Source organism: Aulonocara stuartgranti, assembly GCF_965226115.1.
Source record: "Aulonocara stuartgranti genome assembly, chromosome: 22".
In the NCBI taxonomy this organism is placed as follows: Eukaryota; Metazoa; Chordata; class Actinopteri; order Cichliformes; family Cichlidae; genus Aulonocara; species Aulonocara stuartgranti.
In genome coordinates, this window is record NC_138957.1 from 15,912,169 (window position 1) to 15,984,257 (window position 72,089).

At 41.0% G+C, this 72,089-nt stretch overlaps 2 protein-coding genes across 5 annotated transcripts; both read right to left on the reverse strand.

Annotated features, from left to right (window-relative positions):
* Positions 1 to 6,202: 6,202 nt before the first annotated feature.
* Positions 6,203 to 10,177, reverse strand: snx10a (sorting nexin 10a). Of its 3 annotated transcripts, XM_082522419.1 has the most exons (7): positions 9,855 to 10,089; positions 8,553 to 8,600; positions 8,305 to 8,391; positions 8,113 to 8,213; positions 7,920 to 8,018; positions 6,845 to 7,042; positions 6,203 to 6,757 (listed from the first exon to the last, which is right to left on the reverse strand). In XM_082522419.1, exons 2-7 carry the CDS (start codon positions 8,583 to 8,585, stop codon positions 6,625 to 6,627), a joined length of 651 nt encoding a protein of 216 aa, XP_082378545.1. In that variant the 5' UTR covers positions 8,586 to 8,600; positions 9,855 to 10,089; the 3' UTR covers positions 6,203 to 6,624. The 3 variants fall into 3 exon arrangements, with proteins under 3 accessions (XP_082378545.1, XP_082378544.1, XP_082378543.1); XM_082522418.1 differs by lacking the exons at positions 6,203 to 6,757; positions 9,855 to 10,089 and adding an exon at positions 10,098 to 10,177 and having other exon boundaries at positions 6,835 to 7,042; XM_082522417.1 differs by lacking the exon at positions 6,203 to 6,757 and having other exon boundaries at positions 6,835 to 7,042; positions 9,790 to 10,089.
* A 2,506-nt stretch (positions 10,178 to 12,683) lies between these two features.
* On the reverse strand, positions 12,684 to 23,912 carry cbx3a (chromobox homolog 3a (HP1 gamma homolog, Drosophila)). 2 transcript variants are annotated; one of them, XM_082520923.1, is made up of 9 exons: positions 23,021 to 23,912; positions 21,242 to 21,322; positions 20,706 to 20,813; positions 20,035 to 20,512; positions 19,499 to 19,915; positions 15,396 to 15,549; positions 15,009 to 15,165; positions 14,531 to 14,625; positions 12,684 to 13,837 (listed from the first exon to the last, which is right to left on the reverse strand). In XM_082520923.1, exons 1-9 carry the CDS (start codon positions 23,534 to 23,536, stop codon positions 13,711 to 13,713), a joined length of 2,133 nt encoding a protein of 710 aa, XP_082377049.1. In that variant the 5' UTR covers positions 23,537 to 23,912; the 3' UTR covers positions 12,684 to 13,710. The 2 variants fall into 2 exon arrangements, with proteins under 2 accessions (XP_082377049.1, XP_082377048.1); XM_082520922.1 differs by lacking the exons at positions 19,499 to 19,915; positions 20,035 to 20,512; positions 20,706 to 20,813; positions 21,242 to 21,322; positions 23,021 to 23,912 and adding an exon at positions 16,279 to 16,414.
* Positions 23,913 to 72,089: the final 48,177 nt, after the last annotated feature.

The following is a 72,089-nucleotide window of genomic DNA, read 5'->3' on the forward strand; positions in this document are numbered from 1 at the left end:
GTCTCTGGGCAAAATAATAGTGAATTAATGGGGTAATAAACCAAATGTTTTTCACCAATCACTGCTGTCATTTAGAGATAAATTTGGGAGGCAATTACTTCTCTCATATGCGTTCATGACAGTTATGGTCAGCAATTGAGGCAAAGAGGGACGGTAAGAGAGCGGGAAAGGAAAATGTATCGATGGAGACCAAAGAAACATTACATCTAAGTGGAAATGTAAATGAAGGCATTAAAGCACGTTTAGCTTTGTATCCCAAAAAGATTGAATAAGTGAGTGTCTGCGTGTGCGTGTGTGTTCTGTCTTCCTGTGATGGATGAACGACAGTCGGCATGGCAGCTCATCTCCTCTCAGGTGGCTGGGTGACAGAGAGAGATGTTACAGCGCAGAGACAGTACAGCCGTCACATTGGCAGGCAGGTGTCGGGAACGTACGCACACACACGGAAACACACATCTCCAATGCGTGCACCTGCATCCAACATCAAGATTCCCCCTCCACTATTGCTGGCTTTCACCTGGCTCCCATTTCACAACTGTGCCACCTCACTCCACCACCTCTGTCTACCCGTCTCTTGCACCCCCTCCCCTCAGTCCATGTTCCTTGTAAGTGAGCTGTCTCTTTGTGGGCGGCGGTCTCCTCATCTTCTTCGTTGCCTCAGACCAGGGCCTGTCAAATGCTCAGCCCCCTCACACACACACGCAGACTCCCAATATTTCCCATCCAATCAATGGGAGCGCCATGAATATTTCACCCACCTCAGGCAGGCGTGAGGCAAGCAGGAGGAGGGGGAGTGTCCCGGTCGCCTGGGGGGTGGGGTGGGAGGATAGAGGAGAGGGGTGGGGGGATATAGGCTGTCAGGGCGCCAGTGTGGTGGAGAGATGGGACTTCTCTTCCTGAGTCAGACAGGGCCAATAACTCATTAAAGAGAGAGAGATGTAGAGGCGAAGATGTGGCAGAGAGGAAGTGAGGAGGAAAGGCAGATGAGAAAAGCTCCTCAACACAAAAGAATGGAGATCTTGTGTCTTATAGGTCTACTTTTGCCTTTCTCAATCCTCATTTTCCTCTGTGCCTTCCCTACTCAAATCCCCCCCCCCCCCTTTTCTTTTAAACGCGCACACATTCACACACACACACACACACACACACACACACACACACACCTCTTTCCCTCGGCAACTCCCTCTAACCCCTCTCCTCCACCAGCTCCCCCTCCTCCTATCCTCCCTCCTTCCATCTGTCTTTCTTGCTGCAGTGCCCATGCTGCCAGGCAGTATAAATCACATCTCTGGGCTTGGCTGCAATGGGCTTGAAAATAAAAAGGCATAAAAGTGTCGGGATGAGCTACGGGCTGGGGGGGAGAATTCCTTTATGATGGGTCTAAATCCTCCTCCCACCCTGCTTCCATCCCCAGTGCACACACGCACACACACATACACATAAGCGCACACAGATTGCTTGTAGACACGTGCACATGCCCAACATACAGTGGTTCTCTGAAATTATCCCCCCAAACAGCAGCAGTTTGGTTCCTTCTCCCTTTTTCTCCCTCTAACTCTCACAGACACCTGTACAACCCCCTCGAACACACATAGGCTCTGCCACATATCATATTAAGCCCTTATTGTTTGCCGTGAACAGAATTGAGACATCTTCTCACCATTTTCTGTCTTTAAAGGGACAGTCTGACTGAAACTCTCGCCTATGTTGATGTAACCTCTGTCTCTGTCATCTGCCCTTGCTCACAGTTTTCCATGAGCATTTGCAGTGACCCTGGAGACATACTGTACATTTTTTTCCTTACCCTGAAAGAGCAGAAAGCGATAAAGGATAATGGGGATGTCATCTACAACCTTGTCCTGCTTCATTACAATTGATTCAAATGTGCAAAGGCAGAGTGAAAGAGGAGCTGTGATCCTTTTAACCTTTATAGTAGTTTAATTCATGTTATCACTTTTGCACCTGCCACAGGGATGAAAATCAAAATATCAAATATCTGTTGGGTGGGGAAAAAATACACCATCTAATATTGTAGATGATAAAAGGATAATGCAGAAGCAGAATGGGGCTTTAGTATTTTGGGGCTATCAAAGGTTGAATATTCTCCACAAAATTTGGATAAATGTAGCTCATATAAAGTTGTACTTTTTCTATTAATGAGAGGTAAATTTAGTGGATGTTGGGGGTGGATATGCACCAAATTCCTAAAAGTGGTCTTTAAGGTCTGAGATGGATTTTTCACAAAGGTTTTCACCCTGGATTATGACACAAAGGAGAGCCACTTCACTGTGCATAATGGTAATTGTGTTCAATTTATGATCTCTCCAGTCTCCATCTATGTATCGTTCTGAGTAAATAAACCAATAAAAAAATGATTGAAGTGGCCCCGGAACATATTGAAACGAACCCGTTGGCAGAGATGCATTGTTAAGGTTGTCTAAATGATTATGGGAATGAAGATGGAGGTGAGTGAAAGCACCGTGAATGGGAAACTCCATCACCTGCTAAAATTAACCTATAGCTCAGAGTTTTCCTTTAATCTACGTCCTGATGTGCACTTTGTCAATTCTATTAGATCACGCTGTGTGTGGTATGAGCATACACGCATACACACACACACAGTGATGATGATAATGGTGAGCACCTCCCTAGGTGAGGCCTATTCGGTCACAGTGGGAGCCATCTCAGACCTAATTATGCTTGGTTTGGCGTTTTAACTGTATTGATCAAAACACTGAAACAAACGAGAAATGCTTATCAAGCTGGAAAAGAAGAGCCCTCAGGAGTTGGTGCGCACCACAGGAGTGACTGAGAGTGATGGTATAGGTCTGAGAGTTAGTGAGATATTGGTGGTTATAAAAAATTGCAATTCCGAGCTTTTGAGTTATTAATTACAGCCTCCCCTCCTCCTTTTTTTGTACCAGGGATTAGAAATACTGCCACACGCAGCCACATATTATTATACGAGTATGCTCACATAGGAAATGCACACGCACACACACAATTATGCACACACTCCCTCGCACAAATTAGCTCATCCATACCAACACTAATCATACAATACCCTGCTCTGATGAGCAAGCTCACGTCGACCTTGGAACTCTCTGGAAAGACAATGCGAGGGGAACCATGCTGCGAATGGGCGGAGGTGGGGGTGGTGGTGGGAGCTGATAAGGTGGAGGGAGGGATGGAGAGAGGGAGACAATAGAGGAGAGGAGGGGAAAAAAGAAAGAGAGAGCGTAAGTAGAGCTGTTCAGTATAGGGCAGGAGGGCAGCGCGCCCTCCCTCCTCTCCATCTCAGCTCATCTCGAATGCAAATGTGGTTTCTATACGGTTCCTTTGTGCTGCTTCTAACTGCTCCAGAGAGAAGCAATTACAACTGCTCCATTCACTCAGAGAGAGAAAGACACGCATGGATAGAGAAGGGTAATTAATAAAGAGATAGGAGGGATGAAGGAGGAGTAAAGGAGGTGATCGCGTTTACCTGTGGAGGATCTTCGTATTGATTGCAGAGGCGGCTTTACTATTGACACGTACAAACACTAAAGCTGACCTGGCGCATAATTACTCCACAAAAGGTCAAAGGTGAGAGGCCATTAACATCTGAAGTGTGTGTAATATGATTTTGCACAGAGCAAATATGTTTGCTGGTGTTATTCTCCCAGACGGTGCTTTAAAGATCGGATTTACTGAATCAAAAGAACTATATCCAGATATGACATCACCCTCCATTCTTCCTTCTTTTGCAGTGCCAGTCTTGTATCCTATTGCAGTCACAGTGGCCAGGCAGTGCTGCAAGGTATGGTGGGAGTTTTTATGGCAGTCATTTGGGCTGCTAATATGTCATCTCCATTAGCCGACTTTTAACACTCCCAGATAGATGGCCCTGTGACATTTATCTGTGCATGGATCGTATTTTAGCCGGTAAATGGCTGGCGATGTGCAGAGTGTGTGCAAAACGAATGCGTGTGTATGAGAGAGAGAGCGAGAGAGAGATGCATTGACTTTTAATGATGCTGTATGCATTAGCACTTCAGTGGTAATAATTACAAATACAATGCAAGTCATAGCCTTTGACCCCCACAGCACAAAATCAAAGAAAGCAGAGACGAAGGGCAGTCAGATCCAGACCTCACTTCGCAACAGACAGCTGAGAAAATAGAGTAAAATGAAGAGGCAGTGAAAGGAATGAGTGATGGAAAGACAAGATGGGTGCAAAAATAAGCGAAAGGGGCACGGTGAGAGTTACGCGGGCTAATTGCTCTCATAGATTTTGCCATTGTTGGCTTTTCTACAGTCAAGGAGGTGAAGCAATTCCCTGTGGTGGCTTCAGGTGAAAGTCTAAATGAGCTAATAATTTGGAGTCATAAAATAATACTAATGTTGACCATGCATATTGAAAAGCATTAGAAAGATTTGTACCATAAAATAGCTGTAAATATGATGTACATCACATATAGCAGAACCTTTTCCCCTTAAGCATAAAAGTACCCTCACCCAAACTGCATCAGAAAGCGAAGAACATGTTCTGTGTCATTTTATGTGTTGGCTACAGGAGCCTGGTCACCTGTCCAAAGGCAGTGAAGTTGACTAATGTGACAGAAAATTAACAATTAAAAATATCACACGGGCCCTGAGCCATTGCAACGTGGGCCGTTCACAACTCAGTGGACACCCTAATTGCTTTGAAATACAATTGGGTTTGGGCTTTGTTTGGTGTTTTGGAGGTATGACGCGCATCACTGCACACTGGAAATTGAGTTATAAATTACCAAGCTGAAATAGACATGTACCATGAATACTCAATATCCAAATGCTAGATGTTTTCTCCGAGAAAAAAGAAAGGCAGATGCGCGCATGTACACTCACATAAAATACAAGATGCCACCGCTTGCATTTGCATTTCATTTTGTCAGAAAATTGACCAGCTTTAAACCAAAAAGTGTCTGTGTATGTGTCCCGCTGTATGCTTGTCATGGAGTACGTTGATAAGGTCAACCTTTACAGCAAACAGAGAGATGGAGAGCTCCAATCACAAACCACTGGGACTTTGAAAATGACAGAAGATGAGGAAGGAGAAAATGTTCATTCATCCGCAGCTTTCCCACCAGTGTATTCTCTGCGCGTGTGTTTTCAGACACGCCTCTGTGCCTGTGCGTATGTCTGTGTTTGCTATATGAAAACAGCTCAGTGGCATGTGTGTGAAGTCACTGACAGCTTCATTATGGCTTGTGCGCACAGGGAGACAGCACCATGCAGGAGGACAGACATAGGACAGGCTAGGCTTAACATTGGGCAGACTGTGCGTGGGTCCAGTGGCTGGCTGGTGGAGAAGGTGGAGGAGGGCAGCTGCTGTCTCCTTTAATGAGCCTTTCCCTCTTTCATCAGCTTTCAATTTACAGAGCTGTCCAACACTCCTGCATAACCAACCACACCTCCACCTGCTCACATTCCTGTAGCACGTATGAAGCTGTCGTTTTCCTTTCAAGTGATTCCCAAGAGCAATCTAATAGTTAAATTAATTTGCTATCTACCTTTAATTAGACAACCTCACCTGGGAACACTGTGACACAAGGTTGAAACGTGACAAACGCTGAGCCTCTCCATGCCCAGCACTGATAATACTTTAGATTTAACATGTATATTCATTTGCAATCATCTGTCTATAGTTTTGGTAAATGGTGGAAACATTATGAAAACGATTTAGGGAGTTCTTAGCAAGTGTACACAGAGTTTGCTAAGGTTTAATAACCCATTTTCCTGTCCTGGGAGGCACAGCTGTGTAACAGTGTATAGCAAGTAAACATTAAAATTTAGCCAGTGCAACTAGATGTTTGACATTTTTTCAGATAAGGACAAGAGACAAAAAATAATAATAATAATAATTCAAGGCTGTGCAACCTGAGCTATACGAGTAAAGAAATGCTACAGTTTGTACCCAAAATAACAGCATTTCATGCCATGTACACAATTAACTCAGACGCTCCTTCAGATGTTCCTTCATCTCACACCACTATTTACTCAAGCTCTGGGTGGTGTGATGTCTACACTCCCTCTACTGGACTGTTCAAACAGTACAGTCTATTGTATTGAACTCTGGGACAAGTGACAGGTCACAAAATATATATAAAGTATACAGGAACATGAACTTCAGGTTTTCTACTAATTAAAAGAGACAAAGTACAGTATGGAAGATGCAAGCTTTTCTTTAAGAAAGGGCCATTTATTTATGCATTGACAACTCATAAAATGTATTCTCAAATATTTTCCTTAAAAAAAAAAAAAGTCTACAATGCAAAACAACTCTTGCCAACCTTAGTACATTTTAGTGCAGTGATTTTAAAAAGTACACATTGGAAATATTTAAGACTGTCAGTTTTTACACATTGTTTTTTTAAAAACATGAAATTTTTTTAAGTACATGATACTTAAATGGTACCAATTGCAGAGGACACAAGGCAAGTTAAAATATTTTCAAAAGGGTCACACTGATGTTAACGGAAGTTTAAAAAAAAAAAAAAGCCAACAATAGCAAGAGTTCAATGAAGTATTGAACACATTAATGCAAAGATGACCTACACATCCACAAGAAAAAGAAGAAGAGTACAGTGTCACTTCTTTACATCAGTACTCAGTAAGTGGGCTGGTAGTCTCAGAAAAAGAACAAAAGGGTTCTGGATCTCCGTCAGACTGAAAGAAGATGGGGCTACCTCGCCCAGAAGTGTCAACACTTAGTCCCAAACCCGATGATGAAGTGCTATTTGAAAGAAAGACTGAAGGGTCAGTTCAGTTTTAAGTCACGTGTTAACAAGTAAGCACTAAGACATTTTCTATAATAACTTACCTTTCACAGTCACAGTCAGAGTCACATGAAACCTTTTCTTCTGATCTGATACAACCAGTTCTTGAACACTGAATGGCTTCAGCTACCGTGTACCTGGTCTTACCAACGGCACACCTTGCAATCTTTGTAATGCTAAGGTCTGACTGGAGGAACAGATGGAGCCGACTATCAGATAACAACAAGGGTGTATGAAGAACACTAGAGGAGAAAAAAAAAAAACATTAAATAGATGAGACCATTTCAATCAAATCCAAATAAAATTTGACAGTATTAAGGAGAACAAATCAGATTTCAATGGGAGAAAAGAATAAAATAATGCTTATTATCTATACTGATATGTACTGGGTAACGCATTAGGAACAAGAGGATGCTACATTGAGGGAAATTAAAATTTTGAATCTACAGAAGGCTGAATTAAAAAGATACCCCTGAAAATCAAAGTAAAAAAATAGAAATGATGCAGCAGGATAGTCCATTTTGCTAGAGTTACATTGCAGCAACTTTAAAAAAAAAAAAAAAAAAAAAAAAAAAAGTACTCTGTAGGTTGCATGGCCCTCCACGTTCTTTCTCCAGATCTGAGGTGCAATCTGCCAGTGTTAGAGGGACTGAAAATGACGGCCCAGAGGTTTTTCCCTTCAGGTGAGCATGGAGGCCACTCAATAGCAACAATTCATTCATCCTCCAGTATTGCCTACATACTCTCGTACACATGAGGCCAGTCATTTTTGTGCACCAGGTGGAACCCAGGACCCACAGCACCAGCCTAGGGTCTGAGAATGGATTCAAAATTGGGGGGGACAAAATGCATTCTTGTTTTGGGGGAGAGGGGGGGGGGGTCATCTCATGTTGCCTTTAGTGCATTGGTTATAAATTTTATTAATAACAAAGCAAATGAAACCAATTACCAACCCCTCAGCTATTTCACTCACCCAATTAATATCCCTCAAGTTTATATGACTTGCTGTAAAAGGGATGTGCTAATTTTTACCCCCAAACAGTCTTTGGGAGTATGAAAGGCTCCTCCAGGAGACATTAACTGAACTTCAGAAACTGCTTCAGCAGAAGAGCAACTCACATTTCTAAAAACTTCTGCAGACCCTTGATCCTCTGGATGACTTGTTCTGTGTTCTTCAGACTGAAGAAAGGGTTCCAGGGTGGCAATTTAGGCAAGTCTCTGGACATGGATATAAATATACATTTGTAACTTGCTGGATTATCAGTTTACAACATTGATTAATCACCATCATAACAAGAAAACCTCAACATACATTATGAAAGCATTCTGTTCCAGGCAGTGACGCAACCAAACAAACTCACTGTAGCGCCGTCTCACAGAGGAGGTCTTTTTTCGAAAACACAAGCTATTAGTCTGCAAGAGACAACAGTTCATTAAACGCTTATTACAAAAAACACAACAAAATAAAGCTAACAGAACAGTTTCTTTTTTAATTGGCACATACATGTAAACAAATCTCGTAGTCAACATGTGTGTGCCAGCGGCCATCTTTATGAAGCCTTGGATCCCGAACGCAAACTCTAATAAACTCCTGCAAAAATCAAGACCAGAGTTCCATTATTTCAAAATGAAAATGTGAACGTGGGCAAAATGAAAACAGGATTGTCCCACTGTTTGGGTTTATCTATTTGCTATTATAGATAAACAAAACAAGATACAGGAAAAATAAAAAATAAAATCAAAGCCACTTACAGTGTTTGAAAAATTATCCAGAATAGTGTCCATTAGTGATACAAAAACCTGGAAGGGAAATAAACACATTAGTACCATCTCTTTTAGCCTATTTGCTTATCAGGTGGTCTGATTTCAGCAAAATTATAGCAGCCTTTATGGGTTCTCAGAATTAAACAGCATTTTTAAAATCACAGCATTTCTTTTGTCCCAATTCCATTTTATAAAACAAAAGGCTAGCAATTGAGCCTTGAAGGATTTAGGAGTGCAAAGATTTCGAACAGATTTGGGATCAAGTGGGATGAGGGGCAAAGGTGGAGGATTGAGCTTATGTGTGGGAAATCTTGGTTCTGAACACATTAAACATGGGCACATAGCAAAACACACTTGGGACAAAAACAGCCCACTAGAAAGAGAAATACAGTCTAGTGCTTTCAAAGCCAACTCTACAAGGTTAGCTTTACAGTGATATTAGTCATATGCGTTATCCAGTCATCTGTTCATGAACAAACAAACCAAACATGCCATTTGCAGGCCTAAAGTCTAACCAGAGATAATAAGCAAGTTTAAACACGTTTTCAAATAGGGTGATCAGGCCACCTTCAAGAGACTGAACTACACACCTTGCTCTACAGATCACATGAAATCATAAGCCACCACAGACTAATCTATTTGGATAAACTCTGTACTGAGGTGACTGTAGGCTCTTCCTTCAAGACTGTCATTGCTCTTCAACAACAGTCCTGTAGCTGCAATAATTCAGCAGGTCCTACACGTAGACGTGAGGTTAACAGGATGCTGCAGGGAATTGCATAATGGAGTGCACTTTGATCTGAAGTTACACACACTCAGTGCTCTAAAACACTTAAGAGCATGAAGTATTATAATTTTCTAACCACTATCCAGGACAACACAACAGGGCTTAAACAATGATTTAACGCTCATAATCAGTGCTTATTATACATCTTCTGAATACCCCAAAATCATTTGTAATGTTTAACCTCCTGAGAACAGAGGAAGAAAGACTCTTCCCATTTAACTTTTTGTGCTTTCCTTCCTCTTTGGGGCTAAAACAGGTAATCAAAACGGAGTTCAATGGAAACCCCAGGATGCCCTCTTTTTATTGCATCGGGACTTAGGGTAGCTACTGAGAGGGAAAGACGAAACGCAAAACAAAACAAACCCACGAACCCACAAACATATTAACAAAAAAAAAGAGCGAGAAGGACGCCCGATTTTGCATCTACTTTGACCTTACCTCTCCCTTCTTCACCTCGAGTGAAATTATACGATAATGTGAACAACCAGGACCAGCTCACTAACCTGGCTTGAAGCTTAGCCCTTCCTGAATACCAACCCTGCTACTACTAATTTCCCACTGCTAAGCACGACCTCCTTTCCCGACTGGATCAGGCCACGTAGTTAGAAAGTATACCATAACAAGCAACATTTAAAAAGTAATCGTAAAATGCATTGTTCTTAAATCATTCGTCTAAATCAGGCGGAAAGAAAATGATCAAAAATCTCAGATGAGAGTAACATGTTAAGCGTCGCTTTTCTGCGCACCTGTTTCTTACTGCTATTATCCGGAATCAGTTTAAATGGTGTCACCTGGTGGGAGGAGGCCAAGCGATGGCAATGCAGCGACAACCCCAAATAAAGTCATAATAACTTTATATAGTTACTGGTCTCTACAGGACCTCAGAAAAAAAAATAGCCTGTGAACAACCCGATTTTGAAACATTCACTTTATTCATTTATTGATTGATGGATTGTAGGTGCCTAACTAATAAAAAGAAACAGATTCATTGTTAAATTGATCTCTTTCTTCTTGAACCCTTCCATTTATGTTTCTTCTAATGCAAGTGCTTATGGGGATTTACCTTTAGAAACATTCAGACAATTTAAAAGTACCACTTCATGGTCTGAGATTTTATGTCTGCTTCTTCTGCTTCTTTTTTGTTCCTACAACCAGCTCTGAACCACAATAACACTGTATGGTGGCTGGGTGGAGAAACTTTAACCAAAACCAAACAAACAAATCAAAATTTAATAACTGTCCATTGTTCTGACTTTAATTGTTAACATAGTTGTCCACGACTGCTTCACTGCAGTTCTAGATGAAATTTAGATATGCATGCTAGTTTTGAAAGGTGAAGCTGGCTACGTTCACACTGCAGGCGAAAGCGCATCAAATCCGATTTTTTTGACCCTATGCGACCCATATCCGATCATGCTATGACAGTGTGAACGGCGCAAATCCGATATTTTCAAATCCGATCTGGGTCACTTTCGTATGTGGTACTGAATCCGATACATATCCGATGTTTTAGAAAGCGACTGCTGTTTGAACGGTCAAGTCGCATTAAAGCCGCCTTTTACGTCACCGACACAAGACTGAAGCCAATTATCAGCGCCAGAGAAGCGCCCGAGAAGACATCGCGAACGCTTCCTGGCCATCCAGTGTAGATGTTAGTGAAACTGTTGGGAAGACAATGTGAACATTTTATTTGTACTGTATAATCTGCAGATTCTGACAGAAATCTGCAGCTATCATTTGAAGCACCGCTCCTCTCTTAAACGGCAATAAGGATCATTATTAGGTTATTTACATTATTATGTAAATAACAAAATAACTTAAAGCAAAAATTGGGAAACGAAGTCCGAAGTCTGCATATTAAGGGCCATCAGTCAAACAATACTGTTGCTCTGGGTCTAAACAGAGCTCGTTGTGTGTGACAGCTTCTTTTGCGCATGCGGGCCGCTTTGAGCGTTCACACTAGAGCGCGTTTGCTGTCGCATTTTATTTGTAGTGTGAACGAGCAGACAAAAAAATCGGATTTGATCAAAAAATCGGAATTGAGCATTAAGACCTGCAGTGTGAACGTAGCCATAATAAAGACAGACAGGCAACTGCAGCATGATACGGTACAAAAACAACATCCCAAAACCTTATCTGAGATATCACATCATGGGCTGTGTTATGCTTCGTTTCAACTAATAAATCAAAAGTTTCAAAATTAAATCAAAATCTCAAATCAAGGCATCAGAGCGTCAGAGATGACACTGACACCTAGTCTACGTGAACTCCAGCCCACAGCAAGCATTGTTGTATACAATGACAGTTTTAAAATTGAAGACCAAGAGATCTTACCAAAGCCAGTTGGCGTCTATCCCTCTGACCAGTCCAAGAGTGGATCAAGAAACTAGTGAGACGTCACCTTAGGTTGGATGGTAATTTGCATATAGAGATCTCTTTATCTTGTGTCAACAGAAACTTTCATTTGCTTTTACAGACTGTTACAAAACAGCACCATTTTCTATCAGATTTCTACATTTTATGGCCAATTAAGCAAAATTCAGAGTTGACAAAAGCTGACACGTGAAATATACAGACCAAGATTTATTTTAAGCATATGTTTTATATTACTTGAAATTGCTGCACTGACATTTAATTTCCATTAATATAGCTGTATGTCTATATTGAAATGATTCAAGCACTTAACAGATAAGACATGACTGTGTTGCTGTGATTAGATATTTGACTTAATCAAACTACACACCTTGCTCTACAGATCACATGAAATCATAGCCACCACAGACTAATCTATTTGGATAGATATTTGACTTAAAAAAAAAAAAAAAAGTTAAACACTTACGAGGAAATGACAATAACAGGCCATTTTCCATCCCTGTATCCTTTCTGCAGGCTACTCACTACTCTTTAGCATTTACAGAACAAACTTTTCAGAGAAATTAGCTGTTTGTTATCAAATTTGTAGGTGAACGTTCATGCAGCAGTTTTTTCCTGCTAGGACTAAAGGTTGGATATCTATCATGACCTTGTCCAAATCACTCAAATAAGAAACTTGAGTGATTTCCCACAGAAATCAGTAATGCACAAAGGTTCACTGTCTTATCTCCCATGCCATTATGCAGTCTTGCATTTAGAGTGAAACCACGGGAAAACCAAAGCACTGCAGCATGAAGACAAAACTGTAAAAAACTTCACCCAAGAAACATCTATTAGGTACATAAGGAAATCCTAATTGTTAACTTCGTTTCATATGCAACTCGCTCTGAATTACTTCCAGTAAAGTCTTACATGTATTTGTAGTTGGGGAAAAAAAACCTAAAAGACAAAAAAAAAAATCTGGCATAAAACCTTTATTAGAACGACAAACAATATTTAAAGACAGTATACAAAAAGTATTTATGGAACAAAACATCACTACAGTAGAAAACATGAGCAAGAATGTGGCAGAGTGAGAAAAGTGTTTTGGAATTTAAAACATTTAAACAAAGACGAAGGTGGAAGTGGCTCTAATCAACAGTCCTTTTTCAGCTGTGCACTCGCTCCCATGAATCTGGCTGCATCTGAATGTGTTGACTTCAAGTCTAAATGAGCACCTAAACTAAACCAAGTATTATTAACGACATGCATGCACTGGATTACAACTGTACTTGTATCTTGTGAATCTCTGAGTTGCAAAGCTCACTAGTTAATGCCCTAAATTTCAAATCTATGCATCACATTTAGTCTTAACTTTAGCTATTGACTTTAAATACAGTATCATTCCTCCATGAAGCATTTTTACTATTCACACTCCAGAAGGAAGTGCACAGCTCTGAACGACACACAGTCAGATCCTGTGCTGTTATTGAAAAAGGGTGAGAAAACCAATCAAAACTGTAGTTGCACCTCACCCACAAACAAGCCTTCTGAATGTATGGCTAAATTGTGCGTACTACAGAGCTCTCCTTCACCATCTTGGATACATTTAAATGAAGCCATTAGGAACACAAGCGCAATCCATGTTGGAATAACAGATTGCTGAGCAGACTGCTGAAGCCAACATTGTTGTACATCTCGTGTCTGAAAAGGGGCTAAAGAGATCAGTCATTCACAATAATACAAGAAGGCTTCTTTCTTTACTTCTTAATCAAAACACTATCACCTGTTCTCACAATCGGCTAAGCTTATATTTACAACAGAACTCACCGACTGCCATGCAAGTGTTGAAACTTCTTCCAAAATAAAAAAGAAACAAAACAAAAAAAAAGAAAAAAAAAAAAAGACTAATTTAGCTAGACCTAGAAGGCAAGTCAGGAGAAATCCAGTCCTGAGGAAAAGGTTGACAATGTTGATGTAGACTACTGCATGGGTTGCAGAGAAGAACTACTGGGCTTCATCCTCTGGACAGGAATGCCAGGTCAGTCTCTCCTCATAAAAGGATATGACCACCTGAGGACAGCGGGTGTTGGCCTCACGGGCTGGGACCAAATCTGCCTCATCCGAGTCTTTCCTAAAAGAAGGCAGATTGAGAGAGGAACATTATAGAAAGCCAGCATAAATTAATGTACTTTAAATCAACTAAGTTTATAAGTTGAGGAAAGGTTTACAGCAGGAACACAGCCTGGACAGTGACAGTTTCATAACTGTGGCTCTGTACACCATGTAGCAAGATCTAAGCAGTGAAAGGCAACTGAAGTGTAGAAACTGAGCTTTAAGTTCAAGGGTTTAAGAATAAACATTTAGTGAAACAAAGAAAGTTTCCAATTTTTAAGAGCTCAAATGCAAACAACTTAAAAATAAATCAAAAAAAAAAAAACAGAAAAAAAACAAAACAAAACAAACAAACAAAAAAAAAAAAACAACAACATCCAATTATCCAAGTAATTCCACTCAGTTACACTTCCTTCAGTTTAAACTTTCTTTGATTGCTATTACAATATTTCAGGATAATTATTTGTACTGTGAAGGATCCAGAAATCATAGCACTCAATACTTTTGAATTCACTGGCCGTCCATTGTAGCATGAAACACCAGTGACTACCATGCACATCCATCCTATGACTTACACTGCCTAGATTAACAAAACATTACTGCGCAAAGGTCTTGAACTAACAGTCATTTCATTATATTTTGCTTCCAAGGAGACAAAGATATGAGATTTTTTTTTTTCTTCAATGACCAGAAATATTGCATAAAAATGTACCATTTCATCAAGAACATCAACTCCCCGCTACTGTCTGTTGCGCCAATGATTCGCTCGGGTTCGAGGTTCCTAGCAAAACCACGTGGTTTCTCAGCCTGTAGGTGGTTACAACAGAGAATGTAGGCATATAAGATGGGAAGGAAACAAAACAACACATTTTGATTCATTTAAAATCCTTGCACTTTCTAGCATAAGTTCAGAAGCAGCTGCATTTCAAGAGAATGGTCTGAGTGACTTATTCAAAATTAGGTTTGTCACAATTATACAAGTATAATACTAAGTTAAATGTCTACACACCACCCTAGCTAAGCACAAATATGATTTATTTATAATACATTCATTTATTATAATGCTCGTCTTTGTTTAAGTTATGCAACCCTTTCTCTGAATGGCCCTCATGTTAAGCTTGACGGTTCTAAATTTAAATTGTCTCTAGGACATGCTAATTGCAGAAACTTGTGAAAGCAAAGGAACTCACCACATCCTTCTTCTTAGGTTCAGTCTCTGGCTCTTCCGTGGAGGCCTTCCTCTTAACAGGTGCAGGTTTCTCCTTAACGTTCTTCTGAGCCTCCAAAAATGCTGAAATCAGCTCAGGGCAATCCAGGTTCTCCTCTGGTTCCCAAGTATTATCAGCACTAAACAAGCAGAAAGAGAGTCAACGATTGCATTGCATCAATTCACACTGATTTCCATTTAGGAAAAAAAAAAAAAAAAAAAGCCAAATACTAGCATCAGCTAGCTTGCTTGAATGAAGGCACCGTCTTCATGCAACCACAATGACTTCAAACAAAAGTATAGCACAACCCCATACCAGGGAAGCACTTCCAGCTCAGCAGGAGGGGGGCAGGAGTCCCAGCCAACTCACTCTGTAAATCCTTTCCACTTGAGGTAGAATTCTACTTTCCCATTCACAACACGCTGGTCCAGCACTTTTTCCACAACGAATTCTTCAGGTTCCTCCTGTGTATCCTGTGCATCCTTCTTACTCTTGGTATTCTGCTTCTTTCCCATTTTGTGATCTAAAAACACAAACAAAAAAAGGAATTTGATAATAACAAATCCTTCACATTCATGTGCTCCTGATATCCACATTTAGGATTGGCCATAGGCCCTAAAGCCGCCACAGACACCTGGATCGTAAACGAATTTAACTGTGAAGACTGTTATTTGCCCATTGGGGTATTAAAATTAGGCAACCTTGACAAAGGGATGGCCACCAAAGGGAAGTAAAAACGTAGCATTAGCTAGCTTAGCGATAAACTCTTAAAGTATTCAAAGATAGCCAAATTCTTATAACGTTAGCTCGCATGCTAACTTTAGCTGGCCTTTAACCGTTAGGGAAAACCTACTTCACTTTTATTGTGTCAACTGCAATGCGGAGGGACTTAAAATAGGTGCGCTGGCACAAAAAAAAACGTGCGGGTAACGTTAGCGTAACTTGCGCTAACAATAACGTACTCAAGTTTAATGCGACACTCGACGTTTTAGAAACGGATACATAATCTTAAGATCTATGATACAACTACAGCATTACAAGGAACAGACACTGTTACTTTTCGCTTGCCTGTTTAAGTTAAAGTACTGCAACTGTAGTTAACAGAGCGTTTCTCTCTCATTCGAGACAGCGTCAGATGGTAAAACAACTGGCTAGCATATACTGCTATTTTGTTACAGTGAACCAATTAACTCTGACACCTCTGTTAATGATAACCTTTTTTTTTAAAACAAGTCGGTATCTGCATACATACCCTAAAACAAGAGAATCGCTCCAACGGCACTTCTTTTCCACGCGGTCAGTTGATTCTTTATGTCTACAAAAGTGTGGCTCAACAGCACGGGCGCCAAAAGCTACTCACGCGCATTCTTGTGCGCATACTTGTGCACCATCTACGGAAGCCCGGTTAGAAAACGCTTTTCGCTCTCCAAAACCTGTGGATGATGAAGCCTAGAACTCTACATCAGGGATATCGAAGTCATTTTGAATCGTGGGCCACATGCATAAAATTTTGTTTACACGTGGGCCGGACCAGTGTAAAGAGGTTTAATTACACCTTTAATGTCTGCAGAATCTTAATATAAGAAAAAGAAGTGCAATTTCAACAGCATATGCTGGTTATTTTTGCATGATAAAGAAATTAAGCTGTATTAAATAGAACTCAGTCAGCACGACTCTTTTGGCTTAGATTGTTTGTTTGTTTGTTTGTTAATTTATTTCAAACAAACAAACAATCCTACAATCTAAGATTGTAGGAAATGCATGTGTAGTTATGGTTGCTCATTGCCCAGACTGTTCTGTAACTATATAATAGAAAGGTTTTGTTTATTGATAGACTATATCCTTATTTATTTATTTACTGTGAACGCACTGCAGAAATCAGAAACGTTTCTGTCATTTAAGTTTTTTTTATCTAATATTACCTATGACTTACTCAAATTGGTGTGAATAGTGATGGGAGTAGGATTTTTATCATTAAGAAAAGCTGTAAAACACGGAAAATACAGTTTAAAAAAAAAATCCAAAATGTGTACCATCCATCACATTTTAAAAAGCTGTCCAGTGGCTCAGATTGCATCTGTTGCCAGGCCAATTTTGCCCCCAGGCCTTATGTTTGTAATCCCTAATCTATAATAGATCAATAGATATCTATAATATCCATTGATATTTTAAGACTGCATTTTTTGAATAATATGTTCCTATATGCTGATTTTAAAATCAAGGCCATTCAAAAGTATTTCAAAAGATTTCTTTTTATTTTAAAAAGTCTGCAGGAGCAACTCAAGTTCTGTAAGCAAACGCACACTTTCAAAAATCACAATGGAATCAAACACATTTAACTTCAGAAACAAAGCAAATATTTACGAAAACAAAATTCATACAAACAGCAAACAAAAGGTTCAAGCCAAACAAGAAAATACAAACAAAGAAAAAAAGAAAACCGAAAGCTGCATAAACTACCTCATGGACTTTTCTCAATTTCACTCACTCAGCTGACTTATTGTGCAGCATAACCAGGAACAGGGCGGCGACCTCTATTAATACTTCAACTGCCAAAAAATCTTATACATATAAAAAGGAGGCATCCAAACATCATTCAAACTTCTTAAATATCAATCAGTAATTTATTATTTAGGGTTTTTTTTAGCAGTTTGTTTAATTGGGGTGACTTTGATAATGAAGGATTTGTATTAAACAAGTGCACTTTAGAGAATTTCAAATTTTAGCCAGAAAAAAACAAAACTGGGGCCTGAGAATCAAATTTATCCAAAAAGAAAAAAACTCACAAGTACTTGTAAAGAAGTCAAAATTTCAGTTCATTCAAATTGTGCTTCAGATTGATCACTATTCAAATACTTTATGCATCTTTCTTCAGTTTACTCACTCAGGTGACTACTTGTGTGTACACATAAATAAGATGCAGACTTTTAATATCACTTGATTCTACTCAGATAATAAATATTCTTTAAAAAACAAACAAACAAACAAACAAACAAACAAACAAACACATACATTCAAACAGCATTCAGACCTTTTAAATAAAGTTGGTGATTCTATTTTTCCTGTTTCAGAAACTGAATCTTTTATGTGTGATTACGGTCACATTTATAATGAAATTGTTGTTATCGAGTGCACTTCAAAAGACAAAAAAAAAGAAAGAAAAAAAGCAAAGCGGGGTGAGGGCTTTTTTTTTTATGTAGCCAAAATTAACAAAAACTAAGCTGTGAGGTAGAATAATCTTGCCAAAAACTCTAAAACACTTCAAATGAAAGGGGTTAAACTATAGTTGAATTCTTATGCAAGAACTTTTTTGTTATGGATATATGCACTTATGTATGATGTACATACGTATTTACCAAAACACATTAAATGCAAATTAAGGCCAAGTCCTTTGAGTCATTGGTATACTGCACGTCATCAAGACATGTAAGCAAAAGACATCTATTTGATTTTTTTTATTTCAGTTTATTTTTTTTACTCAAACAGTGCATGCCCTCAAATACTGGGAACAAATCAGTAAACTTTGGACTTGTAATAACCCAATATTCTTATCACGCTGACCAAAGTTTACCATTTTGGGAGAGGGGGGAAAACGTCCTTAACAGTTCTATAAGCATTTCATGGACCTAAGAAAGTTTAATAAATACAACCCTTTAACCTCGTTCTTATACCGAGTAGGAAAACACTAAAGGCAAGATTACAGGTAAATACTCCTCTTAGATCTCTATCCTGTCTGGAAATATCACAATCCTGGCCAAGCTGACTTTTAAACATGCGTGATTGCCTACAATTTTCTGTAAAAATGAGAAAGACTATGACTTTAATGTTAACAGGCACAAAGAGACTGCTGGCTTAGCTGTTCCCTTAAACTACCCCATCGGCCACATCCACCTTTAACAAGAAGAGAATGTCCAGTGTGTGATCTACATTTTTACGATCAAATAACATATTTACATTTTTTTTTTCTTTTACTTATTTTTTGAGTGTCTTTTCTTTTTGCATTTAGGTTCTCAACAGTGGTGAATCAACACACACTTTAGCAAAACAGGAGTCCCTAAAACCAGAGTCAGGCAATTAGGTTCCGCAATATCCCAAAACCAAAAAGATCAAGTCTCAGCAGGAAATGCTGCATTATTGCTTTTTTTCCTTCTTTCTCTTGTCTGTTTTGTTGCCAGATGTGGAGACAGCAGGTCGTCTTACAGGCTGAACTACAACCCTACCGTTAGCCCCGCACTGCAGGGTGAATCTGTCTGGGTTCAGGGGTGTTCCTGATTCATCCCTCAGCCGGGACAGGATGTCTCTGGTCAGCTGCCTTATCTGATGGCCCACAGCACCCATTGTTTTTGCTGTAAGGTGCTTCTCCCTCAGCAGTTTGTCTCTCTGAACTTGCAACCTTTCCACCTCCTCCTGGAGCCCAGTGATGGCATCTAATTTGCGCTTGCGGCAGTTTTGGGCTGCCAGCTTATTCTTACCACGCCTGCGGATGTCCCTCAGGAGGGTCACCTGTTCAGGGGAAAAGCCATGACCATCAAGAACTTCCAGGAACTCTTCAACAGGCATGTTAACTATCTGCAGAACAGAGAATGGCAGGCACATAGCACGGGCGCGCAGCTCATCACGACTCAGCTCCCCTTCTTCCAGCCGGAATCCATCATCATCGCTGAGAGGCTCCTCCTTGATGTTTTTGCGAGGCAGCGTTACTGACGGCTGGTTAAAGAAATTGGCAGATGAGTAGCTGTGATCATGCCACACACTCTCAACAGGTGGCCATGCTGTGGTGTAGTCAACAATGCCTTTAGAGGGGATTGAGTCTGCCTCACTGCTGTAGCCTGTAGCTCCACACTCATCCTCGCAGTATGAACTGGATGAGGATGACATCTCAGATGAGCCTGGACAAAGTGAGGAGTTAATGACTGTGTCAGCATATTTAACTGAAAATTTCGTAGCTTCATAAAACAGAAATTAAGACATGTAACTCTTCCAAGTATAGAAAGCAATCTGAACCAACCTGGAGAGACTGGACCTCCAGAGCTGCTCTCCAAAGAGAGACCAGAGTCTGACTCCAAGTCCTCAAGGACCCGTGGGTCTATGCTGTCCAAACAGTCCATCAGGCTGCTGTCAATTGAGTCCAGACCTTCCAAACCAAGCTGATTGATCTGGTCAAACACTGCCTCATCTAGGCAGCCACCCAGTGCACTATTTGATGACACATTTCCTGTTATGTTACATACTGAGGCAAAGGGGAGTGCAGCAAGACCTAGAGCCATCCCAGGTGAAGCATCTGAGTTTAAAGAGCCTGTGGATTCCATTCGAAAGAAAGCCCTTTGTTGTTGGGTCGTGGTCCTGGGCTCAGTTCTATCAGATGCCAACCCAAACACTCCAGGACTGGTTAGCATAGCATCATGCAGACTGACATTCCGGCTGATGGCGCTGGTGATGTCAGTGTCGAGATCTGACAGACGCTCAGTCACAAGGGGGTCCAAGTCCTATATTTTAGAGAGACCTATTAGTCGAACTTTATTCTCCAAAACTTTGAAAATCCTCTAAAACAACAGTTAGATCAATGTGGTAAACTAAACCTCTAATCTGCAATACACGTGTCTGTATGCATGTCCCTAAACTAATGTAATTTTATATAAGGCTTAATTTAATGAACATGAAGATGAACATGAAACTTACATCAAGGTCTGCAACAGAAAGTAAATTGTTCCACTGCTGGTCAATATCAAGAGTAGCAGAGGGATGGCGTGTTGGACTGGACAGTGCAGTGATGCCTTCCAGCAGGCTCTGAAAGAGACAACACACAGAAAATCTGATGTAAATTTAAAAAAGTAAGTGATATGTTTTGTTGTCAGTATACAATCATAGCAAAGTAACTGATGAAAAAAAATGAACAAGAAAAATGAATTTATATTTAGCTTCTGCATAGCTTTTTACTATAAGGAACTGCCTGTGAGACTGTAATTACTATGCTTCAACCTTTCTAATCATATTCTGTGGTGTTACTAAAACAGCACTGTCATCAAAATGATGCAATTTCAGTAAATATGTAATGTGAGTCCCTGATTTTTCTAGTTAAATCAATATAACCAGCCTAAAATTGATGCCAACGTTATACATGCATCATTGCAGATGGACAAACACTACTGTGTATTCTCACAAAAAATCCAGCACTGTTACGGTCATTAAAATACATGAAAGAGTGCCAACAGTACCTCTTGTTCCAGTGTGGAACTGTGAGCCAGCTGAGAGACTGGAGCAGGTTCCTCCTCTTCTTTAACTTTAACATCTTCCTCCTGGCAGGGAAAAGAGAGGAGGGAATTCAGTTTAGAAGTGAAGAGGAAAGAAAAGGAAAAACAATTTGTTAATTCTTAGTAAAGAACTCCAAACATCGTTACATTTCTAGCGGTAGTTCATTGATCTCAATTGAGTCTTTACAGTATGACTCTTCTGTCATGAGATGATTCTGTTATAAACAAGATTAGATTATTTATTTATGATTACAAAGCAATCATTGTAAAAGTTAAGCCAATTACCCTCTGATACACCTACAGAAATAAAGGTCACCAGCTTCCAAGATTAGAAAGTTCACGATATATCCAATTAAAGATATAATAGAATTCTCATTTGTTCTAAAAATATATATTATATGGCCTTTGTTTCTGAGAATATACAATATGCAGGAGCTGTATATAGTTATCCTGTTGAAGGTGTATCAATAACTGATTCACTTCCTAGACCAGTTCAAACAGGAAAAGTGGAGACCAACAAGCCCAGACAGAACTTGGGCAGAACTAGACTGGTCTTGAGTACTTCTTGTCATTATTTCGCTTTAGTCTTAGTGTGAAAGAAAACTTTTTGCTTTCACACTAAGACTAAAGCCAAATAATGACAAAAAGTTATTGATACACCTTCAACGGGATAACTATATACAGCTCCTGCATATTGTATATTCTCAGACACTAAGGCCATTTGCAAAACAAACAACAAGGCTTGTAATTTTTTTTTTTTTTTTTTTTTGGGGGGGGGGGGGGGGGGTATGGCGACCCATCTCTTGTCATCAACAACAAATGAGTCAACATCACATTATACACATGAAAAGCAACCCTAGGAAGAGCAGTGCTTAACTATGGAAAACTGCTTTTGTGTAAGCAAACAGGGTGGGGATCCGAGTCTCACTTCTCCACCCCTCAAAGGGCGCAGCTGGTGGTTGGGTCAGGAGAAAAGAGATATAGTTACACAACTGACAACATAAACTGCCTTTGGGATACAATATCCACCAATCAGCTCTTTCTGCCATGCTCTAGAAAGACTACACTACTAGGAGGACTGAATATAAAGGTTGTAATTACAGTGTTATAATATATTTGTTGTCATAAAGTACAGACATTAGTTACACCTGTCTTTGCATGGTGTTTTCTGCTGAAGTAATTCTATAGTTACTATTCCCAGATTGCTTAATGTGACAAGTACCATAGTGAAAGAGTGACAAGTGCAGCAGGCAGCTGTATGCCGCATATACAGTATATGATGTTTGGTAGACATGTTATTAAGCTTTATGTTTAAGTTACTTACTACACTGATTAGGTGACTTATCCAAGTTAACACATTGTCATTACGGATGTAAGTGACATAATCTGACTAAAGACACATTACTGGATTGTGATTTGTGACAAGGGCCTGACAGAGCCTGACAAAACGAAAATAAATTTGCATTCCAGAATATTTTTTTGACTTGCTTCCTCGTTCACCAGTAAATACTCCAGTAAAATAACGTAGTTGTTGGATAACACCCATCTTTCCAGTTCAACGGTTAGTTATGCTAGTTAGCTAGTAATAGCTTAAGCTAGCAATTACGGAAGTTTTACTCGTTTGTCACCTCAGTTAATCAAGTACTTTAGAGGGATAGACCACCTTCACTGTTGCAGGTTACATTATAGCTTCATTAGAAACAAAGTTTTTACAACTTTATGGCATATTATTCACAAACTTGCCTCTTTAAGAAACCCGCAGGCTCCAGCGCCACAAGGCCCTTGTCCGAGTTCAATGTTTGTCTGGTACACTGCTGGGCCACTGACTGGCAGGTGTTCACTGACATCCCTGGATTCTTCGCCAGGACTTTCTAGCCCTGAGCTAGATTCGGTGTTGTTACTGGTTGAAGGCCCACAGTCAGCCTTGTCAGTTGCAGGCACTTCGTGCACCAGCCATGCGTTCAACTGCGTGTGGAACCGCGGGGAACCGAGGGTCCTCACCTCGTCCAGCAGCCGACGACTTGCAAAAAAATAGTCCAACTCGGGACATTTTGGGTGTACACCATATCCATCAAAAGTGTCTCTCAAAATATGAAACGGTGTCTGGATGTAGGCTGAGCTAGGACCCAAGTTAATCTCTGTCAAAGGCGTATAATAGCCGCTCAAGTAGCTGTCGATATCCACACGAACTCCAATCAAACTGAGCAAGATGGTTAACTGAATCAGGCTTTCTGAAAAGTATTTTTTGGCGATCTGCATTTTCTAAATACTTTCAGAACTGTGGATAATTGTGAAATCCCAACCCAACAGTTCCTCTTTCCCGAAGGGACAAAGGGAAAGCTTAACAAAAGAGCACGCCTTCCCCTGTCAGACAAAGAGGACCGCCTGTACCGGCGAACTAGCAAGATAGCTATGCTAGCTTTAGCAGTTAGCTTTCTCTACCGGTTAACGCAAACCTGTTAGCGCAAACATAACAAACAGTTTGTTCTTCAGCGCCTTGCAGCGGATGAGTTATTCATAAGCAATACCTACTTATCACAACACTCTTGACGACGATAATTAAACAGAAAATAAAACATGGGAGGCTCACTGCAATCACCGTGCTGGTACAGGGGGAACTTTGTTTCGGAATTTGCATAATTCGTGCTGATTGGACCAAAACGCTCACCACAACAAATTCTGATTGGTTAACACACCTGTCGCGTCAGCTTTTGATCAATAAGAGAACGGGGTAGTTGCTTCTATAAAGGCAGCCTCCACCCTGATATTAACTACAAATATTGTTTACACGAAAGTTGAATCACCGCATAAACAAGAGGTACTCCTCTATGTAGGTTCATATTCTAATATATAATGCTTTATTGGTGTAAAGGGGATTTCTCAGAAGCATGGCTGGGCTGCATTTCCTTTATGTTTGTGCTACTGACCTGCATTTGTTCCTTTTTTCAGCCTACTGGTAAACAACTGAATTACACTTTCAGTTGTTACAAAGGTCTGGGCCCTCGTGACTCAACTCACTAAGAAAGAGGAATGCCAAAGGCGAAATCCTTAAAACATAGTACATTGTACCCCCTGGCCTTCTAAAAAATCTGACTTTATACTGGCTTCATGATCAGTGCTGAGAGGTAGCCTACGCAGATTCTAGGTGCTTTTACTTTAGACTATTGCTTTATGACCTATTTTATAATAGAATGTCGAAAAGACAGACCATTCTGCATCAAAAAATATGTTTTGCCCACTTTTGTGATAAAAAAATCTCTGTTTATATGTAAGAAACTGAATGTATGTAACAGTGTCACATACATTGTAATATTCCTACTTTCACTGAAGAAGCAATTCTAAATTCAGCAATGTTTATGAATGCTTATTATATAGGAAAGGATACTCATGTCATTTGAAAGAAGGTCTTGAACATTATCTGAAAGTCTGTCACTCTACTTACTCACTCTGTTAGATCTTCCAAGGCCAAATTGTTAGCTATGCGATAGCTAACAATAGCAATACCCCACAGAGGAAAATTGGGAATGCAGCTTTCCCAGTTTCTGAAAAAACAAAACAAAGCTCTGGAAAAGTGTACCTTAACATATTGGAGAAGAAAGCTCAGATAGTTACGGATAATATCAAGAAACTCTTAAAGATACCTTTTTAATCTTGCATTTAACTAGTCCTCCCACTTAGTAATAACACCACTGTGTTTATCTTTGTGTTTATGTCTTTATTTCATATTACTCTGTTTTTTGTGTGTAACAGGATTTTATGATTTATTGTTATGCATATGTGTATATCTGTCTGTGTGACTGTGTATGTATCTCTGATAGGTTTCTTGTTTGTTTAAATGGTTGTTTTGACATAAAGGTGAAGTCATTCCCTAACATGTTTTTCAACCCATGATTATTTGCCCTATACACAAGGAAATGACAATCCACCTCCTGTTATTATTTCTTAGGTCTGCTGTAGCTTTCCTTTGACTTTGTAGCCACTATCTTTTCCAAGTGGTCTGTCAGAATATGTTCAGTCAGCCCTCGTGTTAACTGTTAAGTTACAATAATTCCTTCACACATTGCTCAGCCACTATGCTATGCTAGGTTCTCCTTTTTCTCCGTCTTCCAGTTGTAAGAACAATACTGTGCAAAGGCACTGCACTGTTAATTTCTAGTGTAAAAGAGACTTTGATGAAAAAACTGTCATTTGTGGTGTATTTGTCTGTGCCCACTTTGTTTTGGTTGTTTTTTTGTTGTTGTTGTTGTTTTTTTGTTGTTTTTTTTACATCTTAACACACAATGAGAATCATGTCTACAAAACAACTGATAAAGGTTACAGATTACACAAGGCAGTGGCATAAGAGTTGATTTAATAACACTTGATTGTCTCAGACATCCAGGCTCTATGTCTGGCTGATATTTGCCATGTTTGCTGATTCCTGGTCATCTGAGGTTTAAGGTAGCTCATGTCAGTAGTGTGATTAGAGATAGGCTTAAGTTCAATTAAAGCAACAGAACAGAAATGTTAAATCAAGCAATGACATATTTACTGTTATGTATTGCAGAGGAAAACTGTGAAATATGTGCAAAAGTATTGGTAGCCTGAAGGGGGATCAAAACATTCCTATATTAAGTAAAAACCAAAACTACTGCAAAGTAGAGTGAGACTTACATCAATGTGCTGAAAGTGAAAAGTGAAAGTTGTTTCTGAGTGAGCAGACCTCAGCAATTTGGGGCGAGAGTTGTGGTGTTCTGGTGTGAGAGTTCTTCTTACAGTTGCTGTAAGAAGAACTGTTGCTTCAGCTACTTATTTTCCTTTCTTTTGTCTGAAACTGAAATATTTTGGCTACAGCTAATCAAAATGTAGGCCAGTGTCTATGTGAGACAGTGGATATGCTTTGCAGTCCCACACAAAGTTGGTAATCCTCCACCATCTGGTACACTTGCGACCCCTGGTGTCTAACAGTGGTAATTAATAATTAACCGACGTGTATTAGTATTTTGAATGTGTTTTGCTGCTTAAAATGCAGTAATTGATACTAAAGACTCATAAATTTTGCAGATTCTGGTTGATTAGACCTGCAAACTTGTCTATGAAGTTAAATCAAAGACTGAACGTGACACTCTGTAAAGTCAGTTGTTTCTTTTGTATTGATTTTACGTCAGTTGATAAAATGATGACAGACCAAGAGTTTTGAATGATGATGCGTTTTTTAATGTTATCATTTCATTTAAGATTCTATTCCTTTAATTGACGTGACCTTCATAGCTGCACGAGTAGCACCAATATGTTACTCACAGCACACTATAAATAATAGTAGCGACAACATGCTGTCGAAGAATCCGCTGTAAACACCTTCCCCTGGGTGACCATCGCGTAGTACAGTATAAAGACCAGCAGACTGCTGTACTTTGTTTATGTCTGAATGTGGGTGCTGTAAGTAATTGAGTTTTCCGTGGGATGAAAATCCCACCGTAAGCCTTTTGCAAATCTTCCCCGGACAGACATTTTTATGTGGCGCTGCATCACAAAGAAGTCTAGAAAATCGCATTCTCTAACAAGCCTAGTTCAACACCACCACATCAAGTTCAACACGCACTGCCTGTCAGCTGGGCTCTCTCCCAGCAGCAGACAGTCGACCCTCCCTCCCCCTCACTCCCCCTGCAGAACACACACACACAAATCTAGAAGACAAGTGCGATGGTGGGCTTATCTGAAAATTGGCAACATCAAACTTCCCCGAGGATGCAGCTGCAACACTGTTGCAGGATCTACTTCAATGATGTAGGAGTCACAGAATATAGAATAAAAATCAATATCCAAAAAGAAAAACAAACAAACAAAAAGAAAGAAGAAAAATCAGAAAAGGCCCTTAATATGACATTTGCTGTCCATCTTATGTCAGCTGTCGGATCGACTTGGTGGCCGGATGTGTAGAGAATCTAAACGCTCCAAATCACGTCTCCCTAAAGAAGCTGCGAATGGTAATCTGCTCCAATTGATCTGACGCCAGCGTGCAGTCATTTGATTAATCCGCGAGTATTTTCATAACGATGTGAAACACATTTAAATCAACTTTGTGAAGTTCTGACAGTTTTATTGGGGCAGAGCTCTTAAATCACCCCCACATGCTCCTCCGAGGACGACGCTGATTGGTGGAATTAAACGCGATCTGAGGGATATCAGTGCGCGTGCGCACGATTTAGTCCACGCAAAGACTCATGGGAAACGTGAGGGAACTCGCGGTGACTTGAGCGGACTACTTTGTCATTCTTTTTCAGGTTTTACGGGAGGTGTTGTAATTGTTTTGTAATTGTTTTTGCAGTGACCTTGGCCAGATTTTAGTGTATGCAGAGTGCGGGCCACGCTGAAGCCGCTTCACAAATGAAATCTCATATTACGTTTTTAACCTTTAAAAGGATTTGTTGCCTTTATTTTATTTTGTTTTATTTATTTATTTACAAGTTAACAATACCACAGCAAAAATATAAAACATAAAAAATACATTTGGATAGTCACTTTTTTGTGTCTGTGAAAAATGTGTGAACATTGTAAGCAATGCAAGCACAGACTATACCGATCATTTGATTAAATGGCCCAACAGATTTAATGAAAAGGTTTAATTAGCAAAGCGGACAGATCACTACTCTGACCCTACATATATATATATATATATATATATATATATATATATATATATATATATATATATATATATATATGTATATATATATATATATATATATATATATATATAGATATAGATATATATAGATATATATATAGATATATAGATGTAGATATATATAGATAGATATCTTTATATATAATTGTAAAATGTTTTTTTCCTATATAAAAAAACTCATAACTTTTCTATTTAAAAACAGCTCATATATAAAATGACTGAAAAGGCGATACAATTATACACAAAATAATAATTTCAAAATAAAAATTTCATCTTTCAGTAAATGTCTGAAGCAAATAAAATAACCCCTTCATCATAAACTTTTCTGACTTTGTATATTGTGACGATAATTATTTCTAAAATTTTAAAAATATTCCATAAATATGTGTCTAATTAACGGCCAGTGTTTGAGATTTTTGTTTTATTGAGATAAAATAATAGTAACGATTGATCATGATATAGTCTAAATGATAATTAATCGTACAACTAAGTATTTAAATATATTTATTTATTTCAATAACAAAATAGTATATATTTTTATTATTATTATTATTTGAACTTCTTAAATGAAAATGCAATAGAATGTGTCCAGTGTGTGTCAGTGGTCATGCAGTAGAGTGTGTGTGTGATTGTGCCTGGATGGTCTCAGTAGCGGAGGTCTGCTCTCTAGAGAGCAAAACAACCGACTGGCCGCTCTCTGCTTTCAGAGCTCGTTGCTGCTTGATTGACATCCACGTTTGGCCACTCAAATGAAAGAATCACAGTCCCGCATTCCTATTGGTTCAGCGCTCCAGCTCCTGCAGTTCGTCTTAGCCAATCACAATGCGGAACTCGCTTCGGAAATTATGATAGCTTTTCTGGCAGACTCTGTGGCGCCCCGCAGCGGGGACATATGGAAGCAATTTTACATCAGTCTGTTCTCTGTAAATTAAGTTGTAATAATGAAAAATGCATTGCTCTACCCAGCTGTTTATTTCTTTTCCCTTTTCAGTACAGGTTTTGTTTTAGTGCTGCTGGACTGAGCGCTCTTTGCTACGTTCAGTGACCCAGTGGTCTTCCAGAAACTGACTGAGTTATGCTCCAAGTTAGTGGTGCTTAGGCTTTATACCCCGGGCAATATAATAATCTCTTATTCAAATTATTATAGGGCTGCAACTGGTCATTGGCACACTTATCTGTGCATGACACAATAATTCTAACTGTTTATTTCCACGTGCATTGATTCAGTTTTATTGTATTGTAAATTTGATTTACAATGAAATAAAATTCAGTGTTTATTTATTTTAAAAAGAAAGAAAGAGAAGAAAAACGACCGCGCATTGTTGACCACGTGAGGGCGCTGCAGTCCAGATTTTTGCCTCCACCTGGCCAGTAGGTAATTCACTTCTCATTGTGCTCACTAATTGAAGTATGGCATAAGTCTTTCTGTTTAATCGAACGGACAAATAATTATGATCACTTTACATTTCACTCCCAGTTCAAATTGATCACTGCTTTAACTACTAATTCAGATTTCTCCCTTGCGCTCTCCTCCCTCCTTTCCAGTCTCTCCAGAGTCAAGAGGCTGAGGGGCCAGCAGCAGGGCGAGGCACTGACAGTTTTTTTCAGCATGAGAAGCAGTTGTGGATTTGATGTCAAAGTCAGAGATGGCTGCTCTGATAAAGTTAGTCTGGCTCGGCGAGATTGGCATCCTTCTCCTTGGAAAAGAAAACAGAAAGGCCCTACATAAACAGAGGAAAATGGCCCTGGCCGAGCATGAAAACAGCCCTCTGTGATGTGACCTGGAAAATCTGGAGCGATATCAGCTCAGCTGTGTGTTGCACAAAACCAGAGTGTACCTGCATGTGCAGCACTATCAAGATTCGAATGTAGCATTAAAGAAGAAACTCGTATAGGGTAAAGCTTTTATTATTCATGATATACTGTGGTATATCATGCATGTGCCAGCGTACAGGATGTGTGCTATTTTCAGGCCTGTTGTGCACCTCTGTCTTTTTCAGTGCATGAAGGAAACCGCCTTGCAGTCGGTTCTGTTCCTGTAGCTATTGTGTCTGTTTCACTAATGGACTCCTCTCACCCTGTCTCCTTTTCCTCTCTCTTTCTTCCCATCCTTTTCTTCCATATCATATCCATGTATTCCCCCCGGGGCTGATTAAAAGGCTTTCTAGCTGGGGTGCAGGGAGAAGAGATGCAGGGGGGTGGTTTGTGGAGAAGAGTGGTCCTTATTACCCCATATGTCTGGACAGGAGAGTGTGGAGTGGAGGTCCTCTTCCAGTTAATCAATAGAGATACCGTCGTTTTACAGTGTCTGTGTCTCTCTTTCTTTCTCTCTCGCTCTTTCCCTGTCTCCTCTTCTCTCCACCCTCTGACTCTCCCATTAGAGATAATGTGTCTGCTATTGATACTGTAAGGTCTGGGAACTGTGACAGAAATACAATTCTGCTCCGTGAGGCCGAGTTCCATGTCAAAACTCTGTGGTCAACAAAGCAACCTGAGTCATCGACTTGGTGTTTAACCTGGCTGACTGCGTGTTCCATCCTTTGATTGTTGGCCATTCATTATGGGATTCACCACTGAATCAGTTTAGCACTCCATCGTCTTCAATATCTTTGGTAATTACTGGTAAATATGAAGGCTTTTGAAGCGTATAGAGATTCCCACGGTTTGCTAACAATCAGTATAATTAATATATTGGAATTATTTTGAATTTAATGGGATGTTTTCTGTGTAAGGTAGCAAAAACGTATACAATACCCAGAAACTAATATGTGTACAATGATTTTTTTCTCATAATCACTGATTTTTAGAACCACAGACTCACTTTTGTGAGTGATTTCATTACACCGGAGAGGGAAAAGAGCAAAATGATGGGGAAACTGAGCGACCACAGTCGTGTCACAGTGAAAGTGATCACGTTATGGTGGGTTTTTTAAGTATCTTTTCCCACTGAAAAGCACAAAGGAAAAACTAAAACATTGGTTGATCCATGGATGAGAGGCCTCGACATTCAAAACTGTGTATGAAAATAATTCTCCAGAGAATCAATTAGCTCGCGAGACAAGACTGACTGGAACAGACCATTGTTTACTAGAATGGGGTTGTATCTCTGTCTCCCTCGGCTCCCTGGGGGTCATGTGGGTATGCCTCTGCATGGCCGCAGGGCTTCAGACGGAGAGCCGGAATCTTCTGAGAGATGCCAGGGTTCGCAGTGGGGAGAATGACTTCTGACCTCTCAGACTCTGTAACCCCTGGGGTCATAGATCTGGGGGCTCGCGCAACGGGGAAAGGTTGTAATTGATGTGGGGAGAGAGGGAGAAAGGCCTGTAGGGGTTGCTGGAAGCAGAGAGGGTGGGAGGGATGGATGGAGGGGAAACCTGAGGCCCCAGTGAGAGGTGGGAGTGTGAGAGTTGATGAAGGCTCTGGTCTGTGTCCACGGGTCTATGGTGCTGGTCTGGATCCCACGAAAGGGAGCGGCTGAGATGATAGCAGGCCGTCCAAACCACAGGCAAATCTAACTAGTTGGACTGACTGCTTAACTGAAAAGGAATGAGGAAAAACAATATTATATTATTCAAAAATATTATTCTATGTATTATACTGTAGTGGTTGTACTTGGCACACACACACACACACACATTCTGAGGCATTTTGTCATGATTTAAGTATATAATGCACAGCAAAGACTAAATAACCTAAGGGGTTTCCACTTTCTGCCACATTCTGCTGCAATCATCTAATGTGCAGCTGCACTCTCTTAAGCCTCCTTTCACTGCGAGTTTTGCCAAACAAGTATTACTGTTTTGATAACACTGATTTGTCCATATACAGCCATGCGGCTAAATCTGTGTTCCCCTTTGAGGTAGATGTCAAATAACTGAAGTCTTTGCTATGTTTTTGGCAGAAAGTCACAGTTGCTCTTTCTTCAGCTGAAGGGTCAAAGGTCAAGCTGAATTGCTGGGGTCTGGAGAAGAAGGGCGGGCCAGGGAGCCAATGGCTGACAGATGTTTACAGAGGCCTGACTGCACTTCTGTGACCATAAGAAGGGAGTAGGATTTCGTGCCTGTGCTATACCCAACCACTGCCACCAAAAAGTCCTGGTCCACCACATTACCAGCTGCAAGGGACTTTGGTAAATGCTTGTTTTCTTGTTTTCTGGATCTTACCCTGGTTCTGTCCCACAAACTGAGTAGCTTGTGTGTGTGGGCCCTTTATACCATCCATCCCATCAATTTCTACCCACCCCAGCATGGCCTGGTTCCCTGACTGCCTCCCTTTCACAAGATTCCTCAGTTCTCCGTTTTCTAGCGGGCTGCTCTCGAGTTACTGGCAACACGGCGCAGATCGTGTCAAAGTTGTTATTTTAGAGTGGGGAGAGAGAAAATGTGTACAATGTTTGTGAGAGATTCAGAGTTTCCTGTCCACATCATAGCACTCTTGAGGATTCTAGTCCTGTCACGGTGTCAAACATAAACATGTCCTCCTGTAGCTATAAACACACGGTCAGAGAAAATCATTTAGAAGTGCGATGGTAAAGGCAGCAAATCGACTGTGTGTTTTGGGTTGCTAGTCATCCTTAAATATTGTGGAATCCAATGTGGAATCTATACCCAAACTCCTTAGAGAGTAAAACTTTTACAGCCCCCATTCGGACCATTTTTTGTTTGGTTTCTTTTTTTCCCTTTATAATCCTTCACCTCTGATGACACGTTTTCCAACGGCAGATTTTTTTGGGGGGAGGGGGTTCATTGGAACAAACTCAGTTAAACTTTCATGAATTAACCTTAAATCGACCGGGACTTATATGAAGCATATGAAGCAGCGTTTAGCAAGCGCACATATTAATGATAATGACGACCCCTTGATTTTCCATGCTTGACTAGAAGAAAACAGTTGGTGTTATAAGGGGAAAAACAATTTGGCTCGAAAACCAAGATCCTCGCTCCAAGACCGCTGCTTCATTAGGCCACTGAGACAGTATAGTTTGCACTTTCCAATCTCTGCATTTTGAGGTGGAAAAATAGCAAAACAAACACACAAACAAAACCTCACTGGAAAATATAACCACAGCCCTGTCTGCAGCAGGCCAGATCAGCTTAATCCAGTGCTTACACTGCTGCTTTGTGTGATGCATTCAAAACTGATTCGAACTTCTTCTCGCAGAAACGGCAAACCCCCCCCCCAAAAAAAAAACAGGACCCCACAGGATATGCTGCAAAGTGAAACGAAGTGGAAAGAATCCTTTTCACTTCCATAGAAAGTGATGAAACCTATGATGAAAACATAATTGTACTAAAACACCTGGAAATGATTGAAGTGGATAAAAATGGTGAAAGGTGTTGGGGAGTTTGGAGGAAAAAAAATTAAATGAAATAGAGACTAAAACTTCAAACATATTCATTTGCAGTTGCTACATGATAGCCTACAAAAGCGTACCCCTCCTCTCTTGTTTAAAGCATCTGATCCCCATAGCTAATATCCATGATAGAGCACTCTCTGTGTCTCTTTGGCCTTCATGGGTGACACCAATGTGGGAGGGGGAAGGCAAGGACGTGTATGTGCTGCAGACATGGTGCTGGTTTCACAGAGCTGTGACCGGCAGAGTGTAACGCTGATGAGGACTCCATCGTATCTGCAGGGTTTACGATGGGGGTGCTGAGACAGTGGCCCCTATCCTTCACAGATCTCTCAACCCCACTTTGCTGTCTCTAGACCTTTTCCTTCTTCCTCAATTTCTTGTCCATCTGCTTTCATTCACTTAGCTGCACATAGACTACACACCACTACTCAAACTGAGTCATTTGTACTGGTTTCATTACGGTTTTAATGATGCAACTGATATACAAAGGGTTTTTTTTCTTGAATTCAGAATCACTACTGTGTGCATACGTTAAATGCAAGCATGCACACGGCAGCCATATATTCACAGCATTTACGCTCCCGTATATGCTCTTCATGGAGTGTGTTTCAGCCCAACTTTGTTTGTGAATGGTATTGGAGGAGCTCCTAAAGAGAGACGGAGAGCGAATAAATGGAGGATTTTCAGCTTGTTAAACGGGGCATTAGAGGGCTTGTGACTGGGAGTTGTAGGCTATAAAACTGAACAGTTCGGCGGCATTCATGTTTTAGTGCATTGGCTCATGGGCTGACAGCTTTGCTGTCATGGTGTCGTTGTGGGCCATGTCTCGGGGCATGCTTTACGCTTCTTATTTGGCACAGGGGCACTTTCAGGACACACCGGAGGCAGATTTAGGGACAGACCAAGCTCCACACGTAGTCTAGGTCCCCTCCACCACATCCAAGTGAAATAAAACAGTGAATGGAGAAGGAATGTAACACATTTATTTCACTCTTGTAGTTCGTTAATGCCTTGGAGACTGCGTGTCTCAGTATGTCTTGTGTTTTTATTTATCTCTATGCTGTCCCTGGTTTGAGGCTTCCAAACCAGATGTAAAGTTAATTGGGTTAGTGCTAGATATGATTTACCATTGAGGTTTCTAAGAAACAAGCAGACATGTGTTTGAAATCTTCACATCTAAGTTCTGTACAAATGCAGAGGCATACACGTTGATCCTTCATGCATGCACACACACATTTGTTATTTTTCTCTATGCCTGGATGTAATTTTAGAGGAGCTTAAATGATCTAGGCAGCCATAATGATGTCCGCATGCTGACATATTTTCATATTTTCAGTGAAGTATTCCTCTTGTCTGTTCTCCATATAGCACCAAGCCATCTGGAATAACAATATCACTTTAAGCTGCAGATCCAAGGAGGAAAAACAGATGAGGCAAAGAAAAGAAATGAAGAAAAGAGCAGAAAAACCCAGTACAAATGGCTCACTTCTCTTTGCTTGCATTTGTGGTCGAACATTTCATTCCCACTCAACAGTTCTCACATGAAATAATCAGTTTTGTCTGCGCTGTATAATTTTTTTCCTACTCTATAAAACATTACCATAGGAGTACGAATTTAAAGCTATCATCTTGATTTGGTAAGACGATAGCTTACTAATAAAAGCAACACATCAGCAGCAAGAAGTGCTTTTGTGAGATGTAACTATGAGCAACCATTTGGAGCCCTCTAAGCGTTCATGCTAGGCACTCCAGGAATCTGTGGGCTGTCATGGTGTATGAGCAGCCTCCTGGGTGCTTTTGCCAATGGACTAAACCGTCAACAGGGAAGAAATCGCAGAGGCGAGGATATTCAGAAGAGCGAGCTGATCTCATCAAAGAACATCTGCATGCCTCGGTTTGATCGGCGCGAACCAAAGATCAGCAGGGTTGCACAAAGATCAGTAAAAAAGATTTAATGATTTAGAAGATTCTTTGACTGGAATTTATATTTAAGATTTACTACAACACAACGAAGCTGACAAAGATAATAAACTGATACCGTTTGCTGACACAGTCCCTAAAATGTCACCCAGACATGTTATTCTTTAATCTGCGTTGCCTCAGTGTGCCTCCTTTGATTTTTCTCCACAGCCTTTAAAACTGTTTCCTTTTGACCCCAATATAGAAAACCAGCCACAAGCCAGAGAGTAATTTGCTCTCAGACAGTACATGTGAGGAAAGAAAGGGATTTCCTCTTTGAGATGATACAGTCATCTGTCATAATAGCTGTCACAGTGGTACGGTTCAACAGTTCCCATTCTCTGTTTGCTGTGTCTGAGCAGCATGCCTGCCTTTGTGAACACAAGTCTAATCTCCTGAAATGGAGAATACTGCTGCCTAACTTCAAGTATAAGAATTTTTCAAAAATGTAAAACAACCTTTATTAAACATATATTGACAATCTTATATATACCAGTACAGGAGTACTATCAGAAACAAGTTCTTAAATATCAATAAACTAAGCCTCCATCCTGCATATGATTTCACTGTATACTATTATTAAAGGTTTAAAATGTGTCAAATTGAACTCATTTATCTGTCAAAGCTAATTAGACTTCATGTAATAATCTTGTATGTATTTTTGTGTGTTTAAGTATCTAGTACCTAATGGCGTAAAGTAGACGTCAAGTCAAATGTATAGTATCTGATAAACATTGAGTAAATGTGTTTATTTTTAACTATTTATTTAGAGCAATGCATGTTTGGTCTTCAGCTACAAAACTGACACCTTGATGTCCTTCAGGATTTTTTGGCAGAGAGCAGAACTCCCCCTTTGACTCATTCTGTTCCTCTGACTGTTCTCTTATCTGCTTGCTTGACTGCTGCATAAACCTCTTTTTGTAAAATTGAGGATTTGATTTTGGGAATCTGTTTATGCCTGATACCCTTTGAACAGTTGTAGTAATGAGCAGGTTTTGTGACCTACTGCATGAGTCACCTCAAAGCTCTCAGAGGAATATTGGTAGGTCTGTCTTGTTTGGGAACAGTCAGTATTGTTCTAAGTCTTCACCAATTGTAGATAATGTCTCTCAGAGCAAAACTGCGAAGTCCCAGAGCTTCAGAAACAGCAACCTTTCACCCTCTGCCTCTTTCTTCTCGGATATCTTCTTTTTCTTTTCTTTTTTTTGCAACATTGTGTGTTATTCATGATACCTTACAGCTTACCTCATACTGCTTGATTTGATTGAACAGGGTTGGTAGTAATCAGGTCTGGGTGCGTCCAGCCCATCTTCAATCAATATCAATGTGTTTGGGTTGTTTGATTTATTAAATAATAGGAGGGGTGAGGGAGGACATTTCTGCACAGGCAGATACGCTTTTTTATAATCATTTTCCTTTATATATCTTTATTATTTGCAACTTTTTGTTTCATTTTTTCATATTTGATCTGGTACAGTTTAGTATGAGATACACACAAAAAATAGAAGATTTTGGAGTGATTTTGGAGTGAAAATCTTTTCCACAGCACTTCAAATGTAAACATTACAAAATAAAGCAGTAAGTAGTACTTTGATGTTGCTCTTCATACAGACGGTGCTCATTTTCACTGCTTTTTAAGGTTTGGGAAATTTTAGCTATTACAAAAAAGCAGATATGTTATTTTTATGCTGATTTTCTTTTTACCATCCTGACTGTGAAATATGAAACTAATGTAAACTACACAATATACTGGAGATCTCTTGTTATAACACATGCATAATCATGAGAAGACAGTGATTGACACGCACTGTGTTCACATCCAAATCAGACCCTGATTTTTCCCACAGAGAATGAGTGAGAGCAAAATGCAAGCGCCCACAGCTCGTTACTTTATCTACTAGAAGAGCTGCTTTGTGCTGTGTAAACCAATAGAGATGGATAAAGTAAATCATACACACAAGAGCCAGAAGTGTTTTCCAGTTGACAGCCACTTCATCATTATTTACAAGATGGGCCTTTGTCCTCTTTGTTTTAGTGACCATGTTAAATTAGCTCTGAACAGATGGGTGCTGTCTTGTTGCCAAGACATCTCTGTGCTATGTGTGTGTGCGTGCATGTGTGTATGCGCCAAGGTAAACAAGACAGAGTCTTTTCGTGCACTGATCTTTATCTATGCTGTGCGTGTTTATGCATGTGCCTAATTGCAGCCATGATTGTGTATGCGCAAATCTGCTTTTCCTGCGTATGAACATATGTGTGTGTGTGTGTGTTCTAGTGCACAGATGCCACAGGGTCGTTACCCTGCCAGTAACAAGGACTTTTGGGGTGCAAATTTGAGGGGAGGACAGCCAGAGGATTGGCAAGGCCATGAGGTACAATCTACAGGGAGTCCAGTTTTGTGTTTCAGTGATCTGCGTACACTGAGGTACACAACTGTATGTGTGCTTTTAGGAATCGAAAGGTGTTGATGCCATGTCATTTCCATAGTCTCATTTTTGAAATATAACATGCATGTGTGTGTTTTTTGTCACACACACAGACAAAAGTTTTCTATCCATGTTCCGAACCTGATCTTGGATGATGTCATATGCAGCTGCTGCGTGGCTGACAGACAGTTTCCGCACCACAACATGAGGCCCTATGGTCTCCTTGTCAGGCCGATTGACAGGTGAATGACACCAATGAGAGCCAGCCGTCCCTCCCCCTAGGAGCCAGGCACTGAGTGACAGCCAGTAAACAGCCAGAAAGAGCTTCTCTGAACCTGAAAGTAATCTCTTTTTAACTCACTCGCTTTTTTCTTTTTCTTTTTTTCTGCAGTGCGCTTCACTCTTTCTCCTTCTTGGCCTCCAATTCCCTTTGCCTCACTTTGACTTTCTCCAGTCATCTCAGCCTCTTTTCAAAAAAAGTCTCGCTCTTTTACGCTCTCTGTGGATATTTTTCGCTTCCACTGAGGGCCTCTGTCTTTTTTCACTGTCTCTCCACCTCCCCTCTCTTTCTCCCTTTCACTCTGTCTGTCACTGCTCTGTGCTGCTTTCTCTCACTTTGTCACTGAGTCTTAAGGAGCTGCTTGACTGCCTCTCAGTTGTGCCTCTCACTCAAAACTGGGATGAAAAGTGTTTTTAGACTAAACCTAAATAGGCAGTGAACTGTATGAGAAGGAGTTCAGTTTGTTTATTTGGGAGTGTTTGTGTGTGTGCGTGAGAAAGACAGACAGACTGGGTGGCATTCCTCATGTCGAACAGTTTATTGTGGGCATAAACTCAGCTCAACTCAACTCAACTCTTCTCTTCTCTTCTCTTCTCTTCTCTTCTCTTCTCTTCTCTTCTCTTCTCTTCTCTTCTCTTCTCTTCTCTTCTCTTCTCTTCTCTTCTCTTCTCTTCTCTTCTCAGCACAAATTGTCTGGTTGTCAAGATTTTATTAGAGCTTCACATTTTGAAAACATTACATGGATGGATTACTTTGATGCTCAGTTTGCTTTAGGAAGTCCTCCAGTGAGTATCTCCACCCTTACCCTCTGGACCTTGACTCTCCCTACATGGCCCTTTCTCCCAGCAGACCGGCGGTGAGCCCACCCAAGTGCCTTTCTGCCTGGCATTTTGCCCGAGGCCCACACTCCCATCTGGCCCCGTAGCATCAGGCCCATTGCCCCAGCCCCCTTTGCACCAGTTGACCCCCTCACCTCTTGACCCACTGTCCCACGCTCCCTCTGGCTTCTTTGCCACCTCGGCCAACCTCCACCACCCACACAGGTCTTCAGACTTTTAAAATGCACAGAGAAAACTCAGGGAAGCTTGTTTTACACATGAGCAGTGTAGATCTTTATACCTTGACTTCATATTATGGGTGTGTATACATATATAAAGATATATCTTGGTATTATTGGATAGGTGTAAGAAGCTTGTTAAATCTGTTTCCCCTTTCTATCTAGCTACTCTCCTCTTATTACCAACTCTCCCTCAATTCTGCCTCCCAACCTCTTTATCACAGCATGTTTCTGCCTTATTTGTCCATCACATCCATTCAATCCATCTTCATCTGCGTGGCATCTCACTTGCTCAGTCACTCAATCTCCTTGCTTTGCAAGTGTTGATGCTGTCTCCCAGTAAATCTCGCGCTGTCTGTTTCTGTCTTCTTCTTTGTTGTTTTGCTCTGTGTGCCTTTCTTTTTTGCCTTATGAGAAACTCTTAAGGGTCTTTGTTGTGAGCTCAAGTCACTTCCATGGTGATCAGCATTGACTGACAGCTCTTAAAGAAATCTCTTCATTGCAGGAGCCAGGGAAGGCATGAAGGAATGCGTATGCGTGTATGCAAAACAGATTTGTTTGTGGCTGCGTTTTACGTCTGAGCGTGTGCAAATCTGCATGTGCAAGCTCTCTCTGCTCACCAGTGTCCATCCTCTTTTGGCTTAGTTTTTCTCGCACAAGGGTTTCTGCGATGTTTATCTTAGAAAAATAAAGTGGAAGAGAGTCAGTTTAATCCACGTAATCAGCGCTGAGCCCTCTATGGTTCTGCAGGTTTGTTTGTTTATCCTCCAAGTTTCCTTTGAACCCTCGTCCCCAAACACACACAGATATACAGTATATGAACTTATATAACCCAAGAGAAAGAACCACAGAAGAGACATGCAGGAAAAAAAATCTAATTAATGTAAAAAAAAAAAAAAAAAACACCCCAAATTTTATCTGATGATGGGGTTCATCCAAAGTTACGGTTACAGTATGTCACCACGTAGCTTTTGTGGCTATGGTTATTTCAGTCATGCTCGGCCATCATCCAAAAAGAAAACCCTGCAGGCACTATCTGGGAAATCTGACTAAGTCAAACAGAAGGAAGCTTTTATGTGAGTATTTTGTAGCAATTATTTCAGCCTTCGAAACGCTCAGAACAGCAAAAGACTATGCCCCGCACTTTATGCACTTTATCTTGGCTGGCCTCATTTTTCTATGTCAGCCATTAAAGCCAAATATCTGAGTGGTGATTTTAATCAAAATGATAACATCAAGTGCTTTTTGGAATGGAAAACAGAGTTGCTGAAATGAAAGGCTGCACCATAACTGCCTTAAGTGGTCTGAGTGATAATAGGAGGCAGGACAGGACACGGTCAGAGGTTGACCTTTTAACTGACAGGAAACCTGAAGTTTGATGGACAAAAGCGATGAACCTGAGGGATCAACAATTTCGATCTGAGTTTCGAACCTGTTTCATTTTCCATGTTTTTCCGGGTCTGTGCTACGTCTTAAAGATGGAAATATGTGTCTGTGCACCTCATATCAACCCAAGTTAAACATCAGCACCGTGGCACTGTGAAACTCAAGGCCGTACAACAACACGAGCCATAGACATTCCATAGCACCCAGTGAGAGGGCTTGAACTATTGCAAAAACATTCACATACAGGGAAACCCCAGGAAATACAGAAATATGGCACTTGATATTTTAAAGAACATTACTTTAGAAGTAATTGGAAATCAAATCAAGTCTTTGCTTTCTCTGACTTGAAGCTTGCAAAACCGCATTACCAAAATACCCAACTGCCGAAAGAGAAGATTGTTTTGCGGCAAATGGCTGACAATCAAAGTGGTCAAATGTCTTCGAAAAGCAGCAGGGAAAACCATCTTAAACTGGCAGAGGTTACGGCACACAGCACATGTGGTCATTCATTTCAGTGTTTTAGTTTTCAGTGGGAACCTCAATAATTTAGAAGTAATGAAGGGAGAGAACGCAGATGGGCAAGCAAACAAATGAGAAATGTAGTCCCGTGTACTTTATATTTTAAGACTCCCCTTGTTATCGTGAAGTGTTTTTGAAGTCGGTCGGCATTCTTTGAAAAAAAAAAAAATCCAGCACTGTGTTTTGGACAAAGATGGAGTGGGAGGCCAAAGAAGAAGAAGATGAGTGTCACAGTTTTTTGAAAGTGACAGGCTGCTGCCCCATCTTGCTGCACTATCAATCTCTGGGGCATTCTAATTATCCATAATTGGTTATAATTGGATTTAATTGGCTTTGATTGGCTGTAATTGGGCCGATAGGCTAATCTGATTCGAGATCAGAGAACCGGGGGTCCTGTGTGGTTTGCCAGCGAGTATTCTGTTGCCCCTTCACTGAACCAAGATGTTCACATCAAACAGATTTGTTTGTAACACAGCTGATTGCCACCGGTCATCGCTGAGTGGTTTGGGATTTGAACTACACAAGCTTATGTTGTTAGCTACAGCTGGCAATCTTGGAGGGGTCATAGGAAATTTATATAGGAAACAAAATAAATTCCTGGGTGTGTGTATACATTGTACTTGTAAGTGCATTCATGCATTCACACACTAACAAATACCCTCACGAGACAGCCTCGGAGAGAAACTGAAGGGGTGTGAGATGGCAGGCGAGATCATGAGTAAATAGTAATGCAATACAGCACTAATTTGAATCACATTTTCCTGCCCAGAGCTGCTGAATTCCTAATTGTGCATGATGCTGTCCAGAAGTCAGTTTGAATTATAATTTCCTGAACAGAAAGCGAAAAGTGACTCCGCAGCATTTTGATTTGTTCTGATGAGGGACTATGAGAGGAGGAGAGAGCAGGGAGGGGATGTGTTTGTATTGGAGTGAAAAAAAAAATCCTGCCCTCTTTTTGCATTCTCGCTCTCACTGTCTTTTGTTCCTGATCTCGGTCTACCCGGTGGCTTGACAGGCAGATGGAAGCGATTATACTGTAATAATAAACCAAGTGAGGAAACCATGGAAGAGATGAAGGGATGACAGAGGAGGAGGAGGGAGGAGAAAGGGAGATCTTTGGAGCACTCACGGGCCAGCACACGTGTCGATCGGGCCCGAGAATCAGCGCCCGTGCTCATTTCCATCAAAGTGACGGCTCAGACCCACAACGAAACACCACGAAAGAAATCAAGAGTACTGTCTGGTACCCAAGATATGCATCTCCTTTAGCGCAGCTGTAAGATCACACTTCGATCACACTTTGATTAGAATTGATTCAGCGTGTAAATGTTTCGCACTTATCTTGAAAGATGAACTTTGTTCTCTTTGAAGCAAGAAATTCACTTCCCTCCCTTCCAACCTCTCATTCTCATCAACAGTTCCTGTTTTTTTTCTTCCACTTTATGCAGCGATCGTGCTCTGACAGTAGCCCTGTCTCTTTGCTGTCTCTCCTGAGTCACAGTGTGTTTAACATCTGCCCCACAGGCTTACACCTCTTGCAGCCTTTCAGCACCCACTGCATCTCCATAGTGCCCTTCCACGGCACCAAAAACACCCCGTATCAACTCCAGCTAGGCTGCTATTCCTGTTCTGCATGGCATCTCTTTTAAACATAGACCAGTCCTCGGTTAATACAATGTGTCACCCATCACGAGGAGCCCAGCGCGCTGCTTAAATGTCAAACCTTGACCGCAGGACAGATCTGGAAAAAACATGAAGCACCTGCATGAAAAAAGGGCTGTGGGGGTTGTATAATGCTGGCATCAAATGGTGAAAAAGTCTTTGTTAGAAATGGTTAGTGCTCAGGGGGACGGAGGTTGAGTGGGTTAATGTGTAGAGTGTGCTTATGCATGAATGTCAGCATATGTATGTGTGCATGAGGGGCAGCTGGTGTGCGGATGAGGGAGAGCGCCATCATCCAGAGGCACATCGCGCCCTCCCCCTCACCTATAACCTCTCACCTTTCACCCTAACAGCAGCATAATACGTCTGTTGAAGTAGGCAAGGTTGCTTTCTGCTTGCATCAGCATACTCTGTGTCCTCCACGTTGCCTTTGCAAGCAATGTCTGTGACGAGTGGGTAGTTGGTACATCCTTATTTGCCTGTTTTCCTTGGCTGCTGCAATACCACAGATAGCCTCTGTTTACATGAGCTGTGGAGTCTGCTTTGTAATCGTACTAAGTGCTACAAGGTGTGTTTATCGGTAGTTTTTAGAAGTGCCCATGTGTATCATTTTTTTAAATGAGTCCATGTGAAAAAATTTGGATTTGCCAAAATGGTGTGTGAGCCTAGACGACCAGATGTGGCACGCAAAAGATAAGATCTACACCTGGTAACATTAACTGTTTGCATTTAAGAAGTGCGGACTGCATAAACAGTAGAGCTGGTACTTGAGAATTTGCTTTGTGTCATAACTGAAAACTCCTTCAAAAGAGAAGATTTATCAACAAATGGATAAGAAACACAAAATCATTTTTTCAATGTTTGAAGACAAGGACAGGGAATGCATAACAATATTAACTGTGCTATTCACACATGGGTGCATCACATGGGCTTTGTACTAGGGAGCTTGTGAGTTAGAGAGTGGACAGTCTCTATTTCGATTGCATCTGACATTTGAGTTCCCAAATGCACATCTACTGGGCAAATCATGCAGTGCATATGTGAAAACAGCTGTAGAGAAAGCTGAGACACAATAACTGTTTCAGTTCAATTCAGTTCAGTCCTTTCTTATTTATATAGTGCTAAATCACAACAACCGTTGCCTCGAGATGATTTTTTTGTAAGATGAAGAAGCTACAATAATAGCAAGAATCACAGGACCATCTATAAGTAAGCAGTTGGCAACAGTGGGAAGGAAAAACTTCCTTTTAACAGGAAGAAATTTCTGGCAGAACCAGTCTGAGGGTGGGGCAGCCCTCTGTCATGACCAACAAATGTATGTAAATAAACAATTTGATTTGTGTATTGACTTAATTATTTAAAATAATCTGTTTTACCAGGCTGTGAAATCAATTTCCACTTGAAGACAATGGCGTGTAAGCATGGTGGGATAATAGCTACAGCAATCAACAAAAGTAACTGTCCTGACCCGCTCAGACTCCCAGGTTCAGGGAGTCACATCAGTCATCACAGTAAAACAGTAATGATTTCACCCAATAGTCCTGTCATGTTTCAACAGGCTGTTTATTAAAAACCCTCGGCCAGCCAGCAACCACACTCGCTCTACTCTCTCAGCTACGGCGTCCAGAAACACTCTCCCACATCACAACCGTCACCTCCAATCTCTGTCTTTTCCCTGTTTTCATGCTACAGCTCGTATTTTCCCTCCTGCTGTCCCTGTGGTGGTTTCCTAAGTATGACATCATCACTCAGCGCCTGGGTGAGGGCTCAGTGATCCGTGATGGTCTTCACCCAAGTTTGACTTGTTTGAAAAAGGAAAATTTTTAGAAAATTTTATGCACGGGTGTTGAGTCACGGACCGTAATCGGTGTGTATTTCTGTCACATCCATCAGCAAGACGTCCCGGACTCAGCTCAAAACAAACACTCTGAAGACCAAACCTCCCATTCAAGATTTGACAGTAACTGGATTTCGGTATGGCTAAAGACAAGAATGGTTTTCCTTTTCCTCAGTCCAATGGCTGTCCGAGTGGCACTAAGTCCATGCTGAGGCCAGCTGCACAGTGCCAGACAAGCACTTCCAGGAAAAGGGTTTCCTTCCGGTTATGGCAGGCCCTCAACTGATTAAAGAGCAGGAGAATAAGGCACACCTGAAAGATACAGCAGTTAATCAGATTGGAGTCACGGACACCAACACACAAAAGCGAGTTCATGCAGCGGAAAAGTTAACATGTCCATACACGCTGACAGCACTGGGGAAAGAAACATGTCATCAGCAGAAACATGCATCAAGCACAGAGCCTTTAATCAAGACGGGTGCTTCTCTTGCCAAATGTGTGTCAAAAAATGGTTTGTGTGTGTGTGCGTAGGTGTGTTTGTGTGTGTGTGGGGCTGGCTGTTCAGCTGAACTTGATTTCCCAATGCCTGCTGCTCCGGATACCACAAAAACATAGCACTGCCTCCATTGTCTGCCTCCCAAGGAATTTCCAAACTCTCCCATTGCTTGATTAGCAGTTCATCCAATCGCGTGATCCTCGCTTGACTGTCAGAGTTTCCCCATGTGGAGAAAAACACATGTTGTTTTAACTATACATGACCCCGAATTACAGAACTTTGGAACAGCGTGATGTCTCATTCCCCCCCACAGATACGTCAAACTACATGGGACAAATCAGGAGTTTCAAGAAGTGGAACGGAAGAAAGTGTTTTCTTTTGCACATTCAACATGATGCATGACCAAGAATACTATTGACGCGTGCCTAGATCCCTACATTTATAAAGCCGCTATCGACTGTTTAGCAACTGTGTCGCCTTAAATGCGAGCGTTTAAGACTAGATTAAGACAATGGAAATGTTTAGCTTTAAAACATGAGTCTGCTCAGCTCTATGATTTCTCCATGTTGCTCTGTTTTAAAGACTTTTTTCTTTCTCCTCCCTAATTGCGATTTACCTCTTCTTTTCAACTCTCAATCGTTCTGTCCCACCAACCATCTGGTACCCCTTTCCCACTGAGCTGAGTTCACTACTAACAACCCACAGCTGGGCTCGCACACATGCTCACCCACACACACACATTTAGACCCACATTCATTTATTCTAAAGTTAGCAAAGATGGCCAGCAGCAAGTGATTCCCAAATCTATCTCTTAAATGTTTAGCTTAGGAAACAGGATGACCTGAGGGTTGGGGTGGCACAGGGTGATGTTGTCCCGCTGTTACTTAAGGTTTGTTGGAGTTGATCGCTGGCAGATGCTGTTTGTGTAATGGCAGAAGGTCAGAGCAGGGTAAACCAGAGGCGACAGGAGAGCGGCAGATCTGCAGAATGTAGAATAGACTTTGCCACAGAACATAGAGCAGGTCTCTTCAGTCATGAGCTGAGATCCAAACCCTGGTTCCTTCTCCTGTCAGGACCTGAGGCCTGTACACTGTCAGCTTCTGGAGGCACACACACACATAAACAGAAAGTGTAATTTAGCTGACTGAATACTTGTTTGAGGCCTTTCGCACCTCTTAGAGCCATTTCCCCGTATCCAAATCTAACGTGTCATGAGGCTAGAGGATTAATTGTTAATCTTAACAGCCATCATTATCTGGAATAATTTTAAATTCTTTCAGTCTCGCCTTGCCAGCACATGTGGTCTGTCTGTTTGACTGCTGAGGAGATCCAGAACACTTTCTTCCTCCCCAGCTTCACCCGCTTTCTTACAGTCACGTTTTTTTGCCTTTCTTTAGGACTTTGTCTCCCTCCTCTTGCTTCCTGGAGCTAATTTTCAGAATGATTTCATGGCCGCAGAATGTCCTAATTGCGGAGAGCTGGTCTCCTTCGCTGCGGGGCTACTTTTTAGGCCTAGTAATTCAGCGTGTGTGCGTCTGTTTCGGCGCGTTTGTGTGTCTGCAGAAAAAAAGGAGGGAAACTGGGTTTTGGGGTGGGTCACAGAGTTTTAAAGCAGGGGTACCTGTCATTTTGATGGACGTCGGAGGGACCTGACTGCCCTTGCGCCCCTGACCTCCTTCTCCAGCGCTCCACTACGCCAACATCTCACTCTGTCAGACAGTTAAATCCAGGTGGGGGGGGATAAGATGTGTGTGACTTTATGTAAGTTGTGCCAAAAAGCAACATAGAACAGGGGCTCCTTTATAGAAAATCGACCTTAAACTCTGCTCATAGTGTCTCAGTCAGTGCCATAGACTGTCAGTGGGCTTGTTTTGCATGTTTTGGACAATATTCTGAATTCCCACTTGATAAAATCAAATAAGAAGTCCAACTATTATCTTCTGTTTGTAATTATGTCATTTAGAGGCAAGTTTAAGTATTCAGTTCACTTTTTCCAATCGCTCAGTTTGAAGGTAATGAGTTCTGTCTCGCAGCTTATGCAACAGAGTATGTGCTCGTCCGTGTTTGTTCATGTGTGTGTACTCCGTGTTACACGCCATTATTTACAGACGCTCTTTCTAATTTCACACTTCACACGCTTTCTGTCATCGTCTGGAAATAGAAAAATGAAAAAACAGGCGGCAGCAGTTGATGAAAGTGAAATTGAAAAATGAAACGGAGTCAGGTCGCAGGGAAAGAGAGTGCACGTTGTCGATGGTTTAGCCCCCGGACGCTTGATGGAAACCAATCACCGTGGAAACAGCACAAATCAGCAGACCGCATCAAACCTCTCGCAAACACACGCACACACGGAGGGTGTGCATATACGTTCACACGTGCGTAAAGGAACAGTAACCTCAGTATAGCTTTTCCTGAGATCTGTGCAGTTGAATGAACACGATGGGTTTCCCCCGGCTGCTCAGGGGTTCCCATTAAACATCCACAGTCAATCTGACACAGATGCATGCACAAACATGAAACCGGCACACCGCATCAACCACTCCACCGTAGGCCATGCATGTATCTCCCTATGTGCCTTTCATTGGTTGCCTTTTCTCTTTCTCAACCTCAAATCTGCTTGAATTACTTTCCAACTTTTTCTTTTCCTCTTCTGCCTGTCCTTCCCTTTCTCCTTTTGTACCAAACTTTTCCCTGTCATATAGTTGTAGCAAGGACTAGCGGCCTAGTGGTTAAGATCCTGTGGTGATGAGAGAATGGAGGTAGTGGGGGTGGGTGGGTTTGGCAGTCCATGTCTGTGCCTGACAGGAGCAGAGCTGCCTATACAGTGTCCAAACGGGCTGAGCCGTCACTCCTGATTAACCCTCGTGCTGCACAGAGCCCCAAAGTCAGAGATCTCTGGAAGCCATTATTCAGCCAGTCAGTAAGTACCCTGTCCTCTCTTCTCACCCTTCCAACTGCCTCCCTCCCTTCCTCCCTTCAGCTTAATCACTCACAGCTGAGGAGCTACAGAAGGAGGAGGCTGAGATATGAGAGCGGGGGGTGGAGTCACACCTTAATCAGCAACAAGTGCGATTGATTCCTTTTGTGTGGGTTTTCATTCCCACTGGTAAGAGAACACACACGCACACACTGACACACACTCAGTCACTCACAACAGGGCATTTGCACCCCCAAAGGTGAGCTGCCATGTTCTGTGAGAGTGAAACCTGCCTCACAGGAACAGGAAATGAAGGAGCAGACACAAATACTGGCTGCCTTCTGTCACTGCAAGCACCAGCCTAAACACACTCTCACATTCACAGTGGCCTATGTCCACCCTCAGCTGGAGCTTGTTAAGACTCAGACTGCTGGACCAGCTTGTCTTTGTCAGAAGTCTGATGTTGCATACAAGGTGATGGCTTGGACATTTTCGTGTGTGTGTGTGTTTGTGTGCGTGCATGTTTACATAGATTGGCAGCAAGGACACTGAGCAATGGTGACACGTCGACCCCAGGCCCCCGTGTTTTCCCACTATCCCTTTCTTCTGCAAGTCACTACCCGTAATGCCTGCTGGGTGGGCAGAAAGTCAAAGAGAGAAACCTAAGCCTTCGTGAAACATATACTAATCAGCCACATGGTGACTAACAAATTCACTGTTAATAAGGATCAGCACAAAAAAGCAAATCACCACTCGCCTGCAAGGCAAAGAAAAAAAAATGCACGGGAAGCTGTATTTAGCCATTATTTGTGCTTATTATGTCTCTCTTGTGATTAAGCATACAACTGCTTTTTAGAGCTGCTGTATGGTGCACGAAAGCTGCCCAGCCAACATTTAAAACAGTCAGAATGAGTCATTTCTGCAAGTGGTGTTTGCTTTCCTCCTTCGTCAGTAGCAGAAGTGGAGCTAGTCTAAGAACCACAAAGTCTAAACATCAAGCGCTTGGAGTGGTTGAAAGAAGCAGAGTAGAGGTTTCTGGCACTCCTTTACCTACTTCCAAGATGGCTGGAACAGAGGATGCAGTCTGAAGAGGTGAACTCTAGCAACATATGAAATATATCGAAAAACAAGTTGCTTCAGCTTGTGGGACAACCCTGATATAGAGCACCGAAATAAAGTCGCTGTGCATACTCAGAGGTCTTGAACGGACAGCAAACTCTGGACTATAACAGAGGAGACTGCAATAAATTTCCCTGTCAAACTACAGTAAAACACTGGTGGACAGATTTGCCAGTATTAAATTGCTATTTAACAGTGAAAATATTACATTACATTACTTTGCTGTGTAGAATTTAACAGCATAATGCTATCAGCTGTTAGCTCACCATTATACTGTTGTTTTTTTTGGTGTTCCTTCTGTTATCTTCGTAAACAGGTCATTACTCTAAAATGTCTATAAAAACACCATCACTCATGCTGAATATTCAGCGTTTCTTCTCATCTTTCTTGAGCTAATTATCGGCTTTTGTTGTGTTTCCTTAGCTCCTTGAGCCGCACTGCCATGGCAACCTATATACTGTATTCAACATATTAGCAACCACGCTGAAGATGAATGCTGGCTGAAGATGATTAATCACTACACAAGTCTCTGTCATGGTGGCCCATTGCTAGCTAAGCTTCAACATTGTTCTCTGACACAAAAACACAGGGAACCACCTCACATATCCACAACAACCGATATCTAAACACGACATGAGTAAAATATCCATCTGAACCTTGCTTTATATTACTGTGTGGCACATGCAACATGGCTGACGCTTCATAATTCAAACAGACTGTGCTAATTGATGTAGTAGGACTTGATACAACAAGGGGGTGGGCGGGGGGGGGGGGGGGGGGGAGTAAGCAAGAGTGAGTTTCAAGATTGTAAACTGAAAACAAATACTGTACAGTAGTTTGGTGTTGAACTTATTTTTCATCAAGGGCATGAAAATTAACAATATTCAAAATAAATCACATTGTGTGGTATTTTAAGGCAAATTCTTGCTTTATAAGACATTATAAGAAAGACACGGCAAACAGTTTCCGTTATAGAGCAAAGAGCCAACGGTTAATTGTGCAGCTGGTTGAGTACAAACAGAAATATAAACACTCTTAGCTGATTATTATATGAATAATAAAACCTTTAAAAGCAAAAATCCTTTGACAATTCCTAATACAAATCCTATGAAAGAATTCAGAAATGGCAAATATGGCAGGAGTCCCTCATGCCCAAAGAGCCAGTCAAGGTCTAGCTGTGTTTTTAGGCATATTCATTGTTGGAGCAAAGATGGTGGTAAAAAATACTCTTGCTTAATATATTCATAAAATGTACTATTGTGAACATTCATTGATTTCAAATATGTTGTTTTTCAATTGGTGAAAAAAATATCCTGTAAATTTTAACAAAGTAGCATATTTCTTCCAAAGAATACTTTCTGGATATTTTAACTAGTATACCCAGTGAGTGCCAAATAGCCAAATGAAAGAAGAGTATAACATGAAATGAAACTGGAGGTTTTGCAGGTATTGAGGGCCATACACAACCACCTGATAACTAGAGAAGTGCCACATGATAAAACTTGTTTATTTTCCCAAAAGCCATGTAAAGGTTTTTGAAAGGCACCAGTGATGGCATCCTGTCAATACTGCTATGAGATCAGCAAAAGCTCACATGTGTGATTGCTTTCTGTCAGAGACACCCCGCAGGAAGAAGTGGGGTGATTGTGGCTAGAGAACTAAAAAGAACTATAAATGATGATGGATAAGATTTTCCTCTCTCCTCTACCTCTCATTTCTGCTGTCCCTTTCCTTTGATGTTTACAGTGCTGAGCCCGGGTGCAGAGAGAAAGATGCATTTAACTGTGTATGTGAGAACAAGGGGCATCCACTGAGAGACAGAGAGGTGAATGAAAACATTCCTCACCTGTCACGGACCTGAGCATGGTTCAACTGACAGCTTATAAAGTGTGACCACGAATCCATTTGTTGCTCTTTGGGGGAATAGTTCAGCAGTCAAAGAGGCAGGAAGACAGAAGGAGACCAAAGGATGGGGCAGATACCAGACGAGGAGGTTACAGAGATAGCAGACCAGATGAAGAAAGACTGTTTATCTCCCACTTCCAATCATTTAAAACCTATGATTGCATCACCATCGTTTATGTGTTACACTTCATTATCTTTAGTACCGGGCCACATCTGAATCCAATGAGGTTCAAAATTCATCTCCAATATTCCCCAGGAACCTCTGTGAAAACCTGTTTTGTCAACTATGGCCAACATGACACGGAAATGTTCAGTGTGTGTGTGTGTGTGTGTGTGTGTGTGTGTGTGTGTGTTTTCAGTGTAGTAATAAAGGGGTTGTTAAGTGAAACCAGCATGTTTTATGGGAATAGATTTTTAAATAAAGGTGTTCTTTTTCTTGTGAACTAAAAGAATCAATGCGTTGTATTTCTTTTTACACAGCCACACTTCACATGATGCATGCTTTTGTACAAGCCTGGAAAATCAACTTAAAGGTTATATATTGTGACAAATTGAAACTAATAAAAAACGCTCTCTCCCTTTCTCTCTGGGGGTCGCTGGGCAGACAAGGTCCCTGGCTGCCATGGGACTCGCTGGCCAATTAGTGCAGAATTTGAGCACTGTAACGAGCCTGGGAGGAATAAGGGGAGCTTGATTACAACACCTAAACCTTCCTGTCACCCCCAGCCAGCAGCCCAAATGTCTCACTGACAGCCAAGTCACAGCTGGGGATGCTGGTGTAAAATAACACAGCCCACACAGCTCTTTCTGTTCAGTACAGTTTGTGAATGAACAGCCCTATGGAAAACAGGGTAGCCATTTATCTGATTTCCTTCAAGCATTGTTTGAGTTTATTATAATGCTATGGTAAAGACTTTAGATTTATCTTTCAGAAAAAGAGGCTTTTTGAAAGCACTGCAGACAGAAAAGTAGGAGCGAAAGAAACACACAAAGCACAAGTGCCTGCTTTTTCCTTCAAGCCTGCTCGTGCTCAGGCCTTCATTTGGAATTCGTGGCGTAAAAACCATAATAAACCATGAGAATGAATCATTCAACAGGCCTGATTTGCTTGGCCAAACGTCGGCTCTGAGTTTATTTGTCTCTGTTGACATGAATGACTAGGAGAGGGCTGGTTTCAGTCATCCCTGCTGGAACAGAATTCAAGAAAACGTAGGACACCTGTAGCTGTAAAGCGGATTGCCTGCTAATTGCATTCCTGGCCCTTCCATATGCCACTGTGCCCTTGGGCAAGACAAGTTAGCCCCAAGCTGCTCGAGATAAGAGACCACAGCCTTATAATGGATGTATGTAATGTCCTTCCAAGAACAATTAAGGTTAAAGAGTGCCACAGTTTCAGACATTTACTATTTTATCTTTGGAACCAACACTGGAAAGATTTGCACGTAGCCTGTTTTCAATTCGGGAATGTTTCAAGCCAACATCATTTGATTCTGAATACTTAATGATCACGCCATAGAAGCAAAATGAAAAAGATAAACTAGCACCTTGTGCTAATTGGGGAAACCAAAAGTAGGGTGTCCCAGCTTCTCAGAGCGTATCTACTAATAGCTCACACAACTGTGTAACCTGGATGAGACCCAAACCCCTGAAAAATTCAGGAAAAGCTCCACCGGCTCATTGGGGAACACTGTGCCCTCAAAACGACTCGACCTGGCCACCTCAGATGTCATCATGTTCCACTGTAATCCCGGTGTGATACCGGCACCAAAGGATTCTGTTGATGCCAATATTATCCTCGGTGTCAGCTCAGATCTGCCGTCAGCCCGCTCCTAATGCACAGTGACAGGAGCCCCACTGTGAGGACCCCACTCTGTCTTCTGACCGGGCAACCAGATGGACAGCTCAGCAGCAGGAGGGGACCTGATATCAGTGTCAGCAATCAGATCTCACCCTCTGAGAGCTTGTTTATGTGTGTGTGTGTGTGTGTGTGTGTGTGGGAGAGAGAGTGCACAGTGCCAAGTGATTGTTAGGAGCATATGTGCTGATGGCAGCCGGAGTGTGTGTTGAAATGAAGATTAATGAATAAGAGACCTGAATAAGTGTGTATGGAGTAGACTGAAGGGCTGGCGGACGTGTGTCAAACAGTGTACAAACTTGAGATTGAGTCTACCTTGTGATTGTGTATTGGTTGGTTGTAAGTGTGTGGTTATTCTCACAGATGCAGGTTATACAGCATCTTTTCACCACCTCTTGTCCCACAGCTGTGAAGTGCAGAGTGACATGAGAGAAACTCACAAAGCTTCATATTAACCACATGATTTAACAAGTCTAAAGTCTCCTCTGCTTCTTTGTGTGTGTGTTGGTCTTTTATGTGTCTGCACGAGAAAGCAAAAGTGGAAAATAAGACACGATTTCTTTCTGCACGTGTGCATTCATAACAATTTCCGAATCAAATTCACCGACTGACAAGTGAAACGTCTCGGCTCAGCCACATCTATCAACAAGGAGAAGGAAAAAAATGTCTCCGTCTTCAGTAAAATATGAGGGGGTGTAGTTCCAACTGTGATGTGCACCTTGCAAAGAATGACTCAGTAGAGGCAGCGAAACAAAATTACTGCCAAGTTGGTTTGTGCTGTGTCTTTGCCAGATGTTAAGCAAATAGTAAATCAGAATCATGCTTCATGATCCCCGAAGGAAGCAAAATGTTGCTACAAGGCCAGCGAGCATAAAGTGTAAGTGCGCAGTAAAACTTTATCTCTCCCGCAAAAGTTTTGCTGGTACAAAAACTGCGTTTGTACCATTTAATAGGAAATAACAACAAACAACTGTTCAATTAAATAAAATTTTATTTACATAGCACCAAATCACAGCAACAGTTGGCTCAAGGTATTTTATATTGTCAGTTAAAAACCCTACAATAATACAAAGGATACAACTTTACCGCATTTGATCTCTAACATAGAATTTCGACCGCAGCTTTTGGCAATAAGATGCAATAAGTCTTCTAAATTATATGGACATATCTGTCACTTGTTCCTAAAAAGAATTTCCTTTGTTCTTTATTATATTCACAGTATGGTTTAAGGTGAATACTTTCTTGAAGTTAAGGGATATTTGTCATCCGGATAACATGCATTTATTTAAACAGCCAAAACCCGCAGTTCTTTCAATGGACCCAAGAGGCTGGCTATGAAAGTGAGTCACTCCTCATGTTACAATTACCCAATTTACAGCAGTAATACACATGTTTACACCCTGGTGATATTGGTTTTATTCCCCCCCCCCTTCATAACGACTGGGGTGTGACCATAGACAGTAAATAAAAATTTTAAAGAAAAATAGCTTCGGGCTTTGAAAACGTGGTCAGTGCAGATCTTTTATGGTCACAGTTTACCATATTTTAATGGCTGCTCGGAGCATAAATTAGCTCTACGTCTAAGTAGTTAAATGTTTCCAACATGGGCTTTGAAGTAAATCCAACTTTTGTGAAGGTTTAAATGTTCTGTTTTTGTTTCAGATCATCTTAATTTCTGAGTGCAAAGTTTGATTTGAATGTTTGTTTCCAAATCACTGAAAATGACACATGTGGGACGACTTGGAGAGGATGAAGGTCTGCTTGGACCTCCAGTGATAGTGAATCTGCTGCTGTCTGTCTTTTAATCATAACTACGAGTACATTTGTTTTTTATTCTGTGGACGTGAAATTTAATGTTCGCAAGTGTTGGCAGTCCCCAGGAAAAATAAAAGTACTGCTAGATGCCTGTCTTGTGTGCAGTAAATGTTCACCGCAGTGATTAATATTACAGCCTCTACAAGACAGTTTGTCTCGTATGACAAAAGACAGTAAACCGAGACATCAGCAGAAACAAATGGCCAGCTCTGGGGACATAAATAGCAAGATGTCAACACTCACAGTAAGACCCTGATAAAAGCCTTATGAAGCCACGCAACATAATTAAGAAGTACAGATGTACAAGTCAAACTTCCCCACCCTGCTTCTCAATTTCTTGTGTGTGTATTTTGGGTGGGGAGTTTGTGTGTGCCTCTGAGAGCTCTAAGAGCTGTGTTTGCTCTCTTGTCTTGCCTTTCAGCTCGAGCATTGATAGATGTGACAAGGCAAGGCAAGGGGAGAGGGAATCTACTCTTTTCAGCAGGCTCTATTGCATTGAAGCAAGGGAATGCAAGGGTCCACCCCCCCACCCCTATCCCATCCTGCCTTTTTGCCCGATCAGTCAAGCAGAAGAAATCGGAAGTCCACTCTCCAACAGAGAGCCAGGACTCATTTAGATGCCTGTTCTCAATGACCCTACTAACTGTCAACTCTTCAGGCGTCAGGTTGGCCATAAAATGTATTAGAATGGATCGCTTTCAGTTCACTATTTAGTCTAGTCGGATTTGGCATTTTTCCTGTCATCTCTGTCCTGATATTCAGCAGATAATCTATTGCTTTCTATTCTCTTCTCTTCGTTTTTTCACTTCTATGTGGCGCTGATTGTCTTTGCCATCTATCTGTCCCTCCAACCATTTATTCCAGCAACATCTGTCATTTTTGTTGTCACTTAAATCATGCATCCATCAGAAAATCCATCTTTCAAGCAACACTCTCAGTGTATCCCTTCCTCATTCATCTCTCCATTTTGTCTTCTGTGAATTGAGTCGTGGTTGCAGCTGCTGCTGAAATACGGTGACAGGTTAGAAGTAGGAGACCTTCCAGTTGGCAATACACTTGTGTGCTTTCATGCAGACAAGACCAAACACACCTGTGTGCCTCACAACATGCAAACATACTTGTGGAAATAAGCTGCTTCCTATGACCCATATGCCTACTCTTTTCATCTTGTATGCCAGGTGTGCTACTGCTCGCATATAAGCTCTCAAATAAGATTTACACAGACAGTGAAGAGAGAGAGTTCACCTCTGTGAAGTGAACCACTAACCGGCCCGAGGTAAATGAATAGGGAGAATGAATTTGCTATGTTTGTGTGAGCGAGCGTATGTGAGCATGTGCATAAGCGGCTGTGTTTACGTGCATGTCAGCCTATACATCGATTTGACAGCGGGGTTAGAAGCCAGGGGCCTCTCGCGAACTCTCTCTTTTTGGCGTGTGAGTGAAATACAGGCCCCGTTGTCAAGGTGACAGCCTTTTGCCGCGCACACATAACAAACACACACCCACATACACATGTCCCTCTCTTTCTTACGCACTCCATCCACACTGTATTACTTTGTCCAGAATGTTAACTCACTGATTTTTTTCCCCCCACATTTCATTTACCAAATTTCTCCTCTTGCCTCCTGTGCCTGTATATCTTCTTGGCAAGTTCATACACGGTAAGAGAGCTCTGCACACACAGATCAACTTGCCTCATGCTCAGGCAAGTTTCAGCACTCAGAGTACTCGGGTTGCATTCGGATGCGCTGGCGTGAAGCAAACATTTGGTGCAGTTTTGCCACTCGTCCAGGTGAGGGCCAGGTGCTGAGAGATGAGGGAGCAGAGTGAGAAATCACACTGAAAGTGGGAGAAGAAAAAGGCATATGAGAAGTGACACATTATCATTCTTTATTCTAATGTTTTGTTGTTCAGTAATTTGTATGTACCCATCCCAGCCTACTCTGCTATTTGTCAGTCACTTTCCCTGCATCGGTGCTCTTTATCTCTGGTTTCCTTAGATGATCTGTTTGTTTGACAGCTGGGAGGTCTTCCACCATGCCATACCTGTCAAAACCTGTCAAAAACCTCTTTCTGCCCTGTGGACACACACACACACACACACACACACACACACACACACACACACACACACACACACTCAGACCCAAAGAAGACAGACAGATAGAAAGAGAATGAGAATGCATGTGCAGTAGATGAGCTATTTGCAAAGATACAGGAACAATTTAACAGTCACAATTCTTCTAACAAGCAGGATTCGGGAAAAGCAGAGACACTAAACCACTGATGGTTCTCAGTCTGTCCATGGAGCCTTCCTGCTTTTACTACAAATTAAATATATTCTCCATAAATTCAATCCTATTAGCTTACAGATTCAATATGTTCCAATAACTGTCATCACAATGGCTGTTTACAGCCGCTTGTTGGATACAGCTCTGCTCTCGTGCTTCTCGTTCGCTCCCAAATGGGAGTTTATTGTGGGATTGTAGGTTGATTTCTTCTCGTTAGGATGGAAAAGTTCACTGCGAATGCTTTCAAGTTGAATCATAGACGCTTTAACCAACACAAATAAAAGTGATTTATAATCACTGGTGCAAATCACAGGCATATGATTTAAAACAGAGCCATGCCAAAATACAGGATATCACATCACCACCAATTAAACAAAGCCAAACATTTACATCAAGAACTTGTTTGTGAACTTGCTTTCTCTATTAAATTACATTCACGCCTCTTGTTAAAAGTTCTTGATGTTACAGCTCCTGTCTGCTCTGACTGTCTGAAACACCATTGAGCTTTAAGTGAATAGTTAAAAAAAACTGGGAAATTTAAAAGAAATGAAGCTCAAATGTTTGGCCTTCTTTGTGCTGCACTCCTCGTAATATCAGCAAACACAAACAGAAAAAATGCTATCTTTCAGCTATGCTGTAAAAACAGGGTATCATTTTTTAATGGAAGAAGACATAATGATCAAGCATCAAACTGACAGAAATGTATGTAATTAGTAGCTCTGGATAGGGAGGGGTTATACAAATAACACAGCGTGTTTGTAAATGTATGTATTTCATGGATCACACTTCTTGTGTGCACCTAACCTAAGCCCCAGGGGTGAGCTGGGTGAGCTGCGCCTTTGGGATTCGACTGACTGAGAGACTCCTTCATTAATCTGAGGCTTTTGACAACTGTCTGTCGGCAGCTGAGGGGGGACTTCCACTCTTTTCGTCTCTGGCTGGGTTTGAGAACAAAACCCCTCATTAACGCGAGGCATAAATTTTGACACGGCATCTCTCATCACTGCCCGCCTTGACGTCTCAGAGAGAGTCTCACAGCTGACTCGGGTGTTTCCCTGAGTCTTGATTTAAGCAAAATGCTCAAAAATGAAAGGCAGGCGGTTACACAGTTGCATGCATTCACGCTTCCACCTAAGTACACAGTCGTCGCTAAATTACTTTAAACTTAGACTTAAGGAATGCTAACCTGTCTGTGCGATCTGCAGAGTGCAAACAGTCCGTGTCGGTAAAGAGTGGATAAACAAAAGCTGTCGGGTCGAAAGTGATGACAGTGAAATAATAGAATCTGGAAAAAATCAGCTAACCGCTGACAGTCTGTCATTGTGTCTGATACAGTTTATCAATTACTGTTGATGACAGGCCAGTGTTGGTCTACAAGTTTAACAAGTGCTGGGTAGTTGTTCCTTCAGGTCTTGAGAGTAAAACACAAGACAGAAGACAAGAATCTGTGAAATTAAACTCTTTGATATCACTGTTTATTCCATAAAGAGCTGGGAATTCTCTCTGGTTTCATCTCTTGTCTGGTCTCATCGATTAATCTGTCTTCATGATCATAAAACTGTCACTGTTGTTCTGTCATTATAGTAGTTGTACTTAGATGGTCCTGACATGCTAAAAGATGGACAGTATGTGCACTGATGGATTTTTATCATGTGTGTGTGTGTGTGTGTGTGTGTGTGTGTGTGTGTGTGTGTGTGTGTGTGTGTGTGTGTGTGTGTGTGTTGCGTTGCTGTGGGTTTCCTTCCATGTGGGCTCAGCTGCACATCACGACACTTGATCTGCTCTCTCTTTCAGGCTGCTTTGCCGTCATGCTATGGCGTGACATGACTTCATTTCTTGAATATTCCGCATGCCGAAGCTTAGACTCTCAGTCACTAGAGGGAGAGATCTGTATCTCCACAAATCTACCACACTCATGTGTTCAAACAGCACTAGACGAAGTTTGCAAAGCAGTTACACAAAAGATAAAACAAACGTGAAAGGCTTTCTGCTGTCACTGTCGTGCCTTTCTTTGTTTGTTTTCCACTCCATGATGAATGACTGCTGTTATGTGGCTATGTGTGCGCATCTGTGCTTGCATGTTAAATGTATAGATGTGCGCATACATGTGCACTCCTTTTCTGCCCTCGTCTATCCCACTGTCGTAACAGTTGCTCAGCTTTCACTGTCGTCGCTCGGAAAGACATCACATGTGTTCTCCTTCCCAGCGTATGGAGACTCACACAGCTCCGCACGCCAGATTCATTCACCACCTCCATTGTGTTTGGTTTATGTTATAAAGTGGCTCATCTTCATTCATACTTTCATGCCTTGATTATAATATTATGCTGATTTCCGACTACCATACTGCTGTATTTCTGGGACTCCAGGGGTCTTGGAGGTGCAGGGGGTCCCATCTCCCACTCACTCTCACCAAGAGCAGATGGCCCTGGTTGGGATGCACTGCGTGAATGAACCCCTATTGTCTCTGGATGTAGTGTAGCCGCCTAGCCCAGATGGCTTTTGTACCTTTTGTGTCTATGCTGACTTTCTGAAGAGTAAGACAGTGCATGCTGTCTGCTCCAGTGGGTGGTAGCCCTCTGCTTGCTTTCATTAGATTAATTCACTCTCTGTTTCTTTGTCTCTCGTGCTCTTGTTTTCCAGTGTGTCAATTCATTTCAAGTCAAATGTGCTTTACTGGCATGAGCGTGAATTAAGATTGCTGCCAAAGCAAAGTGCACAAATTTATGTTAATAGTAGGTGCTTAATTTTCACAGATACCATATAAAGCCAAAAGTATGTAGTCAGTCAAACTAAGTGAAAACCTCAATATTACACCAGTATTTAACAATCAAGCATGTTTTTTTCCACGAAACCGGTTTATGCCAGACTTGGACTGAATGGGACTGAGATCATGGCAGTGTGCAGGCCAGTCCTCTACAATAAACACGGAAAACTACTTTTTGTGAGTCCTCATCTCTGTGGGTGGAATCACTGACGTGTTGCATTCTTTAAACAAAAAGCTGAAAATACACTGATTTCTAACAAATCCTTGCATGTCGTACAGCTGTAATTCTATTGTAATTGCCGTTAAGGGGATTATCCCAGGCCATACAGAAGAATAAGAGCCAAAGATCAAAAGTGCTCAGAACCACGAAGATGAATGTGTCTGTATAGTTTGATGTCACATTCAGATCACCTGCAGGTTTTTGACCTCACTGCATGATCTTCAGCACAGATATAGTTTCCACAGTTTTCCTGAAGCCAGACTTTCTGGCACAGTTTATACTTATTAGCGTATGGCAACATAACTACAGAAATTCAATGTTCAACATTGTTCGCTCTTTGTTTGGAACATACGGCACGTCTCAAAACCTGCACGACATGTTGTTTTGTTTAAGGGCTTAAGTGGAATTCTGCATTTGTGGCATCAGTGGCTTCTCTTTAAAACTGTACTTTTTCCCATGCTCGGGCTTAAAACCACACTTATATAGCCAAACACACGCACACACAAAGATATGACTTAGCTAGTTTGACAGTTTAGTTGATAGATGCTCTGGGAGATTATGAAGGTAATCAGACTGTGTAGGTATCTGTAAAGTGAGAGAGATTTAGATAACGCTCGCATTATATCAGTATATCTGTATGTGTGTGTGTGTGTCTCTGTGTGTGTGTGTGTAGTCTGTCATCTTCACCAAACCGCAAAAAGTCACATCAGCACACCACTTCTCTTCTCCACTCATTCCCATCTAATGGCTAATTTAGTGCTTAAATCAAGTCAAATGTCTAATGAAGCTACACGTCTACACTAACACAGACCTCAGATGACCCTAACATACATACACGGTGCTGTTAGCGTGCACTGATCTCATCACAGGGAGGCATCGTGAGTTCCCTCGTGCCCGAAGGGGCCTCTACAGCATGATGCTGATGCTTCAGAGCACTGACTAAATCCCTGTCAGAGAGAGTCAGCCTGTCTGCCTGGCAGGCTGGCACTTCAGCAGAACATATTTACAGCAACCTCTGGAAGAAAAGGATCTGATTACAGCAAGGAATATATACAACTCATCAATCAGCAGGGAGGGAGAGAGACAACAAGGGGCAGACAGAGAGAGAGAAGAGAGGAGGAGGTGTGTGGTTCGGTGTTGTGGTTTTACTGGTGCTCTTAAACCTTCACACAGACATGCATAAAAGTGCACACACACAGACGTTCACACAGTTCTTTTTTCTGGCAGTGGATGTGGGTCCAGAGAGCAGTCTGGTGTTTCAGTTTCAATCTCCCTCTTTGCCCAGATCAAATACATGAGGCGGCAACTGAAGATGATGTCACTATCCCACAGCTGTCCCTACCACTCAGTGCTACACTCACGCAATATGCACATATGACTGTGTGTGTGTGTGTGTGCTTGCGAAACGCTCCACTGAGGTCAAATCTCTCTCTGTCTCCCGCTCTTTAATTCTGTCTTCGTTCAGGATTTTGGCTATCCTGCACACCATGTTAAAAGCCACGGCCTGGATCAGGTTCTCTCCATGTGGATACGTGACACACACAAATGTGCACACACACACACACACACACACACACACCGGGTACTCCGATTGTAGCTGCCGGGAATGGCATGGGGGAAGAGTGGGAAAGGGAGGGGAAACGAGGGAACGCGGGGAAGCTTTTACAGCTGGCCTATCAAAAGCAATCAAAGGATAACAATATTTTATTCACACAAAAAGAAGCCACACGGAGAACTGATCGTGTGCGCGCGCCGTGGAAATGGAGCGAAAGTCGATACAGACAATATCGCACTTCAGTGTCGTTTTGGGGTCTATGTTTCTCATTCATTCTTTTTGTCAAACTCAATACTGATCTCAGTTATTTTTCAGTAATTTACTTACATTTCTCTGTTTTGGCAAAAACCAAGTTAAAGGGTTTCGTCTGAAACAGAGTAGCTAAAATAATGACAAATCACATGAGATTTAAATTCATCTACGTTTATAAATGGGTTAACTACACCATAATGTAGCCACACTGTGACAGCTGGTATTGAATTCACCTCCTGAGTCTGTGCACATGTGCATGAGGACAGATTTCGTCAATGCAATAATGTTGTGACTGAGAAGGACACAGCTGCAAAACTTTACAGGCTTGTAGTTCAGTGAAAAATGAAGGCCGAGTTCATAGATGAGTGTGTGGTCCATGAGTAAAGGCTAAAGGACCCTGGAAGCACTTGGGCCAAAGGAGCATTGGCCCTCCCTTTTTTCACCCACGTCCCAAATTCCTTTTAATGTGAAAATACTCGCGGTCCAAGAATGCATCGGCCTCATGGCTGCTGTGATCCCAGTGCAAGGCTGTTTCTCTTTAAATATGTTACAAATAAAATTAGATTTAGTCTTCAGTTTTCTGTGGATTGTAGTTTATGTGTTTAACCCTCTCAGGCTCAAATTAAACTTTTTGTTGTTAATGCGCAACCAAGTCCTGCAGTGGTACTTCTGAGTAAAAAAAAACCTCATAAAATATGTATGTGGGGTAATCAGGTTGTTAGTTTTTAACTGTTGCAAATCGGCAACGCCTGCCTTGAGAGGGTTAAAGTGATGACTAGGGCATTACTACGCAGTGAGCTCTGTGCTGCCAGTGTGACTGTCATGGGATTCCTCACAGAGGTAATGAAGAAAAATAGAGGTAAAGCTTGATGCATATGGGAGAGATTTGCCTCTCTAACATGTACTTATTATTGTGAAAGGGTGCATTTTAACCCAAACCCATGATCTTTTCCTAAGAATAACTGAAGTTGTTTTGGTGCCTAAACTGAACAACACAGCAACTAGAAAACAAAAATTCACACACAAAGGAAAAATGAAAATCTTAGTTTTTCTAATCTATGTAAAACTTTGCACGTCGACAGCATCTCCTCTGATCTCCCTGTCATGTCTTACTACTGCATTCACAACAAGACGATAATGTCTTCTAAAAGGTCTAAAATACAATATAGAGTTGGTTTTCTTTTGTTCTTTAAGAGCATCTGGGTTGGGCTACAGCCTGGGTTCTCAAACTGCGGAGCGGGCCCGTCGTGTGGTACAAAGAGCCAATGCAGGTCATTTTTAAGTTAAGCGAGTTAAGCATGATTTTTGAAGGAGGAAAAAAATATAGTAAAGGAGGGAAAAAAGGAGGGGGGAAATAAGATGCTATCAAGCTTAACTATATTTCACCAAAATCCAACTTGGGTTATATTTTACTGCTAATGATTGGGGGAAAAAATGAGATGTGGGATGTGAACTTTTGCTTCTGAACAGAGGCCAGCCAGAAAAAGCTGCGATGCCCTGAACTAAAGGGGTGACTCAATGCAGACGATCGGCCAGCACGAAATTACTTGGATGATGTTCGGCACTTAGCAGACATACAGCGTATTTATTTTCTGATGTAACTTTTAACTTTTGAAACAGAATATAACCGCTGAAAATGAGACCTTCTTATGTTCAACCAATATTATTAACATGTCTTTGCATTTTCCAAGACAGTTTAATAATTTTATGGGGGGAAAATAATAAGGGAAACACACCAAGTGAAAGGGATTACACAGAGCTGTGCGGTCTTAGCACGACGGAGCACTTAATAGAACATTAACTACTCTTCTTCTATGGGGGGTTAACGTATGAGAGGTGGAGAACTTCCTGGAAGTGAAACATGAGTGCTCGTACTGTAACTGTGCGCAGCTACGTTTATGCACTTCAACACTTGCATTCAGGCCTTGAATGCAGGACTTTTAGAGAGCTGTTATATTACATCTGCAATGATTTAATTAAAGGTTTTTCATGACTTTTCCAACACTATGACAAAAGCAGACATGCACTCTGTTACAACTAAAGAAAAAAATGACATTTGGAGCCACTTAATGTAACAGTGGACTTGTTTTTCCCTCATCTGATGTGCTAAAGGAAACCGGTGGTAAGTGAAGTGCAAACTCAGCATTTGGTGAGCTCATAATGTGCAAGTTAGGTGAAGAATATTTTATTAAATTATGTCTTGATACTGCACCGTATGAGGCTCGTGTCTGCTTTTAACCAAGCGTTTGCTTTGACCTGCACAAGGACACTGAAGGAAAAAAATAGCTCACATTTTTAAAAAGAGATATTACTTCAAAATCAGATTTGTTTCCTTCTCCTGTGAAAACCCCACATAAAGTGAGCAGTAAATGAATCAAGGCAGCACATGTTTCCTATCGCCCACTTTCTATATGAAAGTCTCAAGTATTGAATTAGTGATAATCCTGAACAGACACATCTATACTATTATGGTTGCTTTGGGAATTCTTAGAAAATCTTTTTTTTTCTAAAAATTCCCAATGTGGTAAACTGAAGTGACTTTGAAGAGACTGAAAATATGCATGCTTGCACTAAAACTAATAAGATTTTTTTTTTCCTTACATGTTCAAAAACGTACTGTTCCTGCCTCATTTGCTTCAGGCGCTGCAGAGGGTTCAGCTGCATCTTGGGGAGAGGTCGGAGGTCGCAGCGCAGCTCCCTGCGTGGGTGTCTTTTAACCATTTGACCTCCTCTGACCCGGTGAACAGCAGCCGAACTGGCTGTCCAACTGGGAGCAGAGAGAAGGCCCAGAGGTCAGGAGAAGAAGCCTTTTCTCAAACTTGAGCTTCTTTTCCTCTCTTATTTCTGTATCTCACTTTTCTTCCTAAAACGTAAATATTTCTTACAACAATATTTTTATTGTCTTAATTTGGCAATAAAAATAAAGTAGGGATTTTTAAAAAAAGAAGAAGAAGGAGAAGAAGAAGAATTGTTTTATAAGACACCAGGGATTTTCTATTTATTCACCAGGTTTTAAAGATGTTTCCAGAGCCCAAGGATAATGAAAGTCACTCAACAGATAAATGGCTGTGCAAACATTCAAGGAAAGCAAGAAAGTGGCAGGGGTTTCTTCTTGTCTTATTTATTTTCACGTGCAGAACAGAAAGTGTTTCAAAACTCATTTAATTTATTTCTGTTTTCCTTTTTCTTCTTCTTCTCACTACTCTATTTCTCTCACCGCAGGGTTTCTGCTTCTGTTTTTACATTTTATTGCCGGACCTCAATCACTCATCTTCGCTACCATCCATGTGTTGTTTATCTCTTTCCACTTGAAAAGACTGTAGGCTTTTATACTTGGGGTGAAAGGATTATATCTTAGAAGACAAACTAAAGCTGTGGCAGATTTTTTTCAACCTGGCCAGAGCATTTTACACTCTCTCTCTCACATACACACACACACACACAAACACACACACCCTCTACTTGGGCCCCTTTTAACTCCCCTCATTCTTCCCATCCTCCAACTCCCCCCCTTCTCTCTCTCCATCTCATCAAGGGTCATTTGCTCAGCTTCCTGCCTGCCTGTCTTCGCGTTTCCTCTCCTGTTCTTATTGGTGGGTTTCTGCTAGGCTATGATTGGTTTACACTGAGAGTACCTCCCCCTCCTTGACAGTCATTAAACACCTCCTCCTTTTCTGGGACACTCCCTCTGTCCATTAAGGGCAGCCCCCTCCTGACTCCGCCTCTCCTGTAAGTGCTCCTCCTCCTCTGCAAACTGGGGAAGAGGTGTGTAAGAGTGCCACCTGGCGGAGAGTGCGTTTTGCACTGAGCATCGTCCGGCTTAAAAACTCTACATGCTGCACTAAATGCGCTTCTTTTACATTTTTTTTTAAAAAGTCGTCGAAAAAGAATAAGCCAATAAATAATTAAAGGAAAAGGTGTGAAAGCAAGAAAAAATGTCAAAGTAAACTGAGAAGATTTTTTTTCTTTGCATTTTAAATAAGATACAGGTGAAGAAAACATGAACTTATTCATTCTAAGAGAATAAATTGAAGCCACAGAAAGTTATAACTGTATGTATACTGTATGTATACTATATTTCTTCAGTGAAACTGACACACTTTCCATTTGCTTGAGCTCCCAACAAGTGCAGAGTGCCTTTACAAAACCAGCCCCATGTTTTGTTATTTTAGATTTTTTTTTTTTTATTCATCTGATAAATACATACACTGGTTTTAGACTAATGTGTTAAAAATCAAAAACAGATGGTTGTCAGTCATTTAGAACCTCCGTGTGTATCCAGGACCCATTATTTAACCCATGGGTTAAATAATCCAAATTCCAGCTTTTCAGCAACTAAGAAGCGTACTTGTTTTAGAAGACTGTTTTATGTTTATGATCCAAAACATTTCAATGAATTCCTTTAAATCATTTAATCAAAGGCAATTTGGGCAATCTGACCCTGATTTTTCTCTATGCAAAACACACGATCTCTAAATTACTTGTTAGCTCCACAATACGCTACTTGTGAAGATGCTGTGAAATTGCTCTCAGTTTTCTCTGGGCATCTCAGGCTAATCATCATCTGAATAGGAGCCATCAGTTCAGCATACAGATGATAGACGGTGTGTATGCTGAAGGATAAATTGCCAAGTCAGGGCTGATAAAAATCAAAGTATATTTGCGGGGTGACAGGTAAACTGACAACAAGTCCAGTCTCCTTCTTTTTAAGCTCCTGAGACTACCAAGGCCTCAATAACTGAGAACCTAGGCAGACATCTGATTTGTTTGTGGATGTTTCTTAATATAGTTTATATGTAAATTAGACAAAGGGGAGTTGGGGTTTGTTTGTTTTTTAAATTGTGGACATATGTGATGATCTGTGTCTATTCTTCTCAACATTTGTCAACAGATCCTAATGACTTGGTCTAACCAAAGCCTGACAACATTTATTCCTCTGTGCTGCAGGGCTCCATTGTTCCTTAAAAGCTACTCAAACTCTTAAATGTGACACATAATGGCATTTAGCTAACACTATAAAATGAAACAGACCCTAACAGATGGGGTAGTTGCTGTTGCTAAAGATTGCAGTGCTGCCTTATTTGTCTTTATTGGTTAGCAGTAGAGTTGATAGCCACTCAAAAGCTGAGGGGATTTAGATTTGAAAAACAGGGAAAAATACATTACTGGTTTTGGTCCTTGCTTAGGACTTATTAGAAAATATTTGTTGTTTTTTGTGTAATCCTGTTCTGTACAGTTACCACATGTCACACCCTATCTAAGTGGGATAATTCACGATCTTGTCCTGGGATTATCTCCATAAGGGCATTGCAGTCAAATTCTGCCTGCGTAAAAGGCTAAATACTTTTATATAAAACTCTGTCTTTATGTGCTAAGACATATTTCCAAATGCTTTTCATTGGGCTTCCTTTTTCATGGCTGTCGTGTGGTAGACGTAGATCTATCTATCAGCATCCACCACCATCCGAGACACAGAATCACTCGAGCGTCTGTCTGCCCAGCGTCACTTTGTCTTCCCTTGCATTATAATGCTGTAATTCCACATAAATTGATCTGATCATTGATAATACCATACCCCTTCACCAAGGTTTGATGAATGTGTCTCCTTGCTGAGTGTACAGGCATGTGGAGTGTTGTGATGATGACCTGGCCGATGTCTAAGTGCGGGGGGAGATAAAACTTGACATAAATCAGCTCAACGGGGCGATAACAGCGTGCTCCCACAAATCAACGCAGGAATCTGAGGGTGTCCCTGTGCTCGAGAGGAATTCTGGGAAGTTTGCCAAATCTCGGCCAGACACTGAAAGGGACAACCAGGAGTCAGCGGACTCATTCTTGTCTCTTTCTTGCTCTGTTTATATTCCTTTTCTTTTCGCTTCTGTCTGTATTTGCTTTATTAACTGAAGTTTTTCCAGTTAATAAGATTATTTTAATTGCAGGTGATTATTTTGAATTTGACATCAGCAGTAATGTTTTTGTTTTTTGTTTTTTAAACTGAGGAAAGGTGATACAAGTTATTAGTAAAATGGCTTAGTCTTTTAGGCAGTAACACATCTCAAATATAGAAAACTTTGAGCACTCTGTAAAAGACTGTGTGGACGTTCAGGTTTAGAGGAATCCATTTTAAATTTTCCTGAGCTATTTAGGATTAGTGCTGAGAAAAGGTGAATATGTCTTCATATGGGGACACTGGGTTTATTTTATAGCATAATGCCATCCAGTTACCATTGCTGAACAAAGTATTAAACACTTTCTTCAGCAGAATAAAGTATAAGGTGCAGAAAAGCAAAGCTGTAATGTCCCCGTATGTAGAGTCTCAGGAGGCTTCTCATCATCAGGGGTGCAAGAGACAAATCAGTCAGTTTAGTTACAATGGAGACTTTTGAAAACTATTTTCAGTGATCAAAGTTCATCACTGCATCTATAAATGTAAGACAAAACTGTATATAAAAAAAGAGCAAGATCGAGAAAAGCTGCCGCTGAGATGTGGGATTCAACATTTTTCTGCAGTTAGTCAGCTTAGCTGCTCCGAGATAAACTGCAAAGGAACAGCTAGCTCTCAGTGCTCAGGCCTAAAGTCATCAACCGGTGTGTAAGTACTTACATGGCATCAGTAACTTTGACATCTGCTAAGGCGCGATTCACGCGGAACAATAAATACAGGTTTTGGAGGAAGATATGCTGCCATCAGCAGGATGCCTTTTCTCTAGGAAGGTTTGCTTATTTCAGCAAGACAGTGCCAAACTACATTCTACATACTAAAAGAATTCAGTGATCTGATCTTTCTGCAATCCATAAAATTAAAATGATTTGCAGATTATTGCATTCTGCTTTTGGAAAGTTGTATTTGCAGAATTGACTTATCTTTGTTTCCACTGTATCTTCTAGGTTAGTACTTAATTAATTGTAATATAATGAAATTAAAAGACACACATGAAATTCAGGGGATATCTCATAAACCTAATACATACAAGTAATCATAAACACGAGTGCAATATTTGTCAAGAAAAACGTATTTCTGGAGGGCTGACGTGGTTTAAATCAAACTTGGGCCGTATTTCTATCAAGCAAACAGCATCTGTTTTCAAGTACGCAGAGGCAGAGAGGATGGGAAGGGGGGGCCCTAAAGCACGTAAATGGAAAGATGAAAAGGCTGCAGGGGTGGTGAGGGATGAACATTAAAAACATTAAGAAGAGAGAATTACAGTGGCAGCGAACAAGGTCTTCAAGGGAGTGCTGGGGGAGCTCAGCGAAAGAACAAAGGGAGAGCTTGAGGTATAGTGAAGCCTTCTGCAGATAGGACTCTAGATAAGTATCCGACACATGATCGTAAATCTCAAACCCCTTAGTCTGCAGGCTGAGGTCAGGGTCAGAGAGGAAAAGCCCAAAGAGAAACAGGGGGGGTTGTAACACAGAAAAATAGATTGAAACAATAGCCATAAAAAACACTTTATTCTGAACCAGATGTGATTCAGATACTTTAAGCACAGAGGTGAAACTGGACGTGGCAACATGGAAAACGGCAACAATGATAAGTTCGCGTTCATTTCAAATGAAAATTTACCCGCAGGCTGTCATTAAAACCTGCTGCCTCTCAACAGGCATTCCTCACATTCTGTCTGCGTCGACAGCTCCAGTGAGTCATTTGTGCATCTAAAAACACTAATCACACCTTCAGAAACAGGAATGATGAGTGAGGTCATCCATACTCCTGTGGCGCAAATATTTGTCACAGCTGAACTGTCCAACGGTTGCTAGATACAGATACAGAGGTGGAAAAAATGTTTCTTTTTCTCTCCCTCTTGATTTCCCATCAAGAGAGCAGACCTCTCAATCATTACATCAATTTCTGCTCTATGCACTATTTATCATTGTGATCTATCAATGTATTGTCCATATAGTTTGTCATTACATACATCTGGCTTCATGCAGCAAGATAAAAAAAAATGTCCTTTGTTCATGTGGCAAGTGGCAATTTCAAAGTCATGATGTCCTTGCATAAATACTAAAATAAACTACACAAGCTATATTGCTGTCTCTTTGTGTCAACCCTTTGATAGACTGGTGGCCTGTCGGATGAGTGGTTAAGAAAAATACTTCGGTTTAAGAACTAAAACAACTTTTACGTTTACATTTGTCAAACAGGCGTGGCAAAACATGACACTGACATGTGGACTGGCAGTTATGTTACACAACACCCACAGAGAGCCCACGTGCACAGTCACATAACTGCAGAAAATAATCTGGGTTATTTCATGATCGTATACTCCAATGGATGATGTGCACCTTCTGATATCCCAATAAGTGAAGTCTGCCAAATCAAAAGCATATTTGAAACAGATGATCTGTTGAATAGCATGTGGCTCACAGTTTTTGCACGCCAGGAAGAAAGCTCTTAAGAATGGGTCACATGATAAGAGGGGTTATCGGAACTGTGTCGTCAGAGCCAGAGGCCACAGTCATCATCAGTTTTACAGCCTTCTTACTGACAGACAGATTACCCATGGCAATAGGGGGCTATACTCACGCCAGGCCATTCAGCACTTAAGCTAAAAATCCAAACCAGAAATCAGTGATTTGCAAACCTCATAAATTCTTATTTTATTCACAACAGAACAGAGGAAACGTATAAAATGTTTAAAATGAAACATTTTACTGTTTCATGAGAAATTATGGTTTATTTTTAATCTAATGGCAGTAACACATCTCAAATAAGTTGGGAGAAAGGAACAAAAGACTGAAAAAGTAAGAGAAAAAGCTGAAGGAACATATTAACAGTAATTAGGTTGACTGGCATTGGTTCAGTAACATTATCAGGTATAGAAAGAGCTTCTCAGAAGTAAATATGGGTAGAGGTTCACCAAAAAACTATCTACAATTAATCTACACTGTAAAAAGTCATCTATAGAATCTACCCAATAAATCTGAGGTAACAATTTGCATTGACTTTTTTGGGGTATATTTAGTTCAATATATTGTGTATAAAATAACTTAAATAAAAAGCTATGAAATACTTAATTAAATTGGGTAAAATTTACCCCATATTTATGTATACATTCAACAGCTACTTATTCATTGAAATTAGGTAAAATTATCTCTTGTTTGCTAGTTGGTAATACCTGATAATTAGTAATAAAATTTAATTATTATCAGTTGATAAACATTACCTATTCATATAAGGTAAAATGTACCCCCCCAAAAAAGATATTCAAATGGTTCATCATCTCAATGTTTTTATCCCATAAAAATACAGAATAAAGTGCAACACAACGGCTAATGCAGACAACACTTTCAAAGGCCACTCAGTCCATTTTAAAAGCCAAAAGCACAGAAACTCTACAAGGTTGTTTCTGTGCATGTACGTTATCAAACATATGGATAGATAGAACAGAACACTAACACCAACATTCAATAGTTTCTGTGCTTGCTGTCAGAAGAAAAATTACAGCTCCATCTAGCTATGTCCTCTGGGAACAAGAGGGGAAAGGTGTGTGCATTGCATAAGCTTATTTTTGAGGCAGTGGACCTAGGTCAGTAGTTTCGCCCCGTCTATTTCCAAAAACAGTTTTTGAAAAGTGTCAAATGTGTTCTTCAGCTCCTTCGGATATTCGAGGTTGAGGGCATATATCAGTCCCATCAGCAGTACACGCCTTTGTTCGGATTCCACATCCCTCCATCACTTGGTTTCCCTCAATCACAATGGACACATCTGATGGATCCTCCTCAGCCATGATGTTGTGGATCACGATCACCTTCATCATATTGTCTGTGTAATCCTCACATTCCTACATGTTAAAAAGAAAGAAACAAAAAGCATGCACACATTTTATTTTATTTAAGATGCTTTTTCAATATATTTCAGTTGATCTAAAGAGGGGAGCAGACAGAAGATGAATGGAGAAGGGGAGAACAGGGGATAGGAGAGGACAGGAGAGAAGAACATTAGGATCCCTTGAGTTAATAAGTAAACTGTTATCAATATGACAAACCTGGCAGTCATGAAAAAGATCTTCTTGTCTTTCCCCGAGGAAGGTAATGAGGCAGCAGATAAGGAGATCCCTTTTCTTCTCAATGCTCTGTGTCTGTAGGGAGATACAATTTAGTGAAAAGACTAAGTCGAGTGATTTACTTACATTAAGACTGAATTACTTAAAAACAAAACATGGCTGATGCCTCTCTCCAGCTTTCAACAGGTGAGAGGCTGGGTACACCCTGGACAGTCAATCACAAGGAAACATAGAGACAGACAGGATAAACAACCATGCACGCACACACTCAAACCTAAGGACAATTTAGAGAGACCAATTAACCTAACAGCCATGCTTTCTGACTGTGGGAGGAAGCCGGAGTACCCGGGGGGAACCCACACATGCACAGGGAGAACATGCAAACTCCATGCATAAAGACCCTGGGCCGGGATTTGAACCCAGGACCTTCTTGCTACCCACTGCAGCCCTCCATAATTACATAT

Bases quoted from the DNA above. Each gene is read 5' to 3' on its own strand.
- snx10a (XM_082522419.1), bottom strand. From the start codon at position 8,585: ATGGACACTATTCTGGATAATTTTTCAAACACT. The intron at 8,214-8,304 runs GTATGTGCCAAT...TGTCTCTTGCAG, and splicing joins ACTACGAGATTTGTTTACAT to ACTAATAGCTTGTGTTTTCG. The intron at 6,758-6,844 runs GTAAGTTATTAT...TCTTTCAAATAG, and splicing joins TCTGACTGTGACTGTGAAAG to CACTTCATCATCGGGTTTGG.
- cbx3a (XM_082520923.1), bottom strand. From the start codon at position 23,536: ATGCAGATCGCCAAAAAATACTTTTCAGAAAGCCTGATTCAGTTAACC. The intron at 21,323-23,020 runs GCAAGTTTGTGA...TTTCCCTGCCAG, and splicing joins CCTGCGGGTTTCTTAAAGAG to GAGGAAGATGTTAAAGTTAA. The intron at 19,916-20,034 runs GTTGGTTCAGAT...CACTTTGTCCAG, and splicing joins TGGAGGTCCAGTCTCTCCAG to GCTCATCTGAGATGTCATCC.